This window comes from Babylonia areolata, chromosome 28 (genome assembly GCF_041734735.1).
Source record: "Babylonia areolata isolate BAREFJ2019XMU chromosome 28, ASM4173473v1, whole genome shotgun sequence".
NCBI classification, from domain to species: domain Eukaryota; kingdom Metazoa; phylum Mollusca; class Gastropoda; order Neogastropoda; family Buccinidae; genus Babylonia; species Babylonia areolata.
The window spans coordinates 1977385-2041398 of record NC_134903.1 but is presented as its reverse complement, the minus strand read 5'-3'; the positions used below and the strand labels follow the sequence as shown (position 1 = coordinate 2041398).

Here is a 64014-nt window from a genome sequence, read left to right as displayed (position 1 = left end):
AGACAAACAGGAAGATATAGACACAAACGTGCATTCCTTCAGCGCACAGACTAGGAGAGACAGAGACAAACAGGAAGATACAGACACAAACGTGCATTCCTTCAGTGCACAGACTAGGAGAGACGGTGAGAGACAAACAGGAAGATATAGACACAAACGTGCATTCCTTCAGTGCACAGATTAGGAGAGACAGAGACAAACAGGAAGATATAGACACAAACGTGCATTCCTTCAGTGCACAGATTAGGAGAGACAAACAGGAAGATATAGACACAAACGTACATTCCTTCAGTGCACAGACTAGGAGAGACAGAGACAAACAGGAATATATAGACACAAACGTGCATTCCTTCAGTGCACAGACTAGGAGAGACAGAGAGAAACAGGAAGATATAGACACAAACGTGCATTCCTTCAGTTCACAGATTAGGAGAGACAGAGACAAACAGGAAGATATAGACACAAACGTGCATTCCTTCAGTGCACAGATTAGGAGAGACAGTGAGAGACAAACAGGAAGATATAGACACAAACGTGCATTCCTTCAGTGCACAGACTAGGAGAGACAGAGAGAAACAGGAAGATATAGACAGAAACGTGCATTCCTTCAGTGCACAGTTTAGGAGAGACAGAGACAAACAGGAAGATATAGACACAAACGTGCATTCCTTCAGTGCACAGACTAGGAGAGACAGAGACAGACAAACAGGAAGATATAGACACAAACGTGCATTCCTTCAGTGCACAGATTAGGAGAGACGGTGAGAGACAAACAGGAAGATATAGACACAAACGTGCATTCCTTCAGTGCACAGATTAGGAGAGACAGTGAGAGACAAACAGGAAGATATAGACACAAACGTGCATTCCTTCAGCACACAATGATATCCCAGCAAGTCCTTCTTTGCACTTCGTGTATTTATTTCAGCAAGTCTGGTCTGACACTGAATGACATGTGACGCACACAACAAACACCCTGGCTAGCACTGGCTGCATCAGAAGCTGACACGTTTTTCACGTGTGCTCAATCATTGGACTGAAAACACACTTTAATATATGAATACTGGTTTACACTAGTTACGATTTAAAAAACCCGTTTTGGCTGGAAAGGTGACGATAATACAGTCACGAACCTTTTTAACTTTCCATAATTAATTTCAGCTGGTGAACAGTCACACTGAACTACACCGTCATAAAATGGCCAACAAATGGCAGAAATATTGAAATACTCCGTTAGGACTGGACGTCACAACTTCTGATTTAGTCGAAACACACTGAACTAAGACGGGTCGCCGTCATAAAGAGCCCAGCAACTGGCAGGCCTGTTTAAATACGCCATTAGGACTGGACGCCTCAACTTCTGATTTAACAGAAGCTTTTGATTAACAAACAAATAAACAAAAAAAACAAAAAAAATAGGTGGGGGGGGGGGGGGGGGGGGGGGGGAGTCTAGTTCAATTCGAACACACTTTGAAACAGGCGCCATGCCAACAAAAGCCAGACTTAACAAACACTGGAGTACACTTTTTTTTTTATAATGCTGACATAGAGTTGAGAGTAGAGAGAGAAAATGAAATGAGTGAGAGAACATTCTCTCCAAGATCCCACAGACTCCAGAAGCTACCGACTCTGTCCGAGAAACGAGGGGGGGGGGGGGGGAGGGGGGAGGGGTGTGTGATGAGTGGGGTTAGAATGAACTGATGCATCATTTTTCTACCTTAACTTTTTATTGGGGGGGGGGGGCGGGGGGAGGGGTGTGTGATGAATGGGGTTAGAGTGAACTGATGCATCATTTTTCTACCTTAACCTGATCCCTTTTTATTAGGGGGAGATGGGGGACGGGGGGAGTGAATGGGGTTAGAATGAACTGATGCATCATTTTTCTACCTTAACCTGATCCCTTTTTATTAGGGGGAGATGGGGGACGGGGGGAGTGAATGGGGTTATGGGGTTAGAGTGAACTGATGCATCATTTTTTTGGGGGGTGGGGGTCTTGTTCGTTGGGATTATATTTTTCTTTTTCTTTGAAAAGGTCGTTTTTTCACCTAAGCTCCGGTTCATGTCCAGCATGCTTTGGTTTCATTCTTATTACATTCACGCACTGTGCACACACTTTCTGATCTGTCTGTACCTTCCTGAAGAGTACACTGAATACTGGATTCGCACCACAGGAAAGAAATTTGCTTTAAAAAAAATCTTATTTTACAAGTTTGTCATCTTCTGATTTTCTAAACTACGCGCTTTTGTGCACATTGGCGTCAAAACTCTCCTTGCTTGTGTAGTTAGCTAGTGGAGACTCCCTAACCCCCTGTCCTCCCCCCTTCCCCATCTGAGGACACATGAAAGAGGTGGAGACTCCTTAACCCCCCTGTCCTCCCCCCTTCCCCACCTGAGGACACATGAAGGAGGTGGAGACTCCCTAACCCCCTGTCCTCCCCCCTTCCCCCCCCTGAGGACACATGAAGGAGGTGGAGACTCCCTAACCCCCCTGTCCTCCCCCCTTCCCCACCTGAGGACACATGAAGGAGGTGGAGACTCCCTAACCCCCTGTCCTCCCCCCTTCCCCCCCCTGAGGACACATGAAGGAGGTGGAGATTCCCTAACCCCCCTGTCCTCCCCCCTTCCCCACCTGAGGACACATGAAGGAGGTGGAGACTCCCTAACCCCCTGTCCTCCCCCCTTCCCCCCCTGAGGACACATGAAGGAGGTGGAGATTCCCTAACCCCCCTGTCCTCCCCCCCTTCCCCACCTGAGGACACATGAAGGAGGTGGAGACTCCCTAACCACCCTGTCCTCCCCCCTTCCCCGCCTGAGGACACATGAAGGAGGTGGACACTTACTCGGACAGGTCCGTCCGTCGGGATGCCTGTGGCCAGAGAGATCAGAACGAGCCTGCAAAGCAGCTGCGTTCAGAAACGATGCTACAACTGGGTTACGTTCAGACACCGAGCAACGTTGGTAGCGATAGCTACAGACACTGGCAATGACACCTGGAAAACAGTGAAATGTCCACTGAGAAAAACAAAGTCTTCATGAAAATACACTTAGACATCGCACTATAGTTTTGAAGTCCGTGTCCAAAGACAACGACCAGGAAATCAGAGGGACGATAACTAACACCTCTGTCTTTCCCCTGAGCATTTTTTTCAGCACAGGAAATCAAAGGAACCAAAACCAACTCCTGTATCTTTCTCTTGATCAATTTATTTCGTTGATGTGGTTGCTCAAATCTTTAGAAAGAACATCAACAACAACAAGTGGTTCAGCATCAGCTCTGGGATCCAGAAGAACCCCAGCGATTCTATCATTGGTGGCTGCCCTCTAGAATATCAATGTTGCCAAAAAACAGAAAAACAAAAAAACACACAAAAAAACAATACAGGCTGAGGCTGTAAACTTTCCTCGCCCTTTGCATCATTGTGCAAAGGGTTTGTAACGTGGTTTGCAATTCTTTATCTCTTTTATTCATTCATTTACATATTCATATATATATATATATATATATATATATATATATATATATATATATATTTATTTATTCATCTATTTATTTGTTAGTTAGTTAGTTAGTTATAATACGGAAACGTTTTGTAACGTGGTTTGCAATTCTTTATCTTTAAAAAAAAATATTTATTTGTTTATTTATGTATTTATTTATCTATTCATCTATCTATTTATTCATTTATCCATCCATGTCCTGACAGGGCAAAAGCACTGTTTTCCAGTTGAAGACCAGGATAGTGGCGTTGTTGGTGCTGATAAACGACGGACTGACGGGTACAGCTCACAGACATTGATGATGAGGACAGGTACAGCTCACAGACATTGATGATGAGGACGGGTACAGCTCACAGACATTGATGATGAGGACGGGTACAGCTCCCAGACATTGATGATGAGGACGGGTACAGCTCACAGACGGAGATGCAGAGACTTGTAAGGACTGTGTGGTGGATGTGGGTCAGGATGCGGACTTAATCCTCGCCTTCGGCAGCCTCCTCGATCCAGTCCATGTATGACGACAAGCGAGTGAAGTAGGATGGAACGCTACAGACCAAAATCAACAATAGTTCATCGCTCAAACCTTCAGACTGCATGACAAAATCAACAACAGTTCATCGCTCAAACCTTCAGACTGCATGACAAGATCAACAATAGTTCATCGCTCAGACCTTCAGACTGCAAGACGAGATCAACAATAGTTATCGCTCAAACCTTCAGGCGACGAGGCAAAATTCAATAATGAATCATCACTCAAACATTCAGATTGCAAGTCAAGGTCAACAATGATCCGTCGCTCAAACATTCAGACTGCAAAACAAGATCAACAATGATTCGTCGCTCAAACATTCAGACTGCAAAACAAGATCAACAATGATTCGTCGCTCAAACATTCAGATTGCAAAACAAGATCAACAATGATTCGTCACTCAAACATTCAGACTGCGATGCAAAGCCAACAATAAGCCATCACACAATCAAGCTGCAAGACAAAATCTACAACGGTCACTAACGGAAAGGATTCTGCACAGAAAGACTGGCAGTGACTGACATAAAGGATTCTCTGAAGAAAGACTATCGGTGACTAACAGAAAGGATTCTGCACAAAGACTGATTGTGTTGTGGTGGTTTTCTTTGTGCTTGCTGCTATTTCCTTGTCATGATATCCCATGAAATGGTGAACATATGGTCTGACCACAATGTTCTGTGATAATAACTGTAGTGATAATAATAACATTAATGATAACAATAATGATAATTATGATAATGACAACAACAATAATAACAATACCACCACCACCACTACTACTACTACTACTTATTATTATTATTATTATTTTTGTTGTTGTTGTTTGGACTTCACTAACTTTGTCCAGCAAAGTTAACAAATCTACTTAAAACAAACAAACAACCCCCCCCCCCCCACACACACAATTGTAACACGGATATAGCAACTGTTGTTCTTCAAATTCTTGCGACACTAGTGTGTCATTTCAATGGGTATCGGGTTACACTCATTTGGAATGTTTGGCAGAGTAGGGGTTACATTCATTTGGAATGTTTGGCAGAGTAGGGGTTACACTCATTTGGAGTGTTTGGCAGAGTAGGGGTTACACTCATTTTGAATGTTTGGCAGAGTAGGGGTTACACTCATTTGGAATGTTTGGCAGAGTAGGGGTTACACTCATCTGGAATGTTTGGCAGAGTAGGGGTTACACTCATTTGGAGTGTTTGGCAGAGTACTGACTCATTACCTGCTGTCAAACCAGCATCGATTGAAGACCCATGACACCAGGCCCACTATTGTGTCGTCAGCCAACATAGCGGGGCTGCCTCCGTCTCCCTGTAACATGGATAGTCAAAGGTCACACACAGGACTGCCTGCAGAGCCCTGCAGTATGGACGGTCAGTGGTCATACACAGGGCTGCCTCTGTCTCCCTGCAACATGGATAGTCATAGGACTTGCTGCAGAGCCCTGCAGTATGGATAGTTAGTGGTTATACACAGGGCTGCCTCTGTCTCCCTGCAACATGGATAGTCATAGGACTTGCTGCAGAGCCCTGCAGTATGGATAGTCAGCAGCCATACACAGGACTGCCTCTGTCTCCCTGCAACATGGATAGTCATAGGACTTGCTGTAGACCCCTGCAGTATGGATAGTCAGCAGCCATACACAGGACTGCCTCGGTCTCCCTGCAACATGGATAGTCACAGGACTTGCTGTAGAGCCCTGCAGTATGGATAGCCAGCAGCCATACACAGGACTGCCTCTGTCTCCCTGCAACATTGATAGTCAAAGGTCACACATGTGACTGCCTGCATAGCCCTGCGGTTTGGATAGGCAGTGATCTTGCATACGACTGTCTGCATAGCCCCGCAGTATGGATAGTCAGCAGCCATACACAGGGCTGCCTCCGTCTCCCTGCAACATGGATAGTCAAAGGTCACACCCAGGGCCACCTGCACAGCCCTGCAGTATGGATAGTCAGAGGTCATACACATGATTATCTCCATCTCTCTGCAACATGGATAGTAAAAGGTCATAAAACACACTGCTGCTACAGCTTCTCCCTCTTGTGACCGGGTCAGTACACAACACATTTAAGCGTCATTCACACATTAAGTCGTGTAATAATAATAATAATGATGATGATAATGATAATAATAATAATAATGATAACAATGATTATCTATATAGCATTAAATCTTGTGCAGACAAATCAAAGTGCTTTCACACCAGTCAGTCAAATCCATGCGTAACCCTAAACTGGGGAAAAACTGAAAACAAGGAAGAGGCAGGAGAGGGAGGCTATGTGGGAGGAGGTGGGTTTTAAGGAAGTACACATACAAACACGTACGCATGTGTGAAGCACGCACGCACACGCGCAAACACACACACAAACAAACAACTAACAAAGAGAGAGTGGATAATTTGACAAGCACAACATTGTTACATCAACCAAGGCAAGACGTGATCAAAATCATGCACTGTGTTCGTCAAACATTTATCCAGTTGAAACAAAAAGTGCTCAACTAGCATGGACCACTCACAAAAAATATTTATTCATGTGAAACATGTCAAACAAAAAGTGTTCAGATAGCACAGATCACTTACAAAACAACAACAGCAAACAAAAAAACCCTTATCCACGTGAAAGATGTGAAAAACATACAGTGCTGAGATAACACAGATCACTCACAATAAACCCTTATCCACGTGAAAGATGTCAAAAACAAACAGTGCTGAGATAACACAGATCACTCACAATAAACCCTTATCCATGTGAAAGATGTGAAAAACCTACAGTGCTGAGATAACACAGATCACTCACAATAAACCCTTATCCGTGTGAAAGATGTGAAAAACAAACAGTGCTGAGATAACAGAGATCAGTCACAAAAACCAAACCCATATTCATGTGAAAGATGACAAAAAACAGAAAGTGCTCAGAGAGCAGAGATCACTCACAAAACAAACTGTCCCATTATTGGTCGGGCTCAACAGACACATCTGTGTGTCAGCGTCGTAATCCAGAGAGTAAGAGCTGCAAACACTGTCGGGCTGGATCATCAGCGCCACTTCCACTGGCTGTCCATGGCCGGGCCTCGCTGTCAATATACGTCACAAAGAACACCCGGTGTGATAGCGCACAATGCCCCCCCCCCACCCCCCACGACGCCCCCCTCCCACCACGACCCTCCAAGTTAACCCCATGAAGTCATCCTGGTGAAGGCCTGAAATGGCTGCAGTGGACAGTTAGCCTGAAATGACTGCAGTGGACAGTTAGCTTGAAATGACTGCAGTGGGCAGTTAGCCTGAAATGACTGCAGTGGGCAGTTAGCCACACTGGTCTCAAAAGCGGTGGATAGTCCATGCCTTCTTTGAGCCCCTTTGCTAACTGAAGCCAGTGGAAGTGTTGAATCAGCCATTATGCTACTCATGAAAGTACAGTGCGAAGCAGTTACTTCATATACTTATGCAGCCAATCGCTCAGTTGGCTACGATGACTGCTTAACGGCAAGCTTTCGCTTGCTCGCGGCGTTAGTTAAGCTGACATTCCTGTGTGTGCCTCCACAGCATATTTGCGCTACGTGTCATTGCACTGTTTTCCTGTTGTAACTTTGGTTAATAAACCATTGGCAGATATCGATCAAGACACAACATTTGGTATGTCATGGAAGCATGCATAACGCGATTTATATCGAAGATACATGGTTAGAGTTCAGAAACTACCACCACTTTGCAGACGACTTTTCAACGGACAGCTGGGTACAAGTGTCAGTATTGCGTCCAGTTGGCTCAAGCTTTCCTAGCCAAAGAGCTATCCATCTATTTTTAGATCAGTGCGTTAGCCCGCAAAAGGTTCAACTCTGGTCCTGAAATGACTGTAGCGGGCAGTCACTGCAAAAGGTTCAACTCTGGTCCTGAAATGACTGTAGCGGGCAGTCACTCCAAGAGGTTCAACCCTGGTCCTGAAATGACTGTAGCGGGCAGTCAGCCTGCAAAAGGTTCAACTCTGGTCCTGAAATGACTGTAGCGGGCAGTCAGCCGGCAAGAGGTTCAACTCTGGTCCTGAAATGACTGTAGCGGGCAGTCAGCCTGCAAGAGGTTCAACTCTGGTCCTGAAATGACTGTAGCGGGCAGTCACTGCAAGAGGTTCAACTCTGGTCCTGAAATGACTGTAGCGGGCAGTCACTGCAAGAGGTTCAACTCTGGTCCTGAAATGACTGTAGCGGGCAGTCAGCCGGCAAGAGGTTCAACGCTGGTCCTGAAATGACTGTAGCAGGCAGTCACTGCAAGAGGTTCAACTCTGGTCCTGAAATGACTGTAGCGGGCAGTCAGCCCGTGAGAAGTTCAACCCTTGTGCTTCTTACCAGCCGCCGTGGCGAAGTGGTTAGCGTCGCGGACTGACGGCTGGGAGGACGCGGGTTCGAATCCCAGCGGAGATGGGTTTTTCGGCCCATGGCCGGCTCCTACCCAGAGTTGAGTGTGCTGTGGGTTTAAATGGGGAGACTGGGACCATACAGTCAAGTGTCATCCACTTCAAGGATATGTCTTTGGGTGTGTTGCTCTAATTACTTGACCAACACTGCAGTGACAAAACAAAAAAAAACCCTTGTGCTTCTACTTCTTCTTCGTTCGTGATCCAACGTTCACTCGTATGTACACGAGTGGGCGTTTACGTGTATGACCGTTTTTACCCCGCCATTTAGGCAGCTATACTCCGTTTTCGGGGGTGTGCATGCTGGGTATCTTCTTGTTTCCATAACCCACCGAACGCTGACTATGGATCACATGATCTTCAACGTGCATGTTTGATCTTCTGTTTGCGAATACACACGAAGGGGGTTCAGGCACAAGCAGGTCTGCACATATGCTGACCTGGGAGATCGGAAAAATCTCCACTCTTCACCCACCTGGCGCCATTACCGAGATTCGAACCCGGGACAATCAGATTGAAAGTCAAACGCTTTAACCACTCGGCTATTGTGCCCGTCATTCATCCTGGCACAGGCCTTAAATGACTGCTGTGGCCAGTTAACCCGTAAATGGTTCAACCCTTGTGCTGAAATCTTCCACAACTCAAAAATTAGGTTTTTGTCTGGTCCAATAGAATGCACAGGTTAGTACCATTGTTAGTGAGGAGAAAACAGGATGGGGGCAGCCCCCAGCACTCCTCCGTCATGGTCCGAGGAGCAGTTCATGAAGTCAGTGAGGGCTGCTGTCTTTTCCATGTTTGGTTGTATGTTCGCTTGCGTGTTTGTGTTGTGTTTGTGTGTGTGTGGTTTTTTTTTTGTTTTTTGGTTTGTGTGTGTGTGTGTGTGTGTGTGTGTGTGTGTGTGTGTGTGTGTGTGTGTGTGTGTGTGTGTTTGTTTTGTTTTCTGCTTTTTTGTAACCGAAACGAAACGTAATTAACTTGACCAGGGCAATGTATTTTTCAAGTATTCCCTGTTTTTCTTCCTCATATAAACACTTCATTTTCTTCTTCTTCTTCGCCATCTTTTTCTTCTTCTTGGGCAAGCAAATGCACATGCTTTTTTTTATTTTTTAAACCAAGTCGTGACAGAGTATGTGCCATTTCCAAACTCACTAGAGGATGTGACCCGAGCTAAGACTGTTTATCACACACACAACCCCCCCCCCCCCCCAACACACACACACAGAAACACACACACACAAAGAAACACACACACACATACGCCTACACACACACACACACACACACACACACACACACACAGATACGCCTACACACACACACAGACACACACACACACACACACACACACGCACACTTGCAGACAACAGCTAAGACTGTTTATCACACACACAACCCCCCCCCCCCAACACACACACACAGAAACACACACACACAAAGAAACACACACACACATACGCCTACACACACACACACACACACACACACACACACACACACACACAGATACGCCTACACACACACACAGACACACACACACACACACACACACACACACACACACGCACACTTGCAGACAAACTAATCGAAAGAGGTGTTGATGACGATGGAATATTGAGCCCTGGTCAACATGATTGTGAAAGATGTCAAGGGCCGAGGAACCATGTCTCTTATTTATACTGGATGCATTGCCTGAATGCACTAAAAGCTGCAGGATAAGCTCAAAAGGAATAGCACCTTATTATCACCATTGTTATTATCATTATTGTTATTATTATTATAATTTTTATCATCATTATCATCATCATCACCATCATCATCAGTATCATCATCATGAGTAGTAGTAATAACACTAGAAGCAGGAACATTAGTCGTAGCACAAGCATCATCATCATCACCAGCAACAGTAGCAGCAGCAACAGTAGCAGCAGCAGCAGCAGCAGCAGTATTAATGGTGCCAGTGACAACGAGAGGGATACAGTCCGCATAGAAAGCGAGAGAATCTGAGCACACTGGTTCGAATCACACCGGCAGTCGCCTGTATTTTCTCGCCCTCCGCTATACCTTAAGTAGTGGTCTGGACGCTAGTCATTCGGATGAGATGATAAACCGAGGTCTTGTGTGCAGCATGCATTCAGCGCACGTAAAAGAACCAACGGCAACAAAAGTGTTGTCCCTGGCAAAATCATGTAGCAAAATTCACTTCGATACAAATACAAATACATACCGGTATTACGGCCAATGACGTAGACATAGTCCTGGAGCAGGTCGTCATCGTCAATGTCATCGTCAGGGAGAATGGCCATCTGACAGTAGTCGGACATATCAAAGGGCTCAGCCAGCTTCAGTAGAGCCACGTTGTTGAACGGCAAGAAATCCACCTCAGTAAAGTTTGGGTGCTGGGGATGGGAGACAGAAAAAATAATAAAAAAATAAAATAATAGAGGGGATGGAGAAATAATCAAGAAACAAACAACAACAACAAAAACGACACAAACAAACAACAACAAAACAGCACCAACTGCAACAGTTTCAGTTGAGGTGTCAAAGCATGCATACTGATCCATACAGGCTACAACACATCTGCTTTAAAAAAAAAAACCACCAACAACAAAAAACCAACAACATATATGTACACACATATATATAAATATATATATATTTTTTTGTTTTGAGTCGATGCCTGATCTTCGCATAGATCCAACGCACTGATCGTGCCTTGAGACCCTGTTCCATGTTTGTGTGAAACGTTAACATAAAAAGAAAAAAAAAGAAGAAATAAAATCATATTTAAAAAAAACAACACCTTAACGAGAGAGGCAAGGCCTTCAAGACTAACTTGTGGTATGCACTTAGAATTATGAAAAAAAACGACGAGAGAAAAAAAATGTCATGCACAATGATCATGGGTAATATGGTTAAAAGATACACTGATGTGACCTTTACCTTTGACACAGAATTTTACACAGCATTGGTATACCATGTTGTATGAAAATCGGAAAAAAACCAAACTTCTATGACTTTCACATTTTTCCTAGGGGGTCATGTTGTGACCTTGATCTTTGACTTTTGTTTCTTTTCATGGTTTCGCTTTCACCACAAGTAATCTTTTTTTACCAAGTCTGCCGAAGATTACATAGCAGACCTCTCTCGCAGAAATATTTCCTATTGATATCAGATGCCAGGTTGTGACCTTGACCTTCAACCTCTGATTTTGAATTTCTCTAGGGATCATACTGTACCCATAACCGGTGAGAAGACCAAGGTTGATTAAAATTGGGGCACACCACGGTCTTTATCTTATTTTTATTTTGCCGTTGTCCTCTGATCCTGATTACCACACCAATATAAAGGGGTGACTTTAAAGGTCTCATTCATTCCTACCACCCTGTCAAGTTCGTTTCCTGTGCTAGTTTATCACACACACACACACACACACACACACACACACAAAGGTATATATATATATATGTGTGTGTGTGTGTGTGTGTGTGTGTGTGTGTGTGAGTAGCCAAGCGCTAGGCTGGCTTCACTGTTTACCACAACAGCAACAGTAGACACCGTTTTCGCAACTGACTTGCCGGTCTACAACGACTCGCACAGAATGTGTGACGCCATTCCCGGTTTGAATGCAAATCCTCTTTTAGACAAAGGCTCCAATCATTTATTAGATCAAGTGTCTGTATCATTCACTGTAATATTATATTTGTTGTGCTTACACACACACTTTAATCAGCTAGAAGCTTACTTGATTTCAGTTGCATGGTTCGTCAGTCTAAAGATTTCAACTGACGCTAAGCTTACGTCATTTTGCCTCGCCACACATCACTCTATTACCAGCATCGAAATCAATTGGGTGAGCTGACATCTGTGTTTCTGACGCAGGGTATTTAATTGATATCTCTTTTTTCGGATCAGTAAACTGCAAGTATTATATACTGGCAGAATCGTCGCAATTCCATCTTTAAATCTATTTCATTTATGTTTGCCTACGTTAACTGTTTTAACACAGTTTGTAAGTTTCAGCGACGAGCTCGCTAAAACTGACCCTTTTCAGGTGACTTAAATTAAGATTATAAATTCATCTTAGATAATCAACATTTCATTTTATACTCATTAGAAAGTAGGCGTTGAGCTCTTTCTTTTGCGAACTATCCGACGTAAATCGGTTCAGGAATAATTTAGAAATCTATTATTGAACACCTTGTAAGAAACACACTTCTTATCAGATTTAGCTTGATTTGAGCCGATCTGTTTCGCAGCACACGCGATTGTCTTTGCAGTCTGCTTAACTTGCATAATGATATAGAGTGGGTGATCAGTGGTCACTTTTCTACCTGGTCAGTCATCATATATATATATATATGTATATATATATATATATATATATATATATGTGTGTGTGTGTGTGTGTGTGTGTGTGTGTGTATGATTGCGTGCGTGCGTGTGTGTGTGTGTGTGTGTGTGTGTGTGTGTGTGCAGAGAGAGAGACAGAGACAGATATACAGAGAGAGAGAGAGAGAGAGAGAGAGACGTATGTAACATATATACGTACACCCATACTTCCCATTATAATCATAATAATATTGATGATAATGATAATAATGATAATCATTTCGCGCTGAATCTTGTGCAGAGACAAACCAAAGCGCTTTCACACCAGTCATTCACACGCATGCATAACTCTCAAACTGGAGAAACTGAAGACAAGAAAGATGCAGGGAAGGGAGGCTATTTTGGGAAGAGGTGGGTTTTAAGGCCAGACTTGAAAGAGCTGAGTGCGGAGACTTGACGAAGCGAAAGAGTAAGTTCATTCCAAATGCAAGGTCCAGAGACAGAGAAAGAACGGTGACCGACAGTGGAGTGTTTGAATCTGGGTATGCGTAAACAGAGTGGATCCGAAGCCGATCGAAGAGAACGAGATGGAGTGTTGAGGTGAAGTCAGCCACAGAGATAGGAAGGAGCAGATCTGTACACACATTTATAACATAGAGTACTGATCTTGCACTTTATTCTGTGTGAGACAGGGAGCCAATGGAGATGTTGCAAAAGAGGAGTGATGTGCTTAGATCTTTTCATTCTGAGGACGAGTCGGGCAGCAGAGTTTTGTATGCGCTGACGGGACAGAGTGGATGAAGCAGGCAAACCAGACAATAGATAGTTACAGTAGTCAATACGAGAGAGAATGAGAGAAAGGACAAGTCTGTATGTTGCGTTGGTGGACAGATATTTCTGAAGGGGACTGATGCGCTGCAACTGACAGCAGCAGGATTGACGTGCCTGACTGATATTTTTTTGCATTGACAGTGTGTTGTCAAGGACAACGCCGAGGTTCCTGACTGAGCTGGAAAGGGGGATGGATGTTCTGTCACGTTTGACTGTGTCACTGTGATGGAAGATAGTTTTTGTTTAGTTCCAATGATCATTGCTTCAGTTTTGTTAGCATTCAAATGTAACTTATTTCATCTAGTTTTGAATGCAATGGAGAAAACGTTGATCATATAGCTCTCACTTTGCTGTTGCATACGTACACACGTACATAAACAAACAGTGTAGACAGACACACTCACCAGGATGATTTCCTCAATAGCTCTGCGTTGAGAACCGCCACACTGTGCAGTGAGATATACGGTAAAACTGAAATTGACCACAAAGAAACATAGTTTTGCAACTTCCGCATTTCAGCAATATACATGATACAAATAAAGAAACATAGTATTGCAACTTCCGTATTTCAGCAATATACATGATACAAATAAAGAAACATAGTTTTGCAACTTCCGTATTTCAGCAATATATATGATACAAATAATGAAACATAGTTTTGCAACTTCCGTATTTCAGCAATGTACATGATACAAATAAAGAAACATAGTTTTGCAACTTCCGTATTTCAGCAATATACATGATACAAATAAAGAAACATAGTTTTGCAACTTCCGTATTTCAGCAATATACATGATACAAATAAAGAAACATAGTTTTGCAACTTCCGTATTTCAGCAATATACATGATACAAATAAAGAAACATAGTTTTGCAACTTCCGCATTTCAGCAATATACATAATACAAATAAAGAAACATAGTTTTGCAACTTCCATATTTCAGCAATATACATGTTACAAATAAAGAAACATAGTTTTGCAACTTCCGTATTTCAGCAATATACATGTTACAAATAAGGAAACATAGTTTTACAACTTCCGTATTTCAGCAATATACATGATACAAATAAAGAAACATAGTTTTGCAACTTCCGTATTTCAGCAATATACATGATACAAAGAAACCAATGTTGATTAAGACAGTGTTTGATAATCTTGCATGTTCTTCATCACTGTCATCACCTTACTCATCAACATCAGAACGTTCTGTTTGAAGCAGTTCCAGAACTTTCAACGCTGTAAAACGTTGGCTTTGTCGCCTGATTTGTCTGTTTTGTAGCTGGGAAGAAACTGGGTCAGACGCCATTGTTGACATGCGCTGCTCGCGTGTACAGGTCACCTGGAAAAGTACTCTGCTGCTCGGGAACCCAGTGACATACTCTGCATTTATTGGTTGCAGTGGAAAGTGGAAAGGTCAATTAAGTTTTTGTTAGCTTATAACGCCTTTATGGAAATTAGGGGCAACTCCAAAGAATCAGAAATTTTTAAGGCTTCAAAAAGGATATGGACACAACAACAACAAAACAAGATAAAACGAGTTTCTGTGGTGTGTGACGCAGAAAACGGAGGTACAGGAGTACCTAATATTCAGGCTTTTAGGCAAGCACTGGAGTGATGGCTGTATTAAGAAAGATAAGGAACATTAAGGAAATACAGATGCAATGGTTTCAACTCAAACTCTGTGATAGAATTTTAGTGTTGATTAATATTTCTAAAATGGACGATACTGAAAACGATAGATGTAATTCTTGTGACACTGAAAAAGATGTTGTGCAACAATATTTGTGGTTTTGCCAAGTTATACGATTGTTCTGGCTTCAGCTCGAAAATAAGATGAAAGACAAAAAAATATGTGGAAATTGTGAAAGTTGTTCTTCAGCCTCGAGCTTATCGTATCTGGTACTGATGAAAAAACGAAACGAGGCAGCTCTCTTTTTTCGTAGACAGATGCAGAATAAGGTCAAACCAGTTTTACACGCATGTATTACTGAACTATATGAAAAAAGTACACAATAGAAAAACAGATATATGTAAAGGAAATGCATTATCACGATTTTTTGCCAACACTCAGCTTATAACATAGATTGACATAAGCTTATAGTTGTGCCAGCAGCAAAGTGAGAGCTGCATTATCAATGGTTTCTCCATTGCAATAGGAAATCATTTACAGCTTAGTCTTTTGTGAAGGACTATGACTCTTAATCTAGGAGGCAAAGTTGCACTGGCTGTTAGTGCTGCAGCCTAAGGCTCTAGTTGGCCTTTGGGAATCATTCCCAACGCCGACTATCCTTAAACCCTCTTGGTCGAGAAAGTGGGGATGTAACTTGGGCAAGACAATCTCCACTATAATCAAATATTCTAGCCCATATAGTCGGGACATCAGTTACCTCCTCTGCTGTTCTTTTTATATTTTTGAAAAGCTATTGAGAAGTCGTAGATAATCATATGGCATTGTACCTGTAGTAGAACTGCCAATATGTACCTTTAGTTAAGAACTGAGGTGTCATGTTCTACACGTTATTCTACGTTTGTTTAGTGTTGTTTGTTTGTTGAAATACCCTTGCAGAGCGTAGTCAAACGGTATATGCAATGCATTGCTCACTGTGTCGTAAATTGACATTCTGTTACATTAGTGTGACAGCACCTCCTGGGAAGGCGTGATTGGGAAGCATGGGGTTGTAACTGTAACAGCAATGGTCAGCTACTTCTACAGATATGTGTCGAGCACGACCTTCTTATCACAAACACCGTCTTCTGCCTCCCTACCCGTAACAGGACGTCATGGATGCATCCTCGCTCTGGCCATTGGCATCTCATCGCATTTGTCATCGTCAGGAAGAGGGACAGGCTGGACGTACGAGTCATGAGGGCCATGTGCGGCGCCGAGTGCTAGACAGACCACCGCCTTATCGTCTCAAAACACAACCTCCGCATCCAGCCCAAGAGACGGCCTCAGGGCATGAAAGCACCCAAACGCCTGAATGTCAACAAGCTGGAGCTAGGCAACATCAAGCAGAGCTTTGCTGACACCCTGGAGGAACGCCTTGAGTCCACCGTGCTGGACAACCAGAATGTGGAGGCAGCATGGGGCGCACTGCATGAGACGGTGTACAACACTGCCATGGAGTGCCTGGGGCCTTCTGCCAGGAAGCACAAAGACTGGTTTGATGAGAACTGCACTGAGATCAAGCAGCTACTGGAAGACAAACGCCAAGCCTACAGAGCTCACATTGAAGATCCCAAGTCACAGTCAAAGAAAGACATACTGAAGAGCGCACGCAGCACCATCCAGCTGAAGCTGCGGCAGATGCAGGATTCCCGGTTGAGCAACAAAGCTGATGAGATCCAGGGCTTTGCAGACAGGAACGACATGAAGAACTTCTATAACGGCCTGAAAGAAGTCTACGGTCCCACCACCTCCGGATCTGCTCCACTCCTCAGTGCTGATGGTTCTACCCTAATCACTGACAAGGACGGGATCCTTGAGAGATGGGTTGAACACTTTGACGGCATATTGAACCGCCCTTCCACCATCAATGATGAAGCCATCGACCGACTCCCCCACAGCACAGATGGCTCATTCTTCAACCTCAGGAGGCTTCAAGCAAAAACCAAGGTGAGGACAGACACCGTCAACGACTTCCTGTTTGCTGATGACTGCACTCTCAACGCTGCCTCCGATGCTGACATGCAACACAGCGTCGACAAGTTCTCTGCTGCCTGTGACAACCTTGGCCTCACAATCAGCACAAAGAAGACTGAGGTGATGCACCAGCCAGCTCCAGGAAAGCCTTACGTTGAACCAAACATCTTCATCAACGGGCAACGACTGAATGCGGTGGACAAGTTCACATACCTGGGCAGTACACTCTCTCGCACAGTTGTCATCGACGACGAGGTGAATGCCAGACTCGCCAAAGCCAGCGCTGCCTTCGGCAGACTCCATAAGAACGTTTGGAACAGGAGAGGCATCACCCTGGAGACGAAGCTCAAAGTATACAAGGCCATAGTTCTCACCACACTGCTCTATGAATGTGAATCATGGACGGTCTACAAACGCCACGCCAAAAAGCTGAACCACTTCCACACCACCAGCCTCAGAAAACTTCTCGGCATAAAGTGCAAGAGAAGATCCCTGACACAGAGGTGCTCACTCGTGCAAACTTGCCCAGCATCTACACCATCTTGATGCAGGCCCAGCTGCGCTGGGCAGGCCATGTAGTTCGCATGCCAGACCACCGGCTCCCCAAGAAACTGCTGTACGGCGAACTCCAACATGGCAAGCTCTCCCATGGAGGCCAAAAGAAGCGCTTCAAAGACACTCTGAAAGCTTCTCTGAAGGCCTTCAACATCAGCCACGACACATGGGAGCTGAATGCAATGGACAGACCAAAGTGGCGTTCAGCTGTCCACAAAGGCGCCAAATCCTGTGAGGCCAACAGAATCGCTGCAGCAGAGCAACACAGACAGGCCAGGAAAAGCAGTGCCAGCAAGTCCCCGACAGCCGCCACCATCCCCTGTCCACACTGCGTCAGAACCTTCCGGGCGCGGATTGGCCTGACCAGTCATCTGCACACCCACAGAGCCCAACCCAACCACCCCCAGGATGACTAGATGGTCCTAGTCGATCCCGACGGACGAACCACACACATATATAGAGGAAATGTCATGGTGTTCAAGACAAAATATAGCCTGTATTAGAAAATAATAAAATGATAATTGACATAAATAAAACAGAAAGGTGGATGAACAAATGAATATAAATAAATCAATCAGTCAATAGATAAAACAAAAGGAGACATGGTGCTCAGGGGTTCAACACATGGAGGAGGCCTGCCGAGACAGCACGAAGCAGCAGACAGGCAGCAGTGGACATCATTGGTGACGACATCATGTGTCACAGTGGGCATCATTGGTGACATCATGTGTCACAGTGGGCATCACTGGTGACCTCATGTGTCACAGTGGACATCACTGGTGACGACCTCATGTGTCACAGTGGGCATCATTGGTGACATCATGTGTCACAGTGGGCATCACTGGTGACCTCATGTGTCACAGTGGGCATCATTGGTGACGACATCATGTGTCACAGTGGGCATCATTAGTGACGACCTCATGTGTCACAGTGGGCATCATTGGTGACGACCTCATGTGTCACAGTGGGCATCATTGGTGATCTCATGTGTCACAGTGGGCATCATTGGTGACCTCATGTGTCACAGTGGGCATCATTGGTGACGACCTCATGTGTCACAGTGGGCATCATTGGTGACGACCTCGTGTGTCACAGTGGGCATCATTGGTGACGACCTCATGTGTCACAGTGGGCATCAATGGTGACCTCATGTGTCACAGTGGGCATCATTGGTGACGACCTCGTGTGTCACAGTGGGCATCAATGGTGACCTCATGTGTCATAGTGGGCATCATTGGTGACGACCTCGTGTGTCACTGTTGGCATCATTGGTGACGACCTCATGTGTCACAGTGGGCATCATTGGTGACCTCATGTGTCACAGTGGGCATCATTGGTGACGACCTCATGTGTCACTGGGCACGAAGCAATGTACTTTCTTTTTTCTTTGCACATTCAACATTAGTTATGTTTTCTAATTTTATCTTTGTATATTTGCACATCCACGTTTTTTTTAAAAACAAATTTCCATTGTTGCATTTGGAGTTTTTATTTTGGAACTAATATTTCTTAATTGATGTGTTAAATTAGAATATATATATCTATGGTTATTTTAAAAATGTGATGCATTTAGTACAGAAACTGCTATTCAAGAAGAAGAAGAACAACAACGACAACAACAAGAACAACAACAAGACGAAGAAGAAGAAGAAGGAGAAGAAGAAGAACAACAACAGCTAGAACGAGAGGTAGAGCAGCGTACACATTGTCATAGCAGTGAGCCACTGTGATGACGGTGCTTTCGTCATAGAGGACGCCATGACAATGGTGGTTGGGGCCATAAAACACCTCCACATAGAACGGGTAAAAGAGGAATTCCATGATGGAATACCCTCCCAGGAACCTGTCCTCCTCCTTCTCCATACTGGCTGGGGCTGTGCTGACGTCTGCACACACACACACACACACACACACACGCACACACACAAATACACACACACAACACACACACATCCACACACACACGTGGAGACGTAAAGCAGACGTGTACAAGGACAGAAAGACACCTCTCTCTCTCTCTGTCTCTGTCTCTATATCTGTGCCCCCGTTTCACCCTCTCTCTCTGTCTCTCTTACTCTCTCTCTGTACACACACACACACACACACACACACACACACACACACACACACACACACACATACATACATACGTATATATATGTTTATACACACGCAGAAGATCAAATACGCACGTTAAAGATCCCGTAATCCTTGTCAACGTTAGGTGGGTTATGGAAACAAGAACATACCCACCATGCACACCCCCGAAAACGGAGTATGGTTGCCTACATGGCAGGGTAAAAACGGTCATACACGTAAAAGCCCACTCGTGTACATTAGAGTGAACGTGGGAGTTGCAGCCCACGAAGGAAGAAGGAAGAAAGAAGAAGAAGAAGTATACTGAGCACGGTGGTCAGCATTGACAGCCAAACAGCACTGACTCCGGTAAAGTGTCGTGTACAGCAGACTTTACTTGGATCTCCGAAGAGATGCTATCCACCACTGGTTGACGAAATTAAGGATACACTGATAGTGAAGATCTCCAAAGAGATGCTATCCACCACTGGTTGACGAAATTAAGGATACACTGATAGTGAAGATCTCCAAAGAGATGCTATCCACCACTGGTTGACGAAATTAAGGATATACTGATAGTGAAGATCTCCAAAGAGATCCTATCCACCACTGGTTGACGAAATTAAGGATATACAAATAGTGAAGATCTCCGAAGAGATGCTATCCACCACTGGCTGACGAAATTAAGGATATACTGACAGTGAAGGAAAACAAGCGCAGATAACAACCAAACAACCCTTCCGATATTCAAATAACATGGCAACGATATATATTGTATAAAAAAAAAGGGAAATGTGAAATTGATGACCGACATCCTTCACAGACTGCAGTTGGGGGCCATTTGAATTCTCTCTGAGGGAGAGAACCAGTTATATGCCTGATATGACTGCATTTATGTACCCTGTGGAGTCCTCAGACATCCCGACATTGGCAGTGAACTAGCATCCCCTGTGGCAAAATGTTCAAGTCTAGTGTTCTCAATCAAACCCAGAAAAGTCATAATCCAATGACTTCAAAAAAGCAGTCCATGATGGATTTATATGTCTATACTTTGGAACTCCATATAAATACTGAATTATTCAAATGACTTTGAACTCTTTCTTCCAAAGCAGCCGGGATACAGAGCAAACCACTTATGTCACACTGAGTTAAGAATCCAGTCGACCAATGGCTTACCTAATATAAAACAATAGTTAAATCCTTGGACTTATAACTGTAGAGTTTGCAAAGACCTTTCACTCCTTTTAAAAAAAATCATGGTGTTTCTTTGAATTCCTATCATCATTTCTCTGAAGAAGATTTTGAGCAATGAATGGAAGGTCTTTGACTGGGATGGCAGACTCCCGTTAGGGACCGTATTCAAGAGTCCATCGTGTCCACGGGTAAATGTGTACCTGCGGGTAATCTGCCTGAGGCAAGGCAAACTTGTAAGCAGTATCCGGTATTCAGGAACACGAGAGCCTACCCACGGGTCAAAAAACCCACAGGCAATTTACCATTACTATCTGCCAAAGGTGACTGCCCACGAAGCAGAGGTAAATATGACGGATCCTTTTGTGTTTTTGTTGAGGGAAAACAGGCGTGCTTTGCGGATAGCACGTGTTTTGCGAACTCTCTGACTGGTCTGAACTGTGGTGCTGTGCGAAGTAAAAGAACATGCACAGAAGGGAATCACCGGGATTTTAATCATTGACGATGGTTTAGCTGCCTGAGTGCACAGTGCATGTCTTGAATATGAAGATAATTTAACCTTCATGTTAAACTATACCCATGGGTCTGTACCATGTCGAAGATAACTTGCCCTGAGGTAAAATGACTGTTGTCTTGAATACGGCCCTAGGTGGGCACAATTTCTGTCTCTGTTTCCAGGAGGCGCTAAAGCCTGTGGACCAACCCATTCATTCAACACATCTGCTTTTCTTTCTTTTTCTCTTTTTCCTGTTTATTGTTAAAGGAAGTTGGTCCCCTCCCTGTTTATTGTTAAAGGAAACTGGTGCCTGACCCACGATAAACCCCAAAGTGCTGGTCGGGCCTTACATCAATTCAATATTTTATTGTCTGCTTCAATCAATTAAAACAGAAAAAAAAAGATTTCGGCTCATTCAACTGCTCTGTATCTCTCTTTCTGTATCTCACTGTCTTTGTCTCTGTCTCTCTGTCCGTCTGTCTGTATCTCTCTCTCCCCCTCTCTTTGTAACACACACACACACACACACACACACACACACACACACACACATATATATATATATATATATATATATATATGCTAGCCCTGTCCTACTCACCACAGACCCACACAGACAGGAGGACAGCAGCAGAAAACCACAGCGATCTCATGGCGGAAGAGCGGTGAACTGAACGAATTACTGTCAATGGACAAAACGATCCCAAAACTTTGGAGGAGGAGACGCCTCGTAGCTGGCTGTTCTCGTTCAAGCAACGAAGATACACACCCGGCTGTAGAAGTCCAAGTCACTTAGCACTGCTGCTACTGCTAGCTCAGTGAAGAAGAGACGTTGCTGGAGAAGGATGCTGGCGCGGGTTATATGCCGAGCAGAGTCGTGCTGAAGCCAGGACCTTCGTCACGATGGCGTGGGCTATCTGCTCTGGCCGATCACTGTCCCCACGCGATGGAGCAAGCACGTGGTCTCCGTGTTGATAGAATCCCCCACGCTTGGGCCGTGATGGTCGTGATGATGGGCTGACAGATTGAAGGGCTGGCGTACTGACGCCGCTGGGAGAATAATAAAACAACAACAACAACAACCAGCAGAAAACAATGGACCATAGAGTACCTGGGACAGACATGGGTAGCAGTGTGTGTGTGTGCGTGTGTGTGTGCGTGTGTGTGTGTGTGTGTGTGTGTGTGTGTGTGTGTGTGCGCGCGCGTGTGCACGCGCACAGAATTTCCTATATTTTGTTTTCTATTATTTTGACGACTATGACAGATGACGGGGGTGATGACGATGTTGCCATGGGGCCCGTTTAGGTTTGGGTTCACCTGACAAGACTGTTTCTTTTTCACATCATTATCCTGTCCTGGCGTCCACCAGACTGAGAGATACACACATCTGCAGTGTTGGTCAGGAATTTGAGCCACACTCCCAAAGACTCCATGAAGTGGATGACCCTGCACTGTATGGTTCCTTCTTCCCATCTAATGATAATAATAATGATGATAATGATAATGATGATGATAATGATAAGTAGTTGTAGTGTTTATATGGCGCTGAATCTTATACAGAGACAAATCAAAGCGCTTTCAAACCAGTCAATCACGCACATGCATGACTCTAAACTGGAAAATACTGAAGACAAGGAAGAGGTAGGGAAGAGAGGCTGTCTTGGGAAGAGGTGGGTTTTAAGGCCAGACTTGAAAGAGCTGAATGCGAAGACCTGACGAAGCGAAAGAGGAAGTTCATTCTAAATGCAAGGTCCAGAGACAGAGAAAGAACGGCGGCCAACAGTGGAGTGTTTGAATCTGGGTATGCGTAAACAGAGTGAATCCGAAGCCGATTGTAGAGAGCGAGATGGAGTGTAGAGGTGAAGGCAGCCACAGAGATAGGAAGGGGCAGATTTGTGAATACATTTATAACATGGAGTACTGATCTTATACTTTATTCTGTGTGAGATAGGGAGCCAATGGAGATATTGCAACTGAAGAGTGATGTGCTCAGATTCTTTCTGAGGACAAGTCCGGCAGCAGAGTTTTGTGTGCACTGAAGGGACTGAATGGATGAAACAGGCAAACCAGGCAATAGAGAGTTACATTGAGTAGTAAAGAGGCAAACCATATAATAGAGAGTTACATTCAGTTGTCAAGAGGCAAACCAGACAATAGAGAGTTAGTCAGTAGTCAAGATGCAAACCAGACAATAGAGTTACATTGAACAGTCAAGAGACAAACCAGACAATAGAGAGTTACAGTCAGTAGTCAAGAGACAAACCAGACAATAGAGAGTTACACTGAGTAGGCAAGAGGCAAACCAGACAATAGAGAGTTATATTCAGTAGTCAAGAGGCAAACCAGACTATAGAGTAACATTCAGTAGTCAAGAGACAAACCAGACAATAGAGAGTTACATTCAGTAGTCAAGAGACAAACCAGACTATAGAGTTACATTCAGTAGTCAAACGACAAAACAAACTATAGAGTAACATTCAGTAGTCAAGAGACAAACCAGACAGTAGAGAGTTACATTGAGTAGTCAAGAGACAAACCAGACAATAGAGAGTTACAGTCAGTAGTCAAGAGACAAACCAGACAATAGAGAGTTACATTCAGTAGTCAAGAGACAAACCAGACAATAGAGAGTTACAGTCAGTAGTCAAGAGACAAACCAGACAATGGAGAGTTACAGTCAGTAGTCAAGAGACGAACCAGACAATGGAGAGTTACAGTCAGTAGTCAAGAGACAAACCAGACAATAGAGAGTTACATTCAGTAGTCAAGAGACAAACCAGACAATAGAGTTACATTCAGTAGTCAAGAGACAAACCAGACAATAGAGAGTTACATTCAGTAGTCAAGAGACAAACCAGGCAATAGAGAGTTACAGTCAGTAGTCAAGAGACAAACCAGTCAAGAGACAAACCAGACAATAGAGAGTTACAGTCAGTAGTCAAGAGTCAAACCAGACAATAGAGAGTTACAGTCAGTAGTCAAGAGACAAACCAGACAAGAGAGAGTTACAGTCAGTAGTCAAGAGACAAACCAGACAATAGAGAGTTACAGTCAGTAGTCAAGAGACAAACCAGTCAAGAGACAAACCAGACAATAGAGAGTTACAGTCAGTAGTCAAGAGACAAACCAGACAATAGAGTTACAGTCAGTAGTCAAGAGATAAACCAGACAATAGAGAGTTACATTCAGTAGTCAAGAGACAAACCAGACAATAGAGTTACAGTCAGTAGTCAAGAGACAAACCAGACAATAGAGAGTTACATTCAGTAGTCAAGAGACAAACCAGACAATAGAGAGTTACATTCAGTAGTCAAGAGACAAACCAGACAATAGAGTTACAGTCAGTAGTCAAGAGACAAACCAGACAATAGAGAGTTATAGTCAGTAGTCAAGAGACAAACCACACAATAGAGTAACAGTCAGTAGTCAAGAGACAAACCACACAATAGAGAGTTATAGTCAGTAGTCAAGAGACAAACCAGACAATAGAGAGTTACAGTCAGTAGTCAACAGACAAACCAGACAATAGAGTTACAGTCAGTAGTCAAGAGACAAACCAGACAATAGAGTTACAATCAGTAGTCAAGAGTCAAACCAGACAATAGAGAGTTACAGTCAGTAGTCAAGAGACAAACCACACAATAGAGTAACAGTCAGTAGTCAAGAGACAAACCACACAATAGAGAGTTATAGTCAGTAGTCAAGAGACAAACCAGACAATAGAGAGTTACAGTCAGTAGTCAAGAGACAAACCACACAATAGAGTAACAGTCAGTAGTCAAGAGACAAACCACACAATAGAGAGTTATAGTCAGTAGTCAAGAGACAAACCAGACAATAGAGAGTTACAGTCAGTAGTCAACAGACAAACCAGACAATAGAGTTACAGTCAGTAGTCAAGAGACAAACCAGACAATAGAGTTACAATCAGTAGTCAAGAGTCAAACCAGACAATAGAGAGTTACAGTCAGTAGTCAAGAGACAAACCAGACAAGAGAGTTACAGTCAGTAGTCAAGAGTCAAACCAGACAATAGAGAGTTATAGTCAGTAGTCAAGAGACAAACCAGACAATAGAGTTACATTCAGTAGTCAAGAGACAAACTAGACAATAGAGAGTTACAGTCAATAGTGAAGGCGAGAGAGGATGAGAGAAACGAGCCCACAGCACACTCAATTCTGAGCACGTGCCGGCCACGGGCAGGAAATCACCACCTCCGATGTGGGATCGAACCAATGTCCTCCCAGTCATAGTCTGCGACACTGACCACTTGGCCATGGCGGCTGGTATGCATTTTGAGGCTTGTTGGCGGGCAAGCTGGGACACCTTGTCTTCGTCATGCACACACAGATTTCGTGTTATGATTGAACGTTCGGCCGATTCTTCCAACACGAATGTACCATACATCTGGTCTTTGATCAACAGCAACAGCAAAAAACAATGGACCCTACAGTACCTGGAACAGTCTGGAGTTGCAGTGTGTGTGTGTGTGTGTGTGTGTGTGTGTGTGTGTGTGTGTGTGTGTGTGTGTGTGTGTGTGTGTGTGTGTGTGTGTGTGTGTGTGTGTGTGTGTGTGTGTGTGTGTGTGTGTGTATGTGTGTGTGTGTGTGTGTGTGTGTGTGTGTGTGTGTGTGTGTGTGTGACGTACCCAAGATCTATTCCGGGAAACAGTCTCCAGGCACAGCTCGATTTGTAACACTCAACAGCGTCTTGCAAGAGATACACAGGCAAAGCATTCACAGGTCAGAACATTTATTTACACACTCACACTGGTGCATCAAACAAGCATGAACACGATCTTACACGATGACTGATGGGGTCCAAGAGGGGGGTCTAACTATCTTGACAGAAAGAACGCCTCCCCCTTACCGAAAGAATGCCTTAATGCTGCCCTACCTCAATAGGCTGCCCTACCTCAATCTATTTTAGTATTTATCCCCGGGATCGGCTATGGGAATGGTGAATGCTGAAAAGTAACGTGTAAAAACAACAACATATATATATATATATATATATATATATATTATCAATCGATTTAAGTCCCGGGAACCTTTCTGTTCTCCGCGCCAAAAGAACAACAACAACAACAACAAAAACAAAACAACAACTTTTTCAAGAAGCGCTTCTAAATCCTTGTCTGGAACAATTAACATTCATACACAGTTCTCGTCTACGAAGATGGGGCCTTCTCTACACATTGTCCAAACTTTCCCCCACCGCTCACGACCAGGTCGGGGACACAAAAAACGATACTCGCTGGGATGCTGTCTGTTTGACAGGTGGGCTGTTGCCTGTGATGGAGGGTTTTGTACAGTTACAGTTCTTGATCATCTGTATTATAGGTGATGATGATCGTTTTAAGCATTGTATGACGTTGACTTTTGTTTTGACAGCTGGGGTTGGCTGATGACTTGAATTGGGCTGTTAACTTGATTTGGTTCGATTTTGATTTGACTTCAGACATTAGGGGAAAAAAGAAGAATCAGTGACACATTTTTCATCATATCACATAAGCATCTTACAGTCTCATAAAGTATCAGTGACACATTTTTAACACATCACATAAAGCATCTAACAGTGATATAAAGTATCAGTGACAATTTTCCCATCACATCACACAACACACAAGCATCCTACAGGCATACAAAGTATCAGAGACACATTTTCCAACATCACACAGACATCATACAGGCTCAACAGCGCAGGGCCTTCTCCGGTGTGTGGCCTTGTGGGGACACAACATTGACAGTTGTCTGATGCCATTTGAACAGTGTGGAAGACAGGGCAGCAACAAGAATAAAACAAAGGTGTTAACAATGATTTGTGCTGTACTTATATACATGCATTTAATTATCTGTGATTGAACTTGATATGGCTGGAAATGATATTTTTCCAAGAGATGTTTTATCTTAAATATGCACACATATATGCGCAATTCATTGTTTATTTGTTGGTTATTGTTGTCAGTACATAAAATGACCTGGTTTTATCATGTGTGGGGGTGTAAATGTATGATGTCTTTTATTTCATTTCTATGTTTGACAGAAGAGAACAAAATTAAGGCGTGATATTAATGCCTGTGTGTATGGAGCCATTCATTCACGTGTACATCAGGAACTGAAGAAATTGTTTAATTTACCACGATTTGTTTTTGGGATAGATTTTGTCTTATGATTATATTTAAAGATGACTGATAAGATGATGTGTTTTTATAAAGATTTAAGTGATAAGAGCAGTTTTTTTTTAATTGGATAATCGATTCTTATGGATGTACCAGTATTTATTGGATCTGTTGATAACATTATTGATTCATTGTGGGATATATATGATTCATTGTGGGATATATTACTCCAATATTGCCTTGATTGAGTGAGAAATAAATATTACAAACAAATCATTGATTTATTTACAATGATGTGAATTTTTTGTGTGTATTCTGTCTCCCAAGTTGACCTGCTGGTGTTTGAATGCAGAAGATAAAATGTGCATGTTGTAATCCCAGTTGGTTGTATCAAATATGCATGTCAAATACCCGGTAATTCTGATCAGTTTTCAGCTGGTGTTGGAAACACAGATATATTAGGCGTGCACACAGCTAGAACATAAGTCTGGCTGCTTGAATGACAGGGTACAAACATTTTGTGAACAGATATCAAATTTCATAGTTCTGTCTGAGCCTTGTTTTGTTTGGTCACTAATCTTATAATCTTATGTCTGTTGTTTTTGGTGTGAATGAGGCAAAATTCCTTTTTAATGGGAGGTCACTCTAGACAACTTTAAATTACTATAAAGTAGTTGTTTCCCTTAGATCGTCCGCACTTTCGCTGCTTCCTTCTCTAAGTGTGGGTGTCGGTGTGTGTGTCTTCTTTTCTTCTCTTTTCTGTTTTTGTCGGACAGTTTCTCTGTTTATCTTTCTCTCTGTCTCTCTCACTATCTCTTTCACTTCCGCCAGCGTCTCACTTTCTGCTTCTGTCTCTCTGTGTCTGCCATGACTGTGTGGTTCAATGAGTTTGTTGTAACTGTATCCTCCACACCCCAAAAGGGGCAACAGGATTAAATTTCTTTGAATCTTTGTGTGTGTGTGTGTGTGGTGTGTGTGACACACACCACGTCGCACTGCATGTACATATGTACATATACACGCACGCACACACGCATGCAGATGAGGAGAGACAGTGAGAGACAAACAGGAAGATATAGACACAAACGTTCATTCCTTCAGTGCACAGATTAGGAGAGACAGAGACAAACAGGAAGATATAGACACAAACGTGCATTCCTTCAGCACACAATGATATCCCAGCAAGTCCTCCTTTGCACTTCGTGTATTTATTTCAGCAAGTCTGGTCTGACACTGAATGACATGTGACGCACACAACAAACACCCTGGCTAGCACTGGCTGAATCAGAAGCTGACACGTTTTTCACGTGTGCTCAATCATTAGACTGAAAACACACTTTAATATATGAATACTGGTTTACACTAGTTGCGATTTAAAAAACCTGTTTTGGCTGGAAAGGTGACGATAATACAGTCACGAACATTTTCAACTTTCCAGAATTAATTTCAGCTGGTGAACAGTCACACTGAACTACACCGTCATAAAATGGCCAACAAATGGCAGAAATATTGAAATACTCCGTTAGGACTGGACGTCACAACTTCTGATTTAACAGAAGCTTTTGATTAACAAACAAATAAACAAAAAACCCCCACAAAAAAATAGGTGGGGGGTGGGAGTGTAGTTCAATTCGAACACACTTTAAAACAGAATTCAGGCGCCGTGCCAACAAAAGCCAGACTTAACAAACACTGGAGTGCACTTTTTTTTTTTTAATGCTGACATAGAGTTGAGAGTAGAGAGAGAAAATGAAATGAGCGAGAGAACATTCTCTCCAAGATCCCACAGACTCCAGAAGCTACCGACTCTGTCCGAGAAACGAGGGGTGGGGGGTGAGGGTGTGTGTGATGAGTGGGGTTAGAATGAACTGATGCATCATTTTTCTACCTTAACTTGATCCCTTTTTATTAGGGGGGAAGGGGGGGAGGGGGGGGGAGTGAATGGGGTTAGAGTGAACTGATGCATCATTTTTCTACCTTAACCTGATCCCTTTTTATTAGGGGGGTCGGGGGGGAGGGGGGGGAGTGAATGGGGTTAGAATGAACTGATGCATCATTTTTCTACCTTAACTTGATCCCTTTTTATTAGGGGGGTCGGGGGGGAGGGGGGGGGGGAGTGAATGGGGTTAGAATGAACTGATGCATCATTTTTCTACCTTAACCTGATCCCTTTTTATTAGGGGGGTCGTGGGGGAGGGGGGAGTGAATGGGGTTATGGGGTTAGAGTGAACTGATGCATCATTTTTTGGGGGGTGGGGGTCTTGTTAGTTGGGATTATATTTTTCTTTTTCTTTGAAAAGTTAGTTTTTTCACCTAAGCTCCGGTTCATGTCCAGCATGCTTTGGTTTCATTCTTATTACATTCACGCACTGTGCACACACTTTCTGATCTGTCTGTACCTTCCTGAAGAGCACATTGAATACTGGATTCGCACCACAGGAAAGAAATTTGCTTTTTTTTTATCTTGATTTTTGTGTTTGTTTTTTTTTTACAAGTTTGTCATCTTCTGATTTTCTAAACTACGCGCTTTTGTGCACATTGGCGTCAAAACCCTCCTTGCTTGTGTAGTTAGCTAGTAGAGACTCCCTAACCCCCCTGTCCTCCCCCCTTCCCCACCTGAGGACACATGAAGGAGGTGGAGACTCCTTAACCCCCCTGTCCTCCCCCCTTCCCCACCTGAGGACACATGAAGGAGATTGAGACTCCCTAACCACCCTGTCCTCCCCCCTTCCCTACCTGAGGACACATGAAGGAGGTGGAGACTCCCTAACCCCCCTGTCCCCCCCCCCCTTCCCCGCCTGAGGACACATGAAGGAGGTGGACACTTACTCGGACAGGTCCGTCCGTCGGGATGCCTGTGGCCAGAGAGATCAGAACGAGGCTGCAAAGCAACTGCGTTCAGAAACGATGCTACAATTGGGTTACGTTCAGACACCGAGCAACGTTGGTAGTGATAGCTACAGACAATGGCAATGACACTTGGAAAACAGTGAAATGTCCACAGAAAAACAAATTCTTCATAAAAATACACTTTGACATCGCACTATAGTTTTGAAGACCGTGTCCAAAGACAACGACCAGGAAATCAAAGGAACCATAACTAACACCTCTGTCTTTCCCCTGAGCATTTTTTTCAGGACAGGAAATCAAAGGAACCAAAACCAACTCCTGTATCTTTCTCTTGATCAATTTATTTCGTTGATGTGGTTGCTCAAATCTTTAGAAACAACATCAACAACAACAAGTGGTTCAGCATCAGCTCTGGGATCGAGAAGAACCCCAGTGATTTTATCATTGGTGGCTGCCGTCTAGAATATCAATGTTGCCAAAAAACAAAAACACACACAAAAAACAATACAGGCGGAGGCTGTAAACTTTCCTCGCCCTTTGCATCATTGTGCAAAGGTTTTGTAAAGTGGTTTGCAATTCTTTATCTCTTTATTTCATTCATTTACATATTCATATATATATATATATATATATATATATATATATGTATTTATTTATTTATCTATTTATTTGTTAGTTAACTAGTAAGTTAGTTATAATACGCAAACGTTTTGTAACGTGGTTTACAATTCTTTATCTTTTAAAAGAATATATTTATTTGTTTATTTATATATTTATCTATTTATTCATTTATCCATCCATTTCCTGACAGGGCAAAAGCATTGTTTTCCAGGGTGGTGGTGTTGTTGGTGCTGATGAACGACGGACTGACGGGTACAGCTCACAGACATTGATGATGAGGACAGGTACAGCTCACAGACATTGATGATGAGGACAGGTACAGCTCACAGACGTTGATGATGAGGACAGGTACAGTTCACAGACGGAGATGCAGAGACTCGTAAGGACTGTGTGGTGGATGTGGGTCAGGATGCGGACTTAATCCTCGACTTCGGCAGCCTCCTCGATCCAGTCCATGTATGACGACAAGCGAGTGAAGTAGGATGGAACGCTACAGACCAAAATCAACAATAGTTCATCGCTCAAACCTTCAGACTGCATGACAAAATCAACAATAGTTATCGCTCAAACCTTCAGACTGCATGACAAAATCAACAATAGTTCATCGCTCAAACCTTCAGACTGCATGACAAAATCAACAATAGTTATCGCTCAAACCTTCAGACTGCAAGACAAGATCAACAATAGTTATCGCTCAAACCTTCAGACTGCAAGACAAGATCAACAATAGTTATCGCTCAAACCTTCAGGTGACGAGGCAAAATTCAATAATGAATCATCGCTCAAACATTCAGATTGCAAGACAAGGTCAACAATGATTCGTCGCTCAAACATTCAGACTGCAAAACAAGATCAACAATGATTCGTCGCTAAAACATTCAGACTGCAAGTCAAGATCAACAATGATTAATTGCTCAAACATTCAGATTGCGAAACAAGATCAACAATGATTCATCGCTCAAACATTCAGACTGCGATGCAAAGCCAACAATAAGCCATCACACAATCAAGCTGCAAGACAAAATCTACAACGGTCACTAACGGAAAGGATTCTGAACAGAAAGACTATTGGTCACTAACGGAAAGGATTCTGCACAGAAAGACTATTGGTCACTAACGGAAAGCATTCTGCACAGAAAGACTATTGGTCACTAACGGAAAGCATTCTGAACAGAAAGACTATTGGTCACTAACGGAAAGCATTCTGCACAGAAAGACTATTGGTCACTAACAGAAAGGATTCTGCACAGAAAGACTATTGGTCACTAACAGAAAGGATTCTGCACAGAAAGACTGGCAGTGACTGACAGAAAGGATTATGCACAGAAAGACTGGCAGTGACTAACAGAAAGGATTATGCACAGAAAGACTGGCAGTGACTAACAGAAAGGATTCTGCACAGAAAGACTGGCAGTGACTAACAGAAAGGATTCTGCACAGAAAGACTGGCAGTGACTGACAGAAAGGATTATGCACAGAAAGACTGGCAGAAAGGATTCTGCACAGAAAGACTGGCAGTGACTGACAGAAAGGATTATGCACAGAAAGACTGGCAGTGACTAACAGAAAGGATTCTGCACAGAAAGACTGGCAGTGACTAACAGAAAGGATTCTCTAAAGAAAGACTATCAGTGACTAACAGAAAGGATTCTGCACAGAAAGACTATCAGTGACTAACAGAAAGGATTATGCACAGAAAGACTGGCAGTGACTGACAGAAAGGATTCTGCACAGAAAGACTATCAGTGACTAACAGAAAGGATTCTGCACAGAAAGACTGGCAGTGACTGACATAAAGGATTCTCTAAAGAAAGACTATCTGTGACTAACAGAAAGGATTCTGCATAAAGACTGATGGTGTTGTGGTGATTTTCTTTGTGCTTGCTGCTATTTCCTTGTCATGATATCCCATGAAATGGTGAACATATGGTCTGACCACAATGTTTTGTGATAATAACGGTAGTGATAATAATAACATTAATGATAACAATAATGATAATGATGATTATGATAATGACAACAACAATAATAACAATACCACCACCACCACCACCACTACTACCAATACTACTACTTATTATTATTATTGTTGTTGTTGTTGTTATTCCTCTTTGGACTTCACTAACTTTGTCCAGCAAAGTTAACAAATCTACTTAAAACAAACAAACAAACCCCCCCCCCCACACAATTGTAACACGGATATAGCAACTGTTGTTCTTCAAATTCTTGCAACACTGGTGTGTCATTTCACTGGGTATCAACAGTTAGAGGGTTACACTCATTTGGAGTGTTTGGCAGAGTAGGGGTTACACTCATTTGGAATGTTTGGCAGAGTAGGGGTTACACTCATCTGGAATGTTTGGCAGAGTAGGGGTTACACTCATTTGGAGTGTTTGGCAGAGTACTGACTCATTACCTGCTGTCAAACCAGCATCGATTGAAGACCCATGACACCAGGGCCACTATTGTGTCGTCAGCCAACATAGCGGGGCTGCCTCCGTCTCCCTGTAACATGGATAGTCAAAGGTCACACACAGGACTGCCTGCAGAGCCCTGCAGTATGGACGGTCAGTGGTCATACACAGGGCTGCCTCTGTCTCCCTGCAACATGGATAGTACTAGGACTTGCTGCAGAGCCCTGCAGTATGGATAGTTAGTGGTTATACACAGGGCTGCCTCTGTCTCCCTGCAACATGGATAGTCATAGGACTTGCTGCAGAGCCCTGCAGTATGGATAGTCAGCAGCCATACACAGGACTGCCTCTGTCTCCCTGCAACATGGATAGTCATAGGACTTGCTGTAGACCCCTGCAGTATGGATAGTCAGCAGCCATACACAGGACTGCATCTGTCTCCCTGCAACATGGATAGTCATAGGACTTGCTGTAGACCCCTGCAGTATGGATAGTCAGCAGCCATACACAGGACTGCATCTGTCTCCCTGCAACATGGATAGTCAAAGGACTTGCTGTAGAGCCCTGCAGTATGGATAGTCAGCAGCCATACACAGGGCTGCCTCTGTCTCCCTGCAACATGGATAGTCACAGGACTTGCTGTAGAGCCCTGCAGTATGGATAGCCAGCAGCCATACACAGGACTGCCTCTGTCTCCCTGCAACATTGATAGTCAAAGGTCACACATGTGACTGCCTGCATAGCCCTGCAGTTTGGATAGGCAGTGATCTTGCATATGACTGTCAGCATAGCCCCACAGTATGGATAGTCAGCAGCCATACACAGGGCTGCCTCCGTCTCCTTGCAACATGGATAGTCAAAGGTCACACCCAGGGCCACCTGCACAGCCCTGCAGTATGGATAGTCAGAGGTCACACACATGATTATCTCCATCTCTCTGCAACATGGATAGTAAAAGGTCATAAAACACACTGCTGCTGCGGCTTCTCCCTCTTGTGACTGGGTCAGTACACAACACATTTTAGCGTCATTCACACATGAAGTCGTGTAATAATAATAATAATGATGATGATAATGATAATAATAATAATAATGATAACAATGATTATCTATATAGCATTAAATCTTGTGCAGACAAATCAAAGTGCTTTCACACCAGTCAGTCAAATCCATGCGTAACCCAAAACTGGGGAAAAACTGAAAACAAGGAAGAGGCAGGAGAAGGAGGCTATGTGGGAGGAGGTGGGTTTTAAGGAAGTACACATACAAACACGTACGCATGTGTGAAGCACGCACGCACACACGCAAACACACACACAAACAAACAAACAACTAACAAAGAGAGGGTGGATAATTTGACAAGCACAACATTGTTACATCAACCAAGGCAAGACGTGATCAAAATCATGCACTGTGTTCGTCAAACATTTATCCAGTTGAAACAAAAAGTGCTCAACTAGCACGGACCACTCACAAAAAATATTTATTCATGTGAAACATGTCAAACAAAAAGTGTTCTGATAGCACAGATCACTTCCAAAACAACAACAGCAAACAAAAAAACCCTTATCCACGTGAAAGATGTGAAAAACATACAGTGCTGAGATAACACAGATCACTCACAATAAACCCTTATCCATGTGAAAGATGTGAAAAACATACAGTGCTGAGATAACACAGATCACTCACAATAAACACTTATCCACGTGAAAGATGTGAAAAACATACAGTGCTGAGATAACACAGATCACTCACAATAAACCCTTATCCATGTGAAATATGTGAAAAACAAACAGTGCTGAGATAACACAGATCACTCACAATAAACCCTTATTCATGTGAAAGATGTCAAAAAAGAAAAAGTGCTCACTCACGCACACAAAAAGACCCAACTTATCCATGTGAAAGATGTGAAAAACAAAATAGCACAGATCACACACACACACAAAAGACAGAAAAAAGGAAAGCTTTATTTATGTGACAGATGTGAAAAACGAAAAGTGTTCAGATAGCATGAATCACTCACAAAAAACAAACACTTATTCATGTGAAAGATGTCTAAAACAAACAGTGCTCAGAGAGAGAGCACAGATAGCTCACAAAAACCCCTTATTTATGTGAAAGATATTAAAAACAGAAAGTGCTCAGAGAGCACAGATCACTCACAAAACAAACTGCCTCATAGTTGCTCGGGCTCAACAGACACATCTGTGTGTCAGCGTTGTAATCCAGAGAGTAAGAGCTGCAAACACCGTCGGGCTGGATCATCAGCGCCACTTCCACTGGCTGTCCATAGCCCAGCCACCCTGTCACAAACAACACCGGTGTGATAGCGCACAATGCACCCCCCCCCTCCCGCCCCCACCCACCTCGACCCTCCAAGTTAACCCCGTGAAGTCTTCTTCTTCTTTCCGTTACACGACCAACATCGACTTGCCGATGACTCTGTCGTGGTTCATGCATGCTGGGTATTTTCGGGTATTTAACGTGCGTATTTGATCTTCTTCGTGCGTATACACACGAAGGGGGTTCAGGCACTAGCAGGTCTGCACACATGTTGACCTGGGAGATCGGAAAAATCTCCACCCTTTACCCACCAGGCGCCGTTACCGTGATTCGAACCCGGGACCCTTAGATTGAAAGTCCAACGCTTAAACCACTCGGCTATTGCGCCTGTCATCCTGGTGAAGGCCTGAAATGACTGCAGTGGGCAGTTAGCCTGAAATGACTGCAGTGGACAGTTAGCCTGAAATGACTGCAGTGGGCAGTTAGCCCCACTGGTCTCAAAAGCGGTGGATAGCCCATGCCTTCTTTGAGCCCCTTTGCTAACTGAAGCCAGTGGAAGTGTTGAATCAGCCATTATGCTACTCATGAAAGTACAGTGCGAAGCAGTTACTTCATATACTTATGCAGCCAGTCGCTCAGTTGGCTACGGTGACTGCTTAACGGCAAGCTTTCGCTTGCTCGCTGCGTTAGTTAAGCTGACATTCCTGTGTGTGCCTCCACAGCATATTTGCGCTACGTGTCATTGCACTGTTTTCCTGTTGTAACTTTGGTTAATAAACCATTGGCAGATATCGATCAAGACACAACATTTGGTATGTCATGGGAGCATACATAACGCGACTTATATCGAAGATACATGGTTAGAGTTCAGAAACTACCACCACTTTGCAGACGACTTCTCAACGGTCTGACAGCCGGGTACAAGTGTCAGTATTGCGTCCAGTTGGCTCAAGATTTCCTAGCCAAAGAGCTATCCATCTATTTTTAGATCAGTGCGTTAGCCCGCAAAAGGTTTAACCCTGGTCCTGAAATGACTGTAGCGGGCAGTCAGCCTGCAAAAGGTTTAACCCTGGTCCTGAAATGACTGTAGCGGGCAGTCAGCCTGCAAAAGGTTTAACCCTGGTCCTGAAATGACTGTAGCGGGCAGTCAGCCGGCAAGAGGTTCAACTCTGGTCCTGAAATGACTGTAGCGGGCAGTCAGCCTGCAAGAGGTTCAACCCTGGTCCTGAAATGACTGTAGCGGGCAGTCAGCCTGCAAAAGGTTCAACTCTGGTCCTGAAATGACTGTAGCGGGCAGTCAGCCTGCAAGAGGTTCAACTCTGGTCCTGAAATGACTGTAGCGGGCAGTCAGCCTGCAAAAGGTTCAACTCTGGTCCTGAAATGACTGTAGCGGGCAGTCAGCCTGCAAGAGGTTCAACTCTGGTCCTGAAATGACTGTAGCGGGCAGTCAGCCTGCAAGAGGTTCAACTCTGGTCCTGAAATGACTGTAGCGGGCAGTCAGCCTGCAAGAGGTTCAACTCTGGTCCTGAAATGACTGTAGCGGGCAGTCAGCCTGCAAAAGGTTCAACTCTGGTCCTGAAATGACTGTAGCGGGCAGTCAGCCTGCAAAAGGTTCAACTCTGGTCCTGAAATGACTGTAGCGGGCAGTCACTGGAAGAGGTTCAACTCTGGTCCTGAAATGACTGTAGCGGGCAGTCACTGCAAGAGGTTCAACTCTGGTCCTGAAATGACTGTAGCGGGCAGTCAGCCTGCAAGAGGTTCAACCCTTGTGCTTCTTACCAGCCGCCGTGGCGAAGTGGTTAGCGTCGCGGACTGACGGCTGGGAGGACGCGGGTTCGAATCCCAGCGGAGGTGGGTTTTTCGCCCCATGGCCGGCTCCTACCCAGAGTTGAGTGTGCTGTGGGCTTAAATGGGGAGACTGGGACCATACAGTCAAGTGTCATCCACTTCAAGGATATGTCTTTGGGTGTGTTGCTCTAATTACTTGACCAACACTGCAGTGACAAAACAAAAAAAAACCCTTGTGCTTCTACTTCTTCTTCGTTCGTGATCCAACGTTCACTCGTATGTACACGAGTGGGCGTTTACGTGTATGACCGTTTTTACCCCGCCATTTAGGCAGCTATACTCCGTTTTCGGGGGTGTGCATGCTGGGTATCTTCTTGTTTCCATAACCCACCGAACGCTGACAATGGATCACATGATCTTCAACGTGCATGTTTGATCTTCTGTTTGCGAATACACACGAAGGGGGTTCAGGCACAAGCAGATCTGCACATATGCTGACCTGGGAGATCGGAAAAATCTCCACTCTTCACCCACCTGGCGCCATTACCGAGATTCGAACCTGGGACACTCAGATTGAAAGTCAAACGCTTTAACCACTCGGCTATTGTGCCCGTCATTCATCCTGGCACAGGCCTTAAATGACTGCTGTGGCCAGTTAACCCGTAAATGGTTCAACCCTTGTGCTGAAATGCTTCCACAACTCAAAAATTAGGTTTTTGTCTGGTCCAATAGAATGCACAGGTTAGTACCATTGTTAGTGAGGAGAAAACAGGATGGGGGCAGCCCCCAGCACTCCTCCGTCATGGTCCGAGGAGCAGTTCATGAAGTCAGTGAGGGCTGCTGTCTTTTCCATGTTTGGTTGTATGTTCGCTTGCGTGTTTGTGTTGTGTTTGTGTGTGTGTGTTTTGTTTGTTTGTTTTGTTTTCTGCTTTTTTGTAATCGAAACGAAACGTAATTAACTTGACCAGGGCAATGTATTTTTCAAGTATTCCCTATTTTTCTTCCTCATATAAACACTTCTTCATTTTCTTTTTGTTCTTCACCGTCTTCTTCTTGGGCAAGCAAATGCACATGATTTTTATTATTTTTTTATTATTATTTTTTTATATATATATTTTTTTTAACCAATTTCAGTTTCAGTTTCAGTAGCTCAAGGAGGCGTCACTGCGTTCGGACAAAACCATATACGCTACACCACATCTGCCAAGCAGATGCCTGACCAGCAGCGTAACCCAACGCGCTTAGTCAGGCCTTGAGAAAAAAAAAAAAAAACCAAAAAACCCAAAAAAACCGGGGGAATAAATAATAGATAAGCTTGCATAAATAAATAAATAAATAATTATAATATAGAAAAAGGTAGTAGTTATAATATTAGTAATACTAATAAAATGATAATAATAAAACATAAATAAATAAGACAACAATGGTGATAAATAAGCGAATAAATGTAAAATATGAAGACACACATTCACACATACACCCACACATGCATAACAGAAATGCACCAAACATGCAGTTTCACATATATGAAAGCACAGTCAAATGCATATAAACGTACATGAGCTCCAACACACACACACACACACACACACACACACACACACACACACACACACACACACACACACGCATTACCGTGCACCTCCTCTAGCCCCCTCCTCCACACACTCATTTCAAGTCTAAGTATCGCAGCTTCCACGGCACACACACACACACACACACACACACACACACACACACACACACACACACACACACAAACACACACTCACAGAGATGAACACTTACTTGTACAAGCACATATGAAAGCACAGTCAAATACATATAAACGTACATGAGCTCCAACACACACACACACATTACCTTGCACCTCCTCTACCCCCTCCTCCACACACTCATTTCTAGTCTACGTATCGCAGCTTCCACGGCACACACACACACACACACAAACACACACTCACAGAGATGAACACTTACTTGTACAAGCACACACACATACGCCCATATCTCCCACCTCCAACCCCACACACGTACATACAAAGATATATATATATATATATATATATATATATATATATATATATATATACGTTCCAATATCCTGTTGCTCCCACAGTGTAGGCATGCATACACTCACATACCTCATCCTCTACCCCACCTCCCCCCGCACTCCCACCTCCCCTCACACACACACACACACACACACACACACACACACACACACACACACACACACGTACACATATCTCATTTTAACCAAGTCGTGACAGAGTATATGCCATTTCCAAACTCACAAGAGAATGCCACCCGAGCTAAGACTGTTTATCAGACACACAACCCCCTCCCCCCCCCCGCCGCAACACACACACATACGCCTACACACGCACAGACACACACACACACACACACACACAAACACACACACACACACACACACACACACACACACACACACACACACTTGCAGACAAACTAATCGAAAGAGGTGTTGCGATGATGACGATGGAATATTGAGCCCTGGTCACCATGATTGTGAAAGATGTCAAGGACCGAGGAACCATGTCTCTTATTTATACTGGATGCATTGCCTGAATGCACTAAAAGCTGCAGGATAAACTCTAAACGAATACCACCTTATTATCATCATGCTACTCCTCTTCCTTCATTCCTTTGAAAGACTGTGAAATTTTCAAAAACCCCGAAAACCTCAACCATCTATTCAACACAGCCATTTCACCCACTCTAGGAAGACATTGTCGGGAATGGCCAGAGGCCTTTCAGATTAAAAAACTCACATGTTCATACTGCCCGGGACATGCAGGTGTTAAGGGAAATGAGCGAGCTGACAGACTTGCTGGTAACGCAACACCAACGAGCGGCCTACATCTAGGACAATCGGAAATCCTCAGAAAAGTCAAAGAATATCAAAAAGAACAGGTACAAGGCCATCACACCATCGATCGCCTCAAAGAAATAAAAGCAGAGAGAGGGAGTGGCCGAAAGTCTAACATGAAAGGTAGAGCACGATGCTTTGCTAATCAAACAAATATCGGCATCATTTCCAAACCAACATTGCGCAAACTTCTTCAAAACGGAACAGAGTCTCTGTGGGTTTTTCCAAATACAATAGACTGAGCAACACACTAGACGCCACGTTCTTGGCATCAGAGATCTTTTCCCATCCCTCTTGCGGCCAATCAGTGGCAGCCTCTGTGCGTGTGTGTATGTGTGTGTGTTTGTGTGCATGTGTGGGTCTGTATTTTTGAGTGCGTTTGTGCATGCGCGAGAGTGTAAGTGTACACAGGTGTCAGTAGAGTTCTGTGCACGTGCGTGCGTGCGTGCGTGCGTGCGTGCGTGTGTGTGTGTGTGTGTGTGTGTGTGTGTGTGTGTGTGTGTGTGTGTGTGTGAGAGAGGGGGACGTGGGGGTGCGGGGGGAGGTGGGGTAGAGGATGAGGTATGTGAGTGTATGCATGCCTACACTGTGGGAGCAACAGGATATTGGAACGTATGTATATATATATATATATATATATATATCTTTGTACATATGTGTGTGGAGATATGGGCATATGTGTGTGCGCTTGTACAAGTAAGTGTTCATCTGTGTGTGTGTGTGTGTGTGTGTGTGTGTGTGTGTGTGTGTGTGTGTGTGTGTGCCGTGGAAGCTGTGTTACGTAGACCAGAAATGAGTGTGTGGAGGAGGGGGGTAGAGGAGGTGCAGGGTAATGTGTGTGGTGTGTGTGTGTGTGTGTTGGAGCTCATGTACGTTTATATGTATTTGACTGCTTTCATATCTGTGAAACTGCATGTTCGGTGCATATCTGTTATGCATGTGTGGGTGTATATGTGAATGTGTGTCTTCATGTTTTACATCTATTTGCTTTTTTTAATTTTTATTTTATTTTTACATTATAGTTATTATTTATTATTTATTTATTTATTTATTTGTGTAAGCTTATCAATCATTTATTCACCTTTTTTTCCCCCTCAAGGCCTGACTAAGCGCGATGGGTTACGCTGCTGGTCAGGCGCCAAGATGTGGTTTAGCGTATATGGATTTGTCCGAACGCAGTGACGCCTCCTTGAGCTACTGAAACTGAAACTATCATCATTGTTATTATTATTATCATCATTATCATCATCATCACCATCATCATCAGTATCATCATCCTGAGTAGTAGTAATAACACTAGAAGCAGGAACATTAGTCGTAGCACAAGCATTATCATCATCACCAGCAACAGTAGCAGCAGCAACAGTAGCAGCAGCAGCAGCAGCAGCAGCAGCAGCAGCACCAGTAGCAGCAGCAACAGTAGCAGCAGCAACAGCAGCAGCAACAGCAGCAGCAGCAACAGTAGCAGCAGCAACAGCAGCAGCAGCAACAGCAACAGCAACAGCAGCAGCAGTATTAATGGTGCCAGTGACAACGAGAGGGATACAGTCCGCATAGAAAGCGAGAGAATCTGAGCACACTGGTTCGAATCACACCGGCAGTCGCCAGTATTTTCTCGCCCTCCACTAGACCTTAAGTAGTGGTCTGGACGCTAGTCATTCGGATGAGATGATAAACCGAAGTCTTGTGTGCAGCATGCATTCAGTGCACGTAAAAGAACCAACGGCAACAAAAGTGTTGTCCCTGGCAAAATCATGTAGCAAAATTCACTTCGATACAAATACAAATACATACCGGCATTACGGCCAATGGCGAAGACATAGTCCTGGAGCAGGTCGTCATCGTCAATGTCATCGTCAGGGAGAATGGCCATCTGACAGAAGTGGGACATATCAAAGGGCTCAGCCAGCTTCAGTAGAGCCACGTCGTTGAACGGCAAGAAACGCACCTCAGTATAGTTTGGGTGCTGGGGATGGGAGACAGAAAAAATAATAAAAAAATAAAATAATAGAGGGGATGGAGAAATAATCAAGAAACAAACAACAACAACAAAAACGACACAAACAAACAACAACAACAAAACAGCACCAACAGCAACAGTTTCAGTTGAGGTGTCAAAGCATGCATACTGATCCATATACGCTACAACACATCTGCTTTAAAAAAACAACAACAACAACAAAAAACCAACAACATATATGTACACACATAATTATATATAAATATATATATATTTTTTTGTTTTGAGTCAATGCCTGATCTTCGCATAGATCCAACGCACTGATCGTGCCTTGAGACCCTGTTCCATGTTTGTGTGAAACGTTAACATAAAAAGAAAAAAAAGAAGAAATAAAATCATATTAAAAAAACCCCACCTTAACGAGAGAGGCAAGGCCTTCAAGACTAACTTGTGGTATGCACTTAGAATTATGAAAAAAACGATGAGAGAAAAAAAAAGTCATGCACAATCATCATGGGTAATATGGTTAAAAGATACACTGATGTGACCTTTACCTTTGACACAGAATTTTACACAGCATTGGTATACCATGTTGTATGAAAATCGGAAAAAAACCAAACTTCTATGACTTTCACATTTTTCCTAGGGGGTCATGTTGTGACCTTGATCTTTGACTTTTGTTTCTTTTCATGGTTTCGCTTTCACCACAAGTAATCTTTTTTACCAAGTCTGCCGAAGATTACATAGCAGACCTCTCTCGCAGAAATATTTCCTATTGATATCGTATGCCAGGTTGTGACCTTGACCTTTAACCTTTGATTTTGAATTTCTCTAGGGATCATACTGTACCCATAACCAGTCAGAAGACCAAGGTTGATTAAAATTGGGGCACACCACGGTCTTTATCTTATTTTTATTTTGCCGTAGTCCTCTGATCCTGATTACCACACCAATATAAAGGGGTGACTTTAAAGGTCTCATTCATTTCTACCACCCTGTCAAGTTCGTTTCCTGTGCTAGTTTATCACACACACACACACACACACACATATATATATATATAAAGGTGTGTGTGTGTGTGTGTGTGTGTGTGTGTGTGTGTGTGTGTGTGTGTGTGTGTGTGTGTGTGTGTGTGTGTAGCCAAGCGCTAGGCTGGCTTCACTGACTGTTTACCACAACACCAACAGTAGACACCGTTTTCGCAACTGACTTGCTGGTCTACAACGACTCGCGCACAATGTGTGACGCCATTCCCGGTTTGAATGCAAATCCCCTTTTAGACAAAGGCTCCAATCATTTATTAAATCAAGTGTCTGTATCATTCACTGTAATATTATATTTGTTGTGCTTACACACACATTTTAATCAGCTAGAAGCTTACTTGATTTCACTTGCATGTTCGTCAGTCTAAAGATTTCAACTGACGCTAAGCTTACGTCATTTTGTCTCGCCACACATCACTCTATTACCAGCATCACTGTACACAATTGGGTGAGCTGACATATGTGTTTCTGACGCTGGGTATTTAATTGATATCTTTTTTGTCAGATCAGTAAACTGCAAGTATTATATACTGACAGAATCGTCGCAATTCCATCTTTAAATCTATTTCATTTATGTTTGCCTACGTTAACTGTTTTAACGCAGTTTGTTAGTTTCAGCGACGAGCTCGCTAAAACTGACCCTTTTCAGGTGACTTAAATTAAGATTATAAATTCATCTTAGATAATCAACATTTCATTTTATACTCATCAGAAAGTAGGCGTTGAGCTCTTTCTTTTGCGACCTATCCGACGTAAATCGGTTCAGGAATAATTTAGAAATATATTATTGAACACCTTGTAAGAAACACACTTCTTATCAGAATTAGCTTGATTTGAGCCGATCTGTTTCGCAGCACACGCGATTGTCTTTGCAGTCTGCTTAACTTGTATAATGATACAGAGTGGGTGATCAGTGGTCACTTTTCTACCTGGTCAGTCATCATATATATATATATTTGTGTGTGTGTGTGTGTGTGTGTGTGTGTGTGTGTGTGTGTGTGTGTGTGTGTGTATGATTGCGTGCGTGCGTGCGTGTGTGTGTGTGTGTGTGTGTGTGTGCAGAGAGAGAGACAGAGACAGAGAGACAGAGATACAGAGATACAGAGAGACAGAGAGAGAGAGAGAGAGAGAGAGAGAGAGAGAGAGAGAGAGAGAGACGTATGTAACATATATACGTACACCCATACTTCCCATTATAATCATAATAATATTGATGATAATGATAATAATGATAATCATTTCGCACTGAATCTTGTGCAGAGACAAACCAAAGCACTTTCACACCAGTCATTCACACGCATGCATAACTCTCAAACTGGAGAAACTGAAGACAAGAAAGAGGCAGGGAAGGGAGGCTATTTTGGGAAGAGGTGGGTTTTAAGGCCAGACTTGAAAGAGCTGAGTGCGGAGACTTGACGAAGCGAAAGAGTAAGTTCATTCCAAATGCAAGGTCCAGAGACAGAGAAAGAACGGCGACCGACAGTGGAGTGTTTGAATCTGGGTATGCGTAAACAGAGTGGATCCGAAGCTGATCGTAGAGAACGAGATGGAGTGTAGAGGTGAAGTCAGCCACAGAGATAGGAAGGAGCAGATTTGTACACACATTTATAACATAGAGTACTGATCTTGTACTTTATTCTGTGTGAGACAGGGAGCCAATGGAGATGCTGCAAAAGAGGAGTGATGTGCTCAGATCTTTTCATTCTGAGGACGAGTCGGGCAGCATAGTATGCGCTGACGGGACAGAATGGATGAAGCAGGCAATCCAGACAACAGATAGTTACAGTAGTCAATACGAGAGAGAATGAGAGAAAGGACAAGTCTGTATGTTGCGTCGGTGGACAGATATTTCTGAAGGGGACTGATGCGCTGCAATTGACAGCAGCAGGATTGACGTGCCTGACTGATATTTGTTTGCGTTGACAGTGTGTTGTCAAGGACAACGCCGAGGTTCCTGACTGAGCTGGAAAGGGGGATGGATGTACTGTCACGTTTGACTGTGTCACTGTGATGGAAGATAGTTTTTGTTTAGTTCCAATGATCATTGCTTCAGTTTTGTTAGCGTTCAATTGTAACTTATTTCATCTAGTTTTGAATGCAATGGAGAAAACATTGATCATACAGCTCTCACTTTGCTGTTGCATACGTACACACGTACATAAACAAACAGTGTAGACAGACACACTCACCAGGATGATTTTCTCAATAGCGCTGCGTTGATAACCGCCACACCGTGCAGTGAGATTTCGGGTAAAACTGAAATTGACCACAAAGAAACATAGTTTTGCAACTTCCGCATTTCAGCAATATACATGATACAAATAAAGAAACATAGTTTTGCAACTTCCGCATTTCAGCAATATACATGATACAAATAAAGAAACATAGTTTTGCAACTTCCGTATTTCAGCAATATACATGATACAAATAAAGAAACATAGTTTTGCAACTTCCGTATTTCAGCAATATACATGATACAAATAAAGAAACATAGTTTTGCAACTTCCGTATTTCAGCAATATACATGTTACAAATAAAGAAACATAGTTTTGCAACTTCCGTATTTCAGCAATATACATGATACAAATAAAGAAACATAGTTTTACAACTTCCGTATTTCAGCAATATACATGATACAAATAAAGAAACATAGTTTTGCAACTTCCGTATTTCAGCAATATACATGATACAAAGAAACCAATGTTGATTAAGACAGTGTTTGATAATCTTGCATGTTCTTCATCACCTTACTCATCAACATCAGAACGTTCTGTTTGAAGCAGTTCCAGAACTTTCAACGCTGTAAAACGTTGGCTTTGTCGCCTGATTTGTCTGTTTTGGAACTGGGAAGAAACTGGGTCAGACGCCATTGTTGACATGCACTGCTCGCGTGTACAGGTCACCTGGAAAAGTACTCTGCTGCTCGGGAACCCAGTGACATACTCTGCATTTATTGGTTGCAGTGGAAAGTGGAAAGGTCAATTAAGTTTTTGTTAGCTTATAACGCCTTTATGGAAATTAGGGGCAACTCCAAAGAATCAGAAATTTTTAAGGCTTCAAAAAGGATATGGACACAACAACAACAAAACAAGATAAAATGAGTGTCTGCGGTGTGTGACGCAGAAAACGGAGGAACAGGGGTACCTAATGTTCAGGCTTTTAGGCAAGCACTGGAGTGATGGCTGTATTAAGAAAGATAAGGAACATTAAGGAAATACAGATGCAATGGTTTCAACTCAAACTCTGTGATAGAATTTTAGTGTTGATTAATATTTCTAAAATGGACGATACTGAAAACGATAGATGTAATTCTTGTGACACTGAAAAAGATGTTGTGCAACAATATTTGTGGTTTTGCCAAGTTATACGATTGTTCTGGCTTCAGCTCGAAAATAAGATGAAAGACAAAAAAATATGTGGAAATTGTGAAAGTTGTTCTTCAGCCTCGAGCTTATCGTATCTGGTACTGATGAAAAAACGAAACGAGGCAGCTCTCTTTTTTCGTAGACAGATGCAGAATAAGGTCAAACCAGTTTTACACGCATGTATTACTGAACTATATGAAAAAAGTACACAATAGAAAAACAGATATATGTAAAGGAAATGCATTATCACGATTTTTTGCCAACACTCAGCTTATAACATAGATTGACATAAGCTTATAGTTGTGCCAGCAGCAAAGTGAGAGCTGCATTATCAATGGTTTCTCCATTGCAATAGGAAATCATTTACAGCTTAGTCTTTTGTGAAGGACTATGACTCTTAATCTAGGAGGCAAAGTTGCACTGGCTGTTAGTGCTGCAGCCTAAGGCCCTAGTTGGCCTTTGGGAATCATTCCCAACGCCGACTATCCTTAAACCCTCTTGGCCGAGAAAGTGGGGATGTAACTTGGGCAAGACACTCTCCACTATAATCAAATATTCTAGCCCATATAGTCGGGACATCAGTTACCTCCTCTGCTGTTCTTTTTATATTTTTGAAAAGCTATTGAGAAGTCGTAGATAATCATATGGCATTGTACCTGTAGTAGAACTGCCAATATGTACCTTTAGTTAAGAACTGAGGTGTCATGTTCTACACGTTATTCTACGTTTGTTTAGTGTTGTTTGTTTGTTGAAATACCCTTGCAGAGCGTAGTCAAACGGTACATGCAATGCATTGCTCACTGTGTCGTAAATTGACATTCTGTTACATTAGTGTGACAGCACCTCCTGGGAAGGCGTGATTGGGAAGCATGGGGTTGGCAACTGTAACAGCAATGGTCAGCTACTTCTACAGATATGTGTCGAGCACGACCTTCTTATCACAAACACCGTCTTCTGCCTCCCTACCCGTAACAGGACGTCATGGATGCATCCTCGCTCTGGGCATTGGCATCTCATCGACTTTGTCATCGTCAGGAAGAGGGACAGGCTGGACGTACGAGTTATGAGGGCCATGTGCGGCGCCGAGTGCTAGACAGACCACCGCCTTATCGTCTCCAAACACAACCTCCGCATCCAGCCCAAGAGACGGCCTCAGGGCATGAAAGCACCCAAACGCCTGAATGTCAACAAGCTGGAGCTAGGCAACATCAAGCAGAGCTTTGCTGACACCCTGGAGGAACGCCTTGAGTCCACCGTGCTGGACAACCAGAATGTGGAGGCAGCATGGGGCGCACTGCATGAGACGGTGTACAACACTGCCATGGAGTGCCTGGGGCCTTCTGCCAGGAAGCACAAAGACTGGTTTGATGAGAACTGCACTGAGATCAAGCAGCTACTGGAAGACAAACGCCAAGCCTACAGAGCTCACATTGAAGATCCCAAGTCACAGTCAAAGAAAGACATACTGAAAAGCGCACGCAGCACCATCCAGCTGAAGCTGCGACAGTGCAGGATTCCCGGTTGAGCAACAAAGCTGATGAGATCCAGGGCTTTTCAGACAGGAACGACATGAAGAACTTCTATAACGGCCTGAAAGAAGTCTACGGTCCCACCACCTCCGGATCTGCTCCACTCCTCAGTGCTGATGGTTCTACCCTAATCACTGACAAGGACGGGATCCTTGAGAGATGGGTTGAACACTTTGACAGCATACTGAACCGCCCTTCCACCATCAATGAGGAAGCCTTTGACCGACTCCCCCAGTTGCCAGTCAGTGAGTCGTTGGATGCCATTCCAACTTTGGAGGAGACCCAGAAAGCTATCTGTCTTCTATCCAATGGCAAATCCCCCGGCTCAGACTCCATTCCAGCTGAGGTCTACAAAGAAGGTGGTATGGCGCTGACTGAGAAGCTTCATCAGCTGTTCCAGCTCATCTGGCAGCATGAGGCAGTTCCACAGGACTTCAAAGACGCTTCCATCATACACCTGTACAAGCGCAAAGGAAATCGTCAGGCCTGTGACAACCATCGTGGAATATCCCTGCTGTCCGTTGCAGGCAAGACTCTGGCCAGAGTGCTACTCAACCGTCTCATAGCGCACCTCGAGCAAGGTCTCCTACCAGAGAGCCAGTGTGGCTTCCGGAAAGAACGCGGGACTATCGACATGGTGTTTGCTGACAGGCAGCTCCAGGAGGTGTCAGGAACAGAACGCCGACCTTTACTCCACCTATGTCGATCTGACCAAGGCCTTCGATACTGTTAGCAGAGATGGCATTTGGAGAATCATGGCGAAGTACGGATGTCCCAGAAAGTTCATCACCATCATACGGCAACTACACGATGGGATGCTGGCCCGAGTCCAAGACAACGGAGAGACTTCAGAACCATTCCCTGTCTCCAACGGAGTCAAGCAAGGGTGTGTTCTTGCCCCCACCCTGTTCAGTCTCATGTTTTCAGCCATGCTGACAGATGCCTTCAGAGGCACTGACGAAGGCATTGGCATCAGGTACAGCACAGATTGCTCATTCTTCAACCTCAGGAGGCTTCAAGCAAAAACCAAGGTGAGGACAGACACCGTCAACGACTTCCTGTTTGCTGATGACTGCGCTCTCAACGCTGCCTCCGAAGCTGACATGCAACACAGCGTCGACAAATTCTCTGCTGCCTGTGACAACCTTGGCCTCACAATCAGCACAAAGAAGACTGAGGTGATGCACCAGCCAGCTCCAGGAAAGCCTTACGTTGAACCAAACATCTTCATCAACGGGCAACGACTGAATGCGATGGACAAGTTCACATACCTGGGCAGTACACTCTCTCGCACAGTTGTCATCGACGACGAGGTGAATACCAGACTCGCCAAAGCCAGCGCTGCCTTCGGCAGACTCCATAAGAACGTTTGGAACAGGAGAGGCATCACCCTGGAGACGAAGCTCAAAGTATACAAGGCCATAGTTCTCACCACACTGCTCTATGGATGTGAATCATGGACGGTCTACAAACGCCACGCCAAAAAGCTGAACAACTTCCACACCACCAGCCTCAGAAAACTCGGCATAAAGTGACATGAGAAGATCCCTGACACAGAGGTGCTCACTCGTGCAAACTTGCCCAGCATCTACACCATCTTGATGCAGGCCCAGCTGCGCTGGGCAGGCCATGCAGTTCACATGCCAGACCACCGGCTCCCCAAGAAACTGCTGTACCGCAAACTCCAACATGGCAAGCGCTCCCATGGACGCCAAAAGAAGCGCTTCAAAGACACTCTGAAAGCTTCTCTGAAGGCCTTCAACATCAGCCACGACACATGGGAGCTGAATGCAATGGACAGACCAAAGTGGCGTTCAGCTGTCCACAAAGGCGCCAAATCCTTTGAGGCCAACAGAATTGCTGCAGCAGAGCAACACAGACAGGGCAGGAAAAGCAGTGCCAGCAAGTACCCGACAGCCGCCACCATCCCCTGTCCACACTGCGTCAGAACCTTCCGGGCGCGGATTGGCCTGACCAATCATCTGCACACCCACAGAGCCCAACCCAACCACCCCCAGGATGACTAGATGGTCCTAGTCGATCCCGACGGACGAACCACACACATATATAGAGGAAATGTGATGGTGTTCAAGACAAAATATAGCCTGTATTAGAAAATAATAATTGACATAAATAAAACAGAAAGGTGGATGAACAAATGAATATAAATAAATAAATCAATCAATAGATGAAACAAAAGGAGACATGGTGCTCAGGGGTTCAACACATGGAGGAGGCCTGCCGAGACAGCACGAAGCAGCAGACAGGCAGCAGTGGGCATCATTGGTGACGACATCATGTGTCACAGTGGGCATCATTGGTGACGACATCATGTGTCACAGTGGGCATCATTGGTGACATCATGTGTCACAGTGGGCATCACTGGTGACCTCATGTGTCACAGTGGACATCACTGGTGACGACCTCATGTGTCACAGTGGGCATCACTGGTGATGACCTCATGTGTCACAGTGGGCATCATTGGTGACCACCTCATGTGTCACAGTGGGCAACACTGGTGACGACCTCACGTGTCACACTGGGTATCATTGGTGACGACCTCATGTGTCACAGTGGAGATCATTGGTGACGACCTCATGTGTCACAGTGGGCATCATTGGTGACGACCTCATGTGTCACAGTGGGCATCATTAGTGACCTCATGTGTCACAGTGGGCATCATTAGTGACGACCTCATGTGTCACAGTGGGCATCACTGGTGACCTCATGTGTCACAGTGGAGATCATTGGTGACGACCTCATGTGTCACAGTGGGCATCACTGGTGACCTCATGTGTCACACTGGGTATCATTGGTGACGACATCATGTGTCACAGTGGGCATCACTGGTGACCTCATGTGTCACAGTGGGCATCATTGGTGACCTCATGTGTCACAGTGGGCATCATTGGTGACGACCTCATGTGTCACAGTGGGCATGAATGGTGACCTCATGTGTCACAGTGGGCATCATTGGTGACGACCTCGTGTGTCACTGTGGTCATCATTGGTGACGACCTCATGTGTCACAGTGGGCATCATTGGTGACCTCGTGTGTCACAGTGGGCATCATTGGTGACCTCATGTGTCACAGTGGGCATCATTGGTGACGACCTCATGTGTCACTGGGCACGAAGCAATGTACTTTCTTTTTTCTTTGCACATTCAACATTAGCTCTGTTTTCTAATTTTATCTTTGTATATTTGCAGATCCACGTTTTTTTAAAAACAAATTTCTATTGTTGCATTTGGAGTTTTTATTTTGGAACTAATATTTCTTAATTGACGTGTTAAATTAGAATATATATATCTATGGTTATTTTAAAAATGTGATGCATTTAGTACAGAAACTGCTATTCAAGAAGAACAACAACAACGACAACAACAAGAACAACAACAAGACGAAGAAGAAGAAGAAGGAGAAGAAGAAGAACAACAACAGCTAGAACGAGAGGTAGAGCAGCGTACACATTGTCATAGCAGTGAGCCACTGTGATGACGGTGCTTTCGTCATAGAGGACGCCATGACAATGGTGGTTGGGGCCATAAAACACCTCCACATAGAACGGGTAAAAGAGGAATTCCATGATGGAATACCCTCCCAGGAACCTGTCCTCCTCCTTCTCCATACTGGCTGGGGCTGTGCTGACGTCTGCACACACACACACACACACACACACGCACACACACAAATACACACACACAACACACACACATCCACACACACACGTGGAGACGTAAAGCAGACGTGTACAAGGACAGAAAGACACCTCTCTCTCTCTCTGTCTCTGTCTCTATATCTGTGCCCCCGTTTCACCCTCTCTCTGTGTCTCTCTTACTCTCTCTCTGTACACACACACACACACACACACACACACACACACACACACACACACACACACACACACATACATACATACGTATATATATGTTTATACACACGCAGAAGATCAAATACGCACGTTAAAGATCCCGTAATCCTTGTCAACGTTAGGTGGGTTATGGAAACAAGAACATACCCACCATGCACACCCCCGAAAACGGAGTATGGTTGCCTACATGGCAGGGTAAAAACGGTCATACACGTAAAAGCCCACTCGTGTACATTAGAGTGAACGTGGGAGTTGCAGCCCACGAAGGAAGAAGGAAGAAAGAAGAAGAAGAAGTATACTGAGCACGGTGGTCAGCATTGACAGCCAAACAGCACTGACTCCGGTAAAGTGTCGTGTACAGCAGACTTTACTTGGATCTCCGAAGAGATGCTATCCACCACTGGTTGACGAAATTAAGGATACACTGATAGTGAAGATCTCCAAAGAGATGCTATCCACCACTGGTTGACGAAATTAAGGATACACTGATAGTGAAGATCTCCAAAGAGATGCTATCCACCACTGGCTGACGAAATTAAGGATATACTGATAGTGAAGATCTCCGAAGAGATCCTATCCACCACTGGTTGACGAAATTAAGGATATACAAATAGTGAAGATCTCCGAAGAGATGCTATCCACCACTGGCTGACGAAATTAAGGATATACTGACAGTGAAGGAAAACAAGCGCAGATAACAACCAAACAACCCTTCCGATATTCAAATAACATGGCAACGATATATATTGTATAAAAAAAAAGGGAAATGTGAAACTAGATGACCGACATCCTTCACAGACTGCAGTTGGGGGCCATTTGAATTCTCTCTGAGGGAGAGAACCAGTTATATGCCGATATGACTGCATTTATGTACCCTGTGGAGTCCTCAGACATCCCGACATTGGCAGTGAACTAGCATCCCCTGTGTCATGTCAAATGTTCAAGTCTAGTGTTCTCAATCAAAGCCAGAAAAGTCATAATCCAATGACTTCAAAAAAGCAGTCCATGATGGATTTATATGTCTATACTTTGGAACTCCATATAAATACTATATTATTCAAATGACTTTGAACTCTTTCCTCCAAAGCGGCCGGGATTCAGAGCAAACCACTTATGTCACACTGAGTTAAGAATCCAGTCGACCAATGGCTTACCTAATATAAAACAATAGTTAAATCCTTGGACTTACAACTGTAGAGGTTGCAAAGATTTTTCACTCCTTTAAAAAAAAAATCACGGTGTTTCTTTGAAAACTTTGAATTCCTATCATCATTTCTCTGAAGAAGATTTTGAGCAATGAATGGAAGGTCTTTGACTGGGATGGCAGACTCCCGTTAGGGACCGTATTCAAGAGTCCATCGTGTCCACGGGTAAATGTGTACCTGCGGGTAATCTGCCTGAGGCAAGGCAAACTTGTAAGCAGTATCCGGTATTCAGGAACACGAGAGCCTACCCACGGGTCAAAAAACCCATAGGCAATTTACCATTACTATCTGCCAAAGGTGACTGCCCACGAAGCAGAGGTAAATATGACGGATCCTTTTGTGTTTTTGTTGAGGGAAAACAGGCGTGCTTTGCGGATAGCACGTGTTTTGCGAACTCTCTGACTGCTCTGAACTGTGGTGCTGTGCGAAGTAAAAGAACATGCACAGAAGGGAATCACCGGGATTTTTAATCATTGACGATGGTTTAGCTGCCTGAGTGCACAGTGCATGTCTTGAATATGAAGATAACTTAACCTTCATGTTAAACTATACCCATGGGTCTGTACCATGTCGAAGATAACTTGCCCTGAGGTAAAATGACTGTTGTCTTGAATACGGCCCTAGGTGGGCACAATTTCTGTCACTGTTTCCAGGAGGCACTAAAGCCTGTGGACCAACCCATTCATGCAACACATCTGCTTTTCTTTCTTTCTATTTTCCTGTTTATTGGTAAAGGAAGTTGGTCCCCTCCTGTTTATTGTTAAAGGAAGTTGGTCCCCTCCCTGTTTATTGTTAAAGGAAGCTGGTGCCTGACCCACGATAAACCCCAAAGTGCTGGTCGGGCCTTACATCAATTCAATATTTTATTGTCTGCTTCAATCAATTAAAACAGAAAAAAAAAGATTTCGGCTCATTCAACTGCTCTGTATCTCTCTTTCTGTATCTCACTGTCTTTGTCTCTGTCTCTCTGTCCGTCTGTCTGTATCTCTCTCTCCCCCTCTCTTTGTAACACACACCCACACACACACATATATATATATATATATATATATATATATATATATATATATATATATGCTAGCCCTGTCCTACTCACCACAGACCCACACAGACAGGAGGACAGCAGCAGAAAACCACAGCGATCTCATGGCGGAAGAGCGGTGAACTGAACGAATTACTGTCAATGGACAAAACGATCCCAAAACTTTGGAGGAGGAGACGCCTCGTAGCTGGCTGTTCTCGTTCAAGAAACGAAGATACACACCCGGCTGTAGAAGTCCAAGTCACTTAGCACTGCTGCTACTGCTAGCTCAGCGAAGAAGAGACGTTGCTGGAGAAGGATGCTGGCGCGGGTTATATGCTGAGCAGAGTCGTGCTGAAGCCAGGACCTTCGTCACGATGGCGTGGGCTATCTGCTCTGGCCGATCACTGTCCCCACGCGATGGAGCAAGCACGTGGTCTCCGTGTTGATAGAATCCCCCACGCATGGGCCGTGATGGTCGTGATGATGGGCTGACAGATTGAAGGGCTGGCGTACTGACGCCGCTGGGAGAATAATAAAACAACAACAACAACAACAACCAGCAAAAAACAATGGACCATAGAGTACCTGGGACACACTTGGGTAGCAGTGTGTGTGTGTGCGTGTGTGTGTGTGTGCGTGTGTGTGTGTGTGTGTGTGTGTGTGTGTATGTGTGTGTGTGTGTGTGTGTGTGTGCGCGCGCGCGTGTGCACGCGCACAGAATTTCCTATATTTTGTTTTCTATTATTTTGACGACTATGACAGATGACGGGGGTGATGACGATGTTGCCATGGGGCCCGTTTAGGTTTGGGTTCACCTGACAAGACTGTTTCTTTTTCACATCATTATCCTCTCCTGGAGTCCACCAGACTGAGAGATACACACATCTGCAGTGTTGGTCAGGAATTTGAGCCACACTCCCAAAGACTCCATGAAGTGGATGATCCTGCACTGTATGGTTCCTTCTTCCCATCTAATGATAATAATAATTATGATAATGATAATAATGATGATAATGATAAGTAGTTTTAGTATTTATATGGCGCTGAATCTTATACAGAGACAAATCAAAGCGCTTTCAAACCAGTCAATCACGCACATGCATGACTCTAAACTGGAAAATACTGAAGACAAGGAAGAGGTAGGGAAGAGAGGCTGTCTTGGGAAGAGACTTGAAAGAGCTGAATGCGAAGACCTGACGAAGCGAAAGAGAAAGTTCATTCTAAATGCAAGGTCCAGAGACAGAGAAAGAACGGCGGCCAACAGTGGAGTGTTTGAATCTGGGTATGCGTAAACAGAGTGAATCCGAAGCCGATTGTAGAGAGCGAGATGGAGTGTAGAGGTGAAGGCAGCCACAGAGATAGGAAGGGGCAGATTTGTGAATACATTTATAACATGGAGTACTGATCTTATACTTTATTCTGTGTGAGATAGGGAGCCAATGGAGATATTGCAACTGAAGAGTGATGTGCTCAGATTCTTTCTGAGGACAAGTCCGGCAGCAGAGTTTTGTGTGCACTGAAGGGACTGAATGGATGAAACAGGCAAACCAGGCAATAGAGAGTTACATTGAGTAGTAAAGAGGCAAACCATATAATAGAGAGTTACATTCAGTAGTCAAGAGGCAAACCAGACAATAGAGAGTTAGTCAGTAGTCAAGAGGCAAACCAGACAATAGAGTTACATTGAACAGTCAAGAGACAAACCAGACAATAGAGAGTTACAGTCAGTAGTCAAGAGACAAACCAGACAATAGAGAGTTACACTGAGTAGGCAAGAGGCAAACCAGACAATAGAGAGTTATATTCAGTAGTCAAGAGGCAAACCAGACTATAGAGTAACATTCAGTAGTCAAGAGACAAACCAGACAATAGAGAGTTACATTCAGTAGTCAAGAGACAAACCAGACTATAGAGTTACATTCAGTAGTCAAACGACAAAACAAACTATAGAGTAACATTCAGTAGTCAAGAGACAAACCAGACAGTAGAGAGTTACAGTCAGTAGTCAACAGACAAACCAGACAATAGAGAGTTACAGTCAGTAGTCAAGAGACAAACCAGACAATAGAGAGTTACAGTCAGTAGTCAAGAGACAAACCAGACAATAGAGAGTTACAGTCAGTAGTCAAGAGACAAACCAGACAATATAGAGTTACAGTCAGTAGTCAACAGACAAACCAGACAATGGAGAGTTACAGTCAGTAGTCAAGAGACAAAACCAGACAATAGAGAGTTACCGTCAGTAGTCAAGAGACAAACCAGACAATAGAGAGTTACAGTCAGTAGTCAACAGACAAACCAGACAATAGAGAGTTACAGTCAGTAGTCAAGAGACAAACCAGACAATGGAGAGTTACATTCAGTAGTCAAGAGACAAACCAGACAATATAGAGTTACAGTCAGTAGTCAAGAGACAAACCAGTCAAGAGACAAACCAGACAATAGAGAGTTACAGTCAGTAGTCAAGAGACAAACCAGACAATATAGAGTTACAGTCAGTAGTCAAGAGACAAACCAGACAATAGAGAGTTACATTCAGTAGTCAAGAGACAAACCAGACAATATAGAGTTACAGTCAGTAGTCAAGAGACAAACCAGACAATAGAGAGTTACAGTCAGTAGTCAAGAGACAAACCAGACAATAGAGAGTTACATTCAGTAGTCAAGAGACAAACCAGACAATATAGAGTTACAGTCAGTAGTCAAGAGATAAAGTAGACAATAGAGAGTTACAGTCAGTAGTCAAGAGACAAACCAGACAATAGAGTTACAGTCAGTATTCAAGAGACAAACCAGACAATAGAGAGTTACAGTCAGTAGTCAAGAGACAAACCAGACAATAGAGTTACAGTCAGTAGTCAAGAGACAAACCAGACAATAGAGTTACAGTCAGTAGTCAAGAGACAAACCAGACAATAGAGTTAGATTCAGTAGTCAAGAGACAAACCAGACAATAGAGAGTTACAGTCAGCAGTCAAAGGACAAACCAGACAATAGAGAGTTATAGTCAGTAGTCAAGAGACAAACCAGACAATAGAGAGTTATAGTCAGTAGTCAAGAGACAAACCAGACAATAGAGAGTTACAGTCAGTAGTCAAGAGACAAACCAGACAATAGAGAGTTACAGTCAGTAGTCAAGAGTCAAACCAGACAATAGAGAGTTACAGTCAGTAGTCAAGAGACAAACCAGACAATAGAGTTACAGTCAGTAGTCAAGAGACAAACCAGACAATAGAGAGTTACAGTCAGTAGTCAAGAGACAAACCAGACAATAGAGTTACAGTCAGTAGTCAAGAGACAAACCAGACAGCAGAGAGTTACAGTCAGTAGTGAAGGCGAGAGAGGATGAGAGAAACGAGCCCACAGCACACTCAACTCTGAGCACGTGCCGGCCACGGGCAGGAAATCACCACCTCCGATGTGGGATCGAACCAATGTCCTCCCAGTCATAGTCTGCGACACTAACCACTTGGCCATGGCGGCTGGTATGAATTTTGAGGCTTGTTGGCGGGCAAGCTGGGACACCTTATCTTCGTCATGCACACACAGATTTCGTGTTGTGATTGAACGTTCGGCCGATTCTTCCAACACGAATGTACCATACATCTGGTCTTTGATCAACAGCAACAGCAAAAAACAATGGACCCTACAGTACCTGGAACAGTCTGGAGTTGCAGTGTGTGTGTGTGTGTGTGTGTGTGTGTGTGTGTGTGTGTGTGTGTGTGTGTTTGTATGTATGTGTGTGTGTGTGTGTGTGTGTGTGTGTGTGTGTGTGTGTGTATGTATGTGTGTGTGTGTGTGTGTGTGTGTGTGTGTATGTGTGTGTGTGTGTGTGTGTGTGTGTGTGTGTGTATGTATGTGTGTGTGTGTGTGTGTGTGTGTGTGTGTTCGTGTGTGTGTGTGTGTGTGTGTGTGTGTGTGTTCGTGTGTGTGTGTGTGTGTGTGTGTGTGTGTGTATGTATGTGTGTGTGTGTGTGTGTGTGTGTGTGTGTGTGTGTGTTCGTGTGTGTGTGTGTGTGTGTGTGTGTGTGTGTGTGTGTTCGTGTGTGTGTGTGTGTGTGTGTGTGTGTGTGTGTGACGTACCCAAGATCTATTCCGGGAAACAGTCTCTAGGCACAGCTCGATTTGTAACACACTCAACAGCGTCTTGCAAGAGATACACAGGCAAAGCATTCACAGGTCAGAACATTTATTTACACACTCACACTGGTGCATCAAACAAGCATGAACACGATCTTACACGATGACTGATGGGGTCCAAGAGGGGGGTCTAACTATCTTGACAGAAAGAACGCCTCCCCCTTACCGAAAGAATGCCTTAATGCTGCCCTGCCTCAATAGGCTGCCCTACCTCAATCTATTTTAGTATTTATCCCCGGGATCGGCTATGGGAATGGTGAATGCTGAAAAGTAACGTGTAAAAACAACAACATATATATATATATATATATATATATATATATATATATATATATATATATATATACATGTTACCAAGTGCTATGCTTGCTCCAATATTTGCCTTCCACACAAGCTGTATTAGCTTGCCTTACACACAAGCTGTATTAGCTTGCCTTACACACAAGCTGTATTAGCTTGCCTCACGCACAAGCTGTATTAGCAGACGACAGTTTTCCCTCCTAACCCGCGCACGGAATGTATGACGTCACTCCGCTTACATCATTTTGTTCTCCTCGCCGGAGCACCTGCTCACGCTCGACCAGTGTCGCGTAGCAGTACGCTACTGGCTGAGCTGGAATCTGTGTTTCTGCTCCAAAGTATTTAATTAATAACTCTTTTGTCAGATCAGTAAACTACAAGTATTACATACTTGCAGAATCGTCGCAATTCCATCTTTAAGTCTATTCCATTTGTGTTTGCCTACGTTAAACTGACTTAACGCAGTTTGTAATTTTCAGCGACGAGCACGTTAAAACTGACCCTGTTCAGGTGACTTAAATTAAGATTATAAATTTATCTTAGATAATCAACACTTCATTTTATACTCATTATAAAGTAGGTGTTGAGCTCTTTCTTTTGCAACTTATCCGACGTAGATCGGTTCAGGAATCATTTAGAAATCTGTCACTGAACACCTTCAAATAAGCACTGTTCTCATCGGATTTGGGCTGATTAGTGACGATCTGCTCGCAGCACACGTGACGGCCTTTGCGGTCCGCTAAACTTGCATAAAATGGCACAGTGAGTGATGAGTGGTCATTTTCATACCTGGTCAGTCATCTGACCAGAGCCTGCTCTCTCTCTCTCGCTGCGTCGAGCAGTGTGTTGTGTCGTGTGTACCCCCACAATGGCTGACACCTTGCTATGTATCGTCTTTCCTTTTCTTATGTTCTTATAACTATTGTAAATAAAACAATAGAAAACCCCATTTGTGACTGGCCTCTATATGTTCCTGGCCTGTGCGTGGGAATTCTCATCTATCTTTCAATTAATCATATTTAGTTAAGTCTTTTGTGCCGTACCCTATTAGAACCACTCGGTACACAGCTACATACATATACATATATATATATTATCAATCGATTTAAGTCCCGGGAACCTTTCTGTTCTCCGCGCTTAAAGAACAACTACAACAGCAACAACAACAAAAACAAAACGACAACTTTTTCAAGAAGCGCTTCTAAATCCTTGTCTGGAACAATTAACATTCATACACAGTTCTCGTCTACGAAGATGGGGCCTTCTCTACACATTGTCCAAACTTTCCCCCACCACTCACGACCAGGTTGGGGACACAAAAAACGATACTCGCTGGGATGCTGTGTGGTTTGACAGGTGGGCTGTTGCCTGTGATGGAGGGTTTTGTACAGTTACAGTTCTTGATCATCTGTATTATAGGTGATGATGATCGTTTTAAGCATTGTATGACGTTGACTTTTGTTTTGACAGCTGGGGTTGGCTGATGACTTGAGCTGGGCTGTTACCATGATTTGGTTCGATTTTGATTTGACTTCAGACATTAGGGGGAAAAAAGAAGAAAGAATCAGTGACACGTTTTTCATCATATCACATAAGCATCTTACAGTCTCATAAAGTATCAGTGACACATTTTTAACACATCACACAAAGCATCTAATGGTGATATAAAGTATCAGTGACATATTTCCCATCACATCACACAACACACAAGCATCCTACAGGCATACAAAGTATCAGAGACACATTTTCCAACATCACACAGACATCATACAGGCTCAACAGCGCAGGGCCTTCTCCGGTGTGTGGCCTTGTGGGGACACAACATTGACAGTTGTCTGATGCCATTTGAACAGTGTGGAAGACAGGGCAGCAACAAGAATAAAACAAAGGTGTTAACAATGATTTGTGCTGTACTTACATACATGCATTTGATTATCTGTGATTGAACTTGATATGGCTGGAAATGATATTTTTCCAAGAGATGTTTTATCTTAAATATGCACACATATATGCGCAATTCATTGTTTATTTGTTGGTTATTGTTGTCAGTACATAAAATGAACTGGTTTTATCATGTGTGGGGGTGTAAATGTATGATGTCTTTTATTTCATTTCTATGTTTGACAGTAGAGAACAAAATTAAGGCGTGATATTAACGCCTGTGTGTATGGAGCCATTCATTCACGTGTACATCAGGAACTGAAGAAATTGTTTAACTTACCACGATTTGTTTTTGGGATAGATTTTGTCTTATGATTATATTTAAAGATGACTAACTAATAAGATGATTTGTTTTTATAAAGATTTATTAAAGTGATAAAAGCAGTTTTTTTGGAATTGGATGATCGATTCTTATGGATGTACCAGTATTTATTGCATCTGTTGATAACATGATTGATTCATTGTGGGATATATGTGATTCATTGTGGGATATATGTGATTCATTGTGGGATATATTACTCCAATATTGCCTTGATTGAGTGAGAAATAAATATTACAAATAAATCATGTAATTTATTTACAATGATGTGAATTTTTTGTGTGTATTCTGTCTCCCACGTTGACCTGCTGGTGTTTGAATGCAGAAGATATAATGTGCATGTTGTAATCCCTGTTGGTTGTATCAAATATGCATGTCAAATACCCGGTAATTCTGATCAGTTTTCAGTTGGTCTTGGAAACACAGACAGGCGTGCACACAGCTCCAACATAAGTCTGGCTGCTTGAATGACAGGGTACAAACATTTTGTGAACAGATATCAAATTTCATAGTTCTGTCTGAGCCGTGTTTTGTTTGGTCACTAATCTTATAATCTTATGTCTGTTGTTTTTGGTGTGAATGATGCAGAATTCCTTTTTATGGGAGGTCACTCTACACAACTAATTACTATAAAGTAGTTGTTTCCCTTAGATCGTCCGCACTTTTGCTGCTTCCTTCTCTCAAAGTGTGTGTGTCGGTGTGTCTGTCTTCTTTTCTTCTCCTACCTTTCTGTTTTTGTCGGACAGTTTCTCTGTTTATCTTTCTCTCTGTCTCTCTCACTATCTCCTTCACTTCCGCCAGCGTCTCACTTTCTGCTTCTGTCTCTCTGTGTCTGCCATGACTGTGTGGTTCAATGAGTTTGTTGTAACTGTATCCTCCACACCCCAAAAGGGGCAACAGGATTACATTTCTGCACACTGCATGTACATATGTACATATACACGCATGCACACACGCATGCAGATTAGGAGAGACGGTGAGAGACAAACAGGAAGATATAGACACAAACGTGCATTCCTTCAGTGCACAGATTAGGAGAGACAGAGACAAACAGGAAGATATAGACACAAACGTGCATTCCTTCAGCGCACAGACTAGGAGAGACAGTGAGAGACAAACAGGAAGATATAGACACAAACGTGCATTCCTTCAGTGCACAGATTAGGAGAGACAGTGAGAGACAAACAGGAAGATATAGACACAAACGTGCATTCCTTCAGCACACAATGATATCCAGCAAGTCCTCCTTTGCACTTCGTGTATTTATTTCAGCAAGTCTGGTCTGACACTGAATGACATGTGACGCACACAACAAACACCCTGGCTAGCACTGGCTGAATCAGAAGCTGACACGTTTTTCACGTGTGTTCAATCATTAGACTGAAAACACACTTTAATATATGAATACTGGTTTACACTAGTTACGATTTAAAAAACCCGTTTTGGCTGGAAAGGTGACGATAATACAGTCACGAACCTTTTCAACTTTCCATAATTAATTTCAGCTGGTGAACAGTCACACTGAACTACACCGTCATAAAATGGCCAACAAATGGCAGAAATATTGAAATACTCCGTTAGGACTGGACGTCACAACTTCTGATTTAACAGAAGCTTTTGATTAACAAACAAATAAACAACAACAACAAAACAACACAAAAAATAGGTGGGGGGGTGGGAGTGTAGTTCAATTCGAACATACTTTAAAACAGAATTCAGGCGCCGTGCTAACAAAAGCCAGACTTAACAAACACTGGAGTGCACTTTTTTTTAAAAATGCTGACATACAGTTGAGAGTAGAGAGAGAAAATGAAATGAGCGAGAGAACATTCTCTCCAAGATCCCACAGACTCCAGAAGCTACCGACTCTGTCCGAGAAACGAGGGGTGGGGGGTGAGGGGGTGTGTGATGAATGGGGTTAGAGTGAACTGATGCATCATTTTTCTACCTTAACCTGATCCCTTTTTATTAGGGGGGTCGGGGGGGAGTGAATGGGGTTAGAATGAACTGATGCATCATTTTTCTACCTTAACCTGATCCCTTTTTATTAGGGGGAGATGGGGGACGGGGGGAGTGAATGGGGTTATGGGGTTAGAGTGAACTGATGCATCATTTTTTGGGGGGTGGGGGTCTTGTTCGTTGGGATTATATTTTTCTTTTTCTTTGAAAAGTTCGTTTTTTCACCTAAGCTCCGGTTCATGTCCAGCATGCTTTGGTTTCATTCTTATTACATTCACGCACTGTGCACACACTTTCTGATCTGTCTGTACCTTCCTGAAGAGCACATTGAATACTGGATTCGCACCACAGGAAAGAAATTTGCTTTTTTTTAATCTTGATTTTTTTTTTTTACAAGTTTGTCATCTTCTGATTTTCTAAACTACGCGCTTTTGTGCACACTGGCGTCAAAACTCTCCTTGCTTGTGTAGTTAGCTAGTGGAGACTCCCTAACTCCCCTGTCCTCCCCCCTTCCCCACATGAGGACACATGAAGGAGGTGGAGACTCCCTAACTCTCCTATCCTCCCCTCTTCCCCACCTGAGGACACATGAAGGAGGTGGAGACTCCCTAACCCCCCTGTCCTCCCCCCTTCCCCATCTGAGGACACATGAAGGAGGTTGAGACTCCCTAACCACCCTGTCCTCCCCCCTCTTCCCCACCTGAGGACACATGAAGGAGGTGGAGACTCCCTAACCCCCCTGTCCTCCCCCCTTCCCCACCTGAGGACACATGAAGGAGGTGGAGACTCCCTAACCCCCCTGTCCTCCCCCCCTTC

At 43.6% G+C, this 64014-nt stretch overlaps 2 protein-coding genes across 2 annotated transcripts; both read right to left on the bottom strand.

Moving 5' to 3' along the window:
- Positions 1-3576: 3576 nt before the first annotated feature.
- Positions 3577-22387, bottom strand: LOC143301749 (chymotrypsin-1-like). Its single transcript, XM_076616136.1, has 7 exons — positions 22171-22387; positions 19509-19692; positions 14013-14079; positions 10670-10841; positions 6972-7111; positions 5256-5344; positions 3577-4047 (listed from the first exon to the last, which is right to left on the bottom strand). The coding sequence occupies exons 1-7, from the start codon at positions 22220-22222 to the stop codon at positions 3975-3977; spliced, it is 777 nt and encodes a 258-aa protein (XP_076472251.1). The 5' UTR covers positions 22223-22387; the 3' UTR covers positions 3577-3974.
- Positions 22388-30451: 8064 nt separating this feature from the next.
- Positions 30452-54808, bottom strand: LOC143301748 (trypsin-like). Its single transcript, XM_076616135.1, has 7 exons — positions 54612-54808; positions 51907-52090; positions 45734-45800; positions 42336-42507; positions 35741-35880; positions 33577-33665; positions 30452-31650 (listed from the first exon to the last, which is right to left on the bottom strand). The coding sequence occupies exons 1-7, from the start codon at positions 54661-54663 to the stop codon at positions 31578-31580; spliced, it is 777 nt and encodes a 258-aa protein (XP_076472250.1). The 5' UTR covers positions 54664-54808; the 3' UTR covers positions 30452-31577.
- Positions 54809-64014: the final 9206 nt, after the last annotated feature.

Bases quoted from the DNA above. Each gene is read 5' to 3' on its own strand.
- LOC143301749 (XM_076616136.1), bottom strand. From the start codon at position 22,222: ATGAGATCGCTGTGGTTTTCTGCTGCTGTCCTCCTGTCTGTGTGGGTC. The intron at 7,112-10,669 runs GTATGTATTTGT...GTATATTGACAG, and splicing joins CGTCATTGGCCGTAATACCG to CGAGGCCCGGCCATGGACAG. The intron at 5,345-6,971 runs GTGAGTGATCTC...TCCATGTTACAG, and splicing joins ATAATGGGACAGTTTGTTTT to GGAGACGGAGGCAGCCCCGC.
- LOC143301748 (XM_076616135.1), bottom strand. From the start codon at position 54,663: ATGAGATCGCTGTGGTTTTCTGCTGCTGTCCTCCTGTCTGTGTGGGTC. The intron at 52,091-54,611 runs GTGAGTAGGACA...GTGTGTGTGCAG, and splicing joins CCTGTCTGTGTGGGTCTGTG to ACGTCAGCACAGCCCCAGCC. The intron at 45,801-51,906 runs GTACGCTGCTCT...GGTCAATTTCAG, and splicing joins GCTCACTGCTATGACAATGT to TTTTACCCGAAATCTCACTG.